Raw genomic sequence first — 72,089 nt, forward strand, 5'->3', positions numbered from 1 at the left:
GGTAAAACCATCACCACAGTTTCATTGTATCAGTCTTTTTGCACCCAGTTGTGATATGTTCAGATGAGCTCCTGGTAATAAAATGAAAGGAGTAAGATGAAGACCGGTGGCCAAAAAATTACAGTAGGCAGGAAATGTTTCATTTGACCCTGGTGATGAAAAATTACATGACTACACTCAGAGATAAGACATCACTTATCCTGAAAGCCAGCTTTCAACAGGTATATTTCATTCATTGTCTTGTTTGGTAGAGAATTGTATATGAAACACCAAGGTTAACTTCTGTAGGCAGAATTCAAAACACAAAATTCATAACATGACCCCAGAATTTCCCACTATTGGGATCAAGGATTAACCTTATCTCTCCAAAGTAAGAGAATTTTAATAATCCATTTCCCAACAGTAAGATACAACCAGAGGGACTTTCACCCACCATTTCTAATACAGAACCATGACCTGTTCAGGCTTTGCGAGTATGACTAGTTTATTCTATGCAGGCCTCTATTGACACGAGCATGGCTATTCCAAATTTACACTGAGTCAAGAAATACACCATGCAGTCATCCGGAGGTCATGTCCCTGTCAGCAACCCCACTATGGGAAGTTTTCCACAACTGTAAGGAAATTTAACAGTTGAAGTTTTAATGTAAAGAAGAGCACATATGGCTACTCAAGGCTGTGGTTTCATAGTCATTAATATTTATTCAGTCAACATAACTGTGGGTTTTCCAGCAATACAAATTTAATCCAGGTCAGGCATGAGTATAAATCTTCTTTTCTGACAAATTACCTAGGCACTGTAGTATGGAGTTTCTGCTGGATACACAAGGGTGGATGAGAGCCCATCTGGCAGAAAGCCTGCAGGAATAAAGCAAACTAGATTTTTGTCGCTCTTGTTGATTTTCTTTGGGTGCTGGGACTTTGTTCTTTGCTTCAGAAGGGATAAGAAGGTTGAAGCAAAGAGAAAGAGGGGAAATAAATCTGTATCAGTTTGTGCTATACCAGCTTGTGCTGTACCAGCCTTTTGTATTCTGTGTTTCGTGTGGTTTTGGCATCTTAAAGCTGGATTTGCTGAAAGATCAACACATGACTTCAGAGCATGAATAACACCTGGTGGGAAAGGGATTGTGCCTTTTGAATATTAAAAAATGTCCCCTGGGCCACTTCACAGATTGTCACACAGGGAGAAATGCAGCATAAGCATCTGTAAAACTGCCTGGCTCTGTATTGCCAGAATAAGCATTGGCTGTGTAACAGCTTAATTTTTAAAAAGTCTTGTGCTATTGCTTCACCCCACAGCCTGATTTTGCACCCTGTGAGTGAGTGGCAAAGTTACATCAACTGTAGGAGGTAGCAATTCCAATTTCCCAATTCTTTGTAGGAAAGAGAAGTAATTTCTCCCAGCAATATGATTTTCACACTCACTGAAAGATCTTAACACTTTATACCTACATTGCACTCCAAGCATTGTAAACATGAATAGAAAAAATATTAACGGAGGCACCAGAATTCGCAATGCCATAACCTTCTCCCACAAATGCCATATTCAAAGATAAAGTTGCTCACCAGAGTATCACAGTCAAAACTCACATTTTTTAGTCTATGAGTGTTGGATAATGAACATTAATTTTGACAGATACCAATGGCCAGTTGCAACAAGCACAAAAGTGAGACAATTTCAAGACTTGTCAATGCTTTAAGAGCAGGTATAAGAGCTGTGCCCTTTACTGGCAGCAAGACTAGGTAGCTTGAAACAAAGCATAGATTTTCGGTATGTAAGAAGTAATGGTTAAAAAAAAAGAAGTCTTAAATCCAGTATGATTCAGGAAAGTAGGAGCACTTGAAAAAATGTTTTAAGTCCATGTACAGTTTAAACCACCATCTAGGTCCCTTTGTTAAGAAGAGGTGGGGGGAAGAGGCAGAAAAAGCCGTAGCAGATAACAGAGACTCGAATGTCATTGTAAAAAGATATAAAGATGAAAGAAAATTCTGTGGAGCTTAATATATAATATATGCTTTAGAAAATTCTGTTGGGGATAAACAGCAACATTTAGGGTCACAGAGAAAAAAGTGTTATCGTTTATTGCTGTTTTAGCTTTGTACCTCAATTAAGGCACTGATTGTTAAAATATTCTGTTTCCTGCTATGATAGCTTTGCATAACTTTAATACAGTACAGCTGCAATTTTGAAGCACAGCCACTGCATGAAAGTGTCTCTTCCCCTTGTCACACTGTTTTGACTTTATCTGCCAGCCTTGTAGCCACTATGAGTTTGTGTAACAACTCTAGGCATTCAGGTGAAAAAAACACTGAATTTCTTCCCCTAGATAAGACTTCTTTCACCCATACATTTGAAGGTAAACAGAAGTACCTTCAAACTGAAAAATGATTTTGTAGATAGGATGGGAAATTACCTTCAGTAAGTATCTGATCCTTGCTTGCATTAGTCCAAAGAAAGTTCAGAAGAAACATGTATAATTACAGAGTTCTACCATTAAATGGAGATTAGCAAGGAATTTTTAAAGTGGGCAGTGGATCCAAGACTGTCTACACATTATAATTTCATAAACTTTCTATGAAATATTTAGCTCCAGTAATTTGCAGAGACAGACTATCAAACTAGAATAACTCTGTTATGAACATATGGATTTATCACAGTATATAAGAACTACAAAACTGTTGGAAACCATTCTTTCCCCCTTCTTACAGTGTATTTCATTTCATCCACTATTGCACTTTCAAGGTTCTACTGAAGCTCTAAGCAGGAATATTTAAATGTTATCACAATCAAAAAAAATGGAAAAGAAATATTCCTTCACAGAAGAAACTGCTTAGTTTTTATCTGGAACAGTTCTGTCAGGCTTTGGTAAGCAGCTGTCGGAGCCGGTCCAGAGTAGCACTACAAGAATGATCAGAGGGCTGGAATACCTCCCATACAAGGACAGGCTGAGAGACTTGGAGTTGTTCAGCCTGGAGAATAGAAGGCTCAGAGAAGATCTTATAGTGAACTTCCTGAAGGGGCTACAAAAATGGGGGGGGGGATTGGACGACTTTTTACGAAAGTATGTAGTGATAGGACTAGGGGCAATGGCTATAGACTGGAAAGGGGCAGATTTAGACTAGACATAAGGAGGAATATCTTCACAGTGAGGATAGTAACGCACTGGAACAGGTCGTCCAGGGAAGGGGCTGCCCCATCCCTGAAGATGTTCAAGGCCAAGGTTGATGGGGCCTTGGGAAGCCTGATCTAGTGGGAGGTGTCCCTGCCCATGGACGACCTTTAAGTCCTTTCCAACCCAAACCATTCTATGAGTCTATGTAAGTCATTGTTCTGAACTGGCTTTTCCTGTCTGAACAGGAGGTTGAAAAACACCCACAATAAAGACTATCATAAGATAGTAGTTCATCATCCGCAAATGCACAAAGCTCAATTGGAGAGAGTACGAACAAACGTCTTTAATAAATGGCTGCCTAAATTTAATTCTGTAAGCATGTGTAGAAGTATCTAATTAATTGATGTATTTTCAAAGTTGCTGAACAACAACCAGGTGCTCTTAACTTCTGTGTAAACCATTCAGGCAAGCAACGAAAACCTAATAATTTGATCTTTGCCTGCTTCTCTGAAGGTTTCACTGTTTTTCTTTTATGTATGTTTTGAGATTGTTTTTGTAGAAACTTAAAAAAAAAAGGCAGTAAAAAACATTAGCTTGTGTGACTCTCTGTGATACCAAAAACTTACTTGTTTTATGGCATGTAAGAGTGAGAGATAGAGAAGCAGAAAGGTTAACACAAAATAATCTAGCAGCAGGGGGAAATGCAGCTGTATCTTCCTTGAGGCTCTTCCCTAACTTACACCTGCTCATTAAGATTTCTTTTCAGAATGTTTCACCTGATAATTGTTTTCAGATACAGAGGCCAAGTTCCAGGATTTTGATTTATTTTTTTTTAATGTACACAGAACAGATGAATCTCACCTGCTTAGACATCATTAATTTAGATGAACTTACCTCATTGTAAGGGGGTTTGTGATTAACATATTCCCTTAAAACAATGTGAAGGAGTCTTGCTTCTGGCTCAAAACTCATGCTGAGTTTTGAAGGAAAAATCTTGTTTGACTGCTACTTTTTTTGGTATGGGAACATAATACCTGTCAGCAAGTGCTTTCACTTATGTATATCTGTTTAGATAAATTTGTTGGGCCTTAAGTTTAGCTCTTGTGGCTTCTCAAGAATTGACAATCCCGATTAGCAAGATTTACAAAGCAGAAAATATAGAGGTATTTCTGGGAACATCTACAGCTAAATCTGCTAGCAACAAGAACAACTCAGGAAGCACTGTATTATGATCTAATATAGAATCTCATAATCCCTGGCTGGTTCTGTTTTCCAATTATCATTCATACCTACATTATGGGACATTATTTAATAAGGATATATGTAGAGTCTAATGTTTACAAAATTTACACTTCACTATGGAGAAATCAGTCATCTTCAGTTGCACAATGTCTGACTACTTGTGAATACTATGGGTAACATGGACCACACACACACTAATTAAGCAAAGCAGCATCACAGACTCTGAAGCATTAGGCCCAGTGGCAGCAGACAGAAAACTTTGTCAATAACCCTTTATGAATGGTTCAGATGCATTTGTGCTTAGCAGAATAAATAATTTCATTGTACATTCCCAGCTATCTAGTCAAGGTAACTAAAAGGAATCTAAGGAAAAAAAAATCAGTTAAAAAAAAGGAAGGAAGAAAAAGAACAATGAAAAGTTTAAGATGGTTAGGAGTAGAGAGGAAATTCAGCAGACAACTCTTTAAAATTTGGGGTTTTTTTAAAATTAACAGATTTGCATTTTTCTTTGTTTCTTTATTGCCTTTAAAAGAATGCACTTTCTACAAAAGAAGTAATGTATCAGTGTGCATTTCTGAGAGTGTGGAACAAGAAATGTAGATGCAAGCAAGGGAAAATGAAGAGAAATAAAACAGTATAATGGAAAGAAGAGACCAGCAGTAAAGGAATGATGTTAGACTCTAGAAAAAGGGAAATAAACTTAATATTGACCTGCTTTTCATGAAGGGAATCTCCACATTTAAATTTACTTCTGGCATTTGAAAAATATGAAGAACAGTTGACTCTTTTAATACTGATTCAGCGGTCTCCCTCCCCCACAGCTTCATAAATCTCTAAGGAGCTACTGTTTTCCTCGTTATTACTTTCTTCTTAGCCACCAAGGGAAGAATCCAACACTAGTGTGGATTTGTCATCTACCCACTTACAGGAAGGCTTAATACAAATTAAAAATGGTGCCTATTAGTGTCTGTGAATGACACACCAGTAGTTCATACTGAAGACTAGAGGACAAGAACTGTCCTCTCAAGGCTTAGGCTCCAGCCTGTATCAAAATTCTTGGCAAAAAAACCTTCTGCTTGTAGGTCATTCTCCCATATTATTCTCAATTCCTTCTATATAGATTTTTTTCAATTGTTTTTTAAGAAAGACATTCACAGTAGATATTTACCACAGGAATACCCACAGGAGATTTACATTTTCTGAGGAGGGAATGTTTCATTTATGTGTATTGTGGGGGTAGCTGTTGTTTAAATACGTGTCTTATGATTCCTCATCCCCATATACATCTCTATTTAAAATGGTTGTGCAAATAGAAGTTAGCTAGCAATCAAAAATTACAGAAGTTCAGTGTATTTTTCAATTGTTTGGTGAGTTCCCATAGTTCAGATACAGTAAAAGAGCCAGCCATTCAGCACAGCTGTGCAAGCTGAAGCTGGTTATTAGCATTCAAATGGCTATGACGGATCCATTTTTCTTTTGAAATACTTTTATCCTGTGCTGCTTCAATGAGTAGGTATTTTATTGATTTATTTATTTATAACCACATAAATAATTTAACTAATGATTGTAAGTCTCCATTTTCCGTTCTAAACCTCAAATTCAATAAATGCCATAGCTAATACACAATTCTTAGATGATTCATCTATCCTAGAGAATATAATTACTATTCTTATTATTATTCCTATTATTTAATCAGTTTCTAAGCATTTCCAAAAAAAACTATGAGAGTGAATAAAAATTCAAATTAGTGTAATGGCATAGTTCACAACAAAATTATATTTATATAGAGGGAAATCTATTTGTACACCACTGACTACAACTGATTGAACTACTGTTTGTTTAGAAAAAGGCTAAGGATTACATGACAGGAAAAACAAGGTTATTCAACATCCATTAGAGTTTTTTCTGTATAGTATGTATCAGACTACAGAAAATGTAACAAAAGGTCGAAACAGAAAAGAACAAAAAAGGTAATACACCATTCTAAATGTCTTTAAATCCCTAGGCAAGGTATTTACAAGATTCTTGTGTTTACAACAAGCTTTTTGAGTTACTATCACAAAACCATTTTCATTTCAAATCTTGTTCCACATGCTCATAGCTCCACAATGAAACACCAACTTTACTTCTAGAGTTTTCCCATCTTGGCCTTTCCATAGGAAAAAAAACTCTTAAAAACACATACATGATTTAACTCTGAGCAGTTTTCTAGTCCTTTGAAGCTGTAAATGGGAAACACATGCATGCCATCTTTTATTAATGGAGAAACGTGGCTGCTTATTAAAATATTGATCAAGGACAGGGTAGAATGTGAAATTCATTGCTCAGACTGGTGCTGGTATATGGAAGCCAAAGGGACAGGACCGTCAGAATAGCATGCAGCCTGACTACCCAGAGTTCATCCCTACAGCAGCAGTGCCTAGGTAAGAGGTGGTGAGAAGGAGGGCACAAGGCTTACCACCCCTCCTAGTCTCACACCCTGTGCACAGACTTTTCCTGCAAAAAGAAGTAAATAGTCCTTAACCACTCTTTACAGAGGCCAGTTTCAAAATCAGAACCCAGAAAATATTTGTGCTGTCTCGTAAAGAAGTACATACCCTGATAACTGCTGATTGTGAAAATCTCTCCAAAATCAGAGTCATTCTGAGGAAAATTGAAATCCAAGCTAGTAAGCTGGGGTTAGGTACAAGAAAGGCAACTCTGTGTTAACCTTGCCCCACAGAGACAATCAGCATACACTGGGTTGTCTCTCATTATGACAGGATACGAGAAAATGTCACTCATCAAATGCAAACCTGTGTATTTGTAAGATAAATGTAAGATATCAAATAAGACTCTTAAGCATTGCATTGTTTATATCTAAAGTGTGGACAAAGAAAATCTTTAAGGTCACCTATGGAATGGAAGTGTCAGGCCCCCAGAAGACAATTTCTTGAGATAAGTAAGTCTTGTGTTAACACACAGTCAGTATGACTTTGAAAGGTATAACAACTGACAATAGATAGGAACTGTTAATTGCAGGAATTAAAGAACTATTAATTTGTACTTTACACCCAAACTGTAGAGCAGAAAATATTCTTTCATCTCATCAAAAAAAAAAAATCACAGAATTTAACACATACTAAAATGTGTGGTCATATGCACCACACTTGCACTATTTCCCCAGTCTGGTTGTGCAAAATGCCAGGAAACACTGAGCAGCTAAAATGAAGTAAAAATGCAAATGAAAATAAATAATTAAGAACAAGAAAAAGATATAACAAAACATTCACAGTATACAGAAGATTACACAAAGATTTCTACTTTGAATAGAAGAAGAGATTCAAGACACAATCAGAGCAGGGTAAACTAAAACGAAGAGTGGAATCAAAGAAAACTGTAGTGGAGTGTTCAAAGCTGGTGTGACTCAGACCACTGCAGTCACGGCTGGACGCCAGCAGAGGCAGAGCAGGAATCAGATAAACCAAGAGACCTTACTGGGAAGAAAATGGAGTGATGGGATGAAGCCCCATGCCGAGGCCATGTAAGTATCAGACGAAACAGACGACAAGTACCAGCAAGCAGCAAATTCAAGGAGTCAATGGAAAAAGAGATAAATGGAGTTACATTGGAAATAGAAATTGAAGCTAACACTGCTATGATAGGAAAGCACAAGACTGTGGGAACAGTGAAACTGCAGGTGGAAATTACAAAAGAAGGAATGGATCAATCAAAAGCATTGAAGGAAAGAAATGTTTATAAAGCAGTACTACCAAAAAGCCTCAAACCTTACCCTGTCAAAAAAGCAGATAAGATAGAGCATTTTGGAAAAGACCTCTTTACTCAGCACCAGATTCTGAGGAAGTAAGAGACAGCCACTCTAATTAATTTAATGATAACATAGATCCAGGAAAGAAATAAGGAGTACAGACTGCAAATGAATTGCTGAAAACAGAAAATACAGAAAGCAATACATCAACAGCAAACATAACAAAAAGCAATTTCTGTACCACTTTACTGATCCTGAAAGAGCTGTTCAGTGGAGTAAGAGAAGAGAAATCCCTCCCAGCTGGTACCAACTTCAAATCATTATCACAATAATCTAACAAGGGCTTTGCAATTACTGCAGCATCTGCAAAGATGGATCTACCTTGTAAGGAAAAAGTCTTTTTTAAACCAAAACTGTGTGCAACAGAGGAAATGGTAGATGCAAAGCTGATAGAGGAAAAGACTAGAGTATATAGAGATCACAAGTGGTCCAGTTATTCACCCCAAAGAGTGCAGCAGAACTGCAGAAGACAGATGTCTCTTCACTTCCTCAAGGACAATGACCTCTGAACGTTATTTGACACTCTTCCTCAAATGTCCTTCTTGGAATACGAAGTATCATAAAGATGAAAAATTTCTGAAGTTAAACTTTTCAATTATCACATGAATCAAATATGTTCCTTATACAAAACAAATAGAAAATAAGTGCAGGAAATTTAAATGTTTCTACAACATAACAAAGGCATGTGAGGAGAAGTCTCTCTCTGATTTTTCTCTGAGAGTCTTTCACCAGGCTTAGAACGTCTTTAGTTCCATCCTGGACAGAGCACATGCTAAAGCAGCTGCAAAAATATTCTTGGGCAGCTCAGAATCTGTAATGCAAACAATACAAATGAGATGTTGCTCCTAGGTTTCCTAAACTCATTTGATTTTCATAGTCCAGTTTACATCCAGTTTGTGATGGCAGTCATTCTCATCCTGTGAACAAAGCTGGAAGTTTGTTAATGTGTACTTACCTTCTTCATCACCAGGGGAAAAGGGAAAAAAAACCCACATAAAGACACCAAGCAAAGGTTGGGAGTTGTGTAAATTAAAGATAATGGCAAAAGTCTGAAGATTCAGCAGTTAAAGAAATCTGATGTCTGACAACTCCTATCAGGGGTTGTTAGGATTAGGGCAGGCCTTAAAGATGAGCACAGATGGCCACATGTAGAGAACTACTGTGTGTGTGATTCCACTAATAAGCAGATACAACAACACAGTGAATTTTTACATTTTTGCAAGACAGAGAATGACAAAAGAAGACGAGTGAATTATTTGGTTGAAAGCTGTTGATGACATCTGGGCCAGGACTAAATCACTGAATATTTCCCTCCAGTCTCCAAACATTTCATATTATCTTCTAATCGTATTAGTTATTAAGGGAAAGTTGTAAATGAAAACTTATGTAAAATAACCTGATCACATCTTTCCAAGATCACAGGCACCTGTTCTGGGTTTGAGAGTAGCCCTGCGGAGAAGGACTTAGGGGTTCTCATTGATGAGAATCTCGACATGAGCTGGCAACGTGCACTCACAGGCCAACTGTATTCTCTGTAGCAACAAAGGAAGTGCGGCCAGCAGATCAAGGGAAGTGATTCTACCCCTCTACTTCATTCTTGTGAGACCCCACCTGGAGCACTGTGTCCAGTTCTGGAATCTCCAGCATAAGAAGAAAACAAGGTCTTCACTTCTTTTTTTAAGTATTATAACAAAATGTTTAATTTCCTCCTGATTTGGGAAAGATCTCTCATCTAAACACAATGAGGTACTCACAATGGGTATTACAGTGGTTTGGACCTGATAAAAATGTCAGCAAATCCTTTTCAAACAAAGAAGCATTAATGTGGGCAAGCTATAAGTCAGGAACTGAAGGAAAGAGATATAAAATCAGTTTTCCCCAGTCAGCTGAAGAAGGCACAATACACAAAGGAACTACAACTAGCTCCTTCAAGCATAAGACTAGTTGTTGAGTTTCTATCTATCTCCCCAGTTCTTCTCCTTTCTCTGAGACCTCTGCCAGGAAATTTCTGGCCACTGCCAATTGTTTTGCTGTTCTCTGCAACCCTGATATCTGCATAAAAAACTTAATTAAAGCCAATTCAATTCACAGACACCACATAAATGGCCAGTATCTATGCTGCAATGGTAAGTCCCTGCATTGAGTTAGTAGTCTGTTTAATTGGCTATTACTTTTATCAAAGTGCCATGCCACGCAATACCACTGCACACCTTTCCCTAGCTGCTTTAACCCTTCATGCAGGCATACCTGGGAACTTCTTTTGCCCAGTATCCAAAAACACTGAAACACTTTGAGAGAGAAGTAAGAACATTCATAAATAATAGCATACCTTGCACATACTCAAATCTTTAAATAAGATGCAGCAAACTGTAGATGGATTAAAGCTTGGGATGATATTTCCCTCACTCTCCATTCTATTTCTGTAGTAGCTGTTCAGGTTAAATTATCATTTCCCGTGTTTTTAATTTGAATCTGACAGGGTTTTGTGCTTTTGCCTCTGTCTGTGCATGAATTATGTCTATGATAAGTATTTATCCTCACAAAATGAGGGTGAATTAATATTTTTTAGAAGGTAGTAAGAACAAATGGTACAGAATATTTTAGGAAGATGATTTAATATACAGTTCCATATATGCCACATGTTGTAGGTACTGATTAGTCCTTTGCTTTCAATTTCCAGAGTCCTTGGAAAAGAAAAACAGAGTTCCACAGGAGAAGTAATATTCACCTGGTCTATCGCAAAACCTTAATTACTATGTGCAATCCTGTCAGTGTGGAGCCTAGTGAAAGAAGTTACTGAGAATAGGCCTTGGTGGAAGCTAAGAAGCAACTTTGTCATTATCTATCAGGGTAAAAAAAGTAAATGTATCATAATCTATGACAATATCATCATCATTTCTCTATTATTATTATTATTAGTTTGTTTGTTTGTTTTTGTTTTCTTGAGATTACTACCCAATCTTTTCAAAGACAATGAATTTTCCTGAGACTTAATGTGTTATATAAAGTGAGATTCAACAGAGGACCCCCAGCTTAGAGAAAGACAAAATAAAAGGCAAAATAGCTTTATTTTATAATAGCACATGTGCACACATACATGTCAGTTTCATGACCTGTTTTTATTTTCTTGAATATCCGCTTGGCAGGCATCATAACTGAGAGAAAATAAGAGTGACAGCAGCCCAAGGCTTTTCTTGTAAGACAAAAAGTCCAAATTGTTCAAAACAGCTGCTGTTTATCACCTTCTTTTTCCTTTATTGTTTTATAAGAAACGATGCTTGGATTAACATTTTTAGTGTATAGCTGAAACAGGTATTTGTGCACACTGTTCAAACCAAGAGAGAGCTTTGACTGGAAACAGGTATCCTCAGTGTGATTTGTGTGTGTATCAGGGAGAAATGAGCTATGAATGCCATCTGCTGGAGAAATGTTTTTCCAGGCCAAGAAACAATCCACAGCAGCTTTGGGCTCCGTAACTAATACGTTTTCCAACAACACCTTGAAAATCATAACAATTTTTCCTTGAGCAGCCAGTCATTTCTGTTAGCAGAATCAAGTCAGTTGTTATTCTGAGGGTAGAGGGTTGCTCCACTTCATTTTCCTGCCCTTGTCTTTGAATGTAATGCCCAATAAATGTCCAACATCTCTGCTGTTGTATGATGGGAATGGTATGGAGTAATAAAAGAAAAAGAGAAAATAAAAAAAAATTATAAAAAAAACTTTAATAAAAAGAGAAAATGTAATCTATTATTTTGATTGTGTTTTGGAGACAAAGACCTGAAAAACTCCACTTTCCATGTCATGTCTCTCTTTCTGGTGACATAGGTCTGTCATCACACCTAGGTGATAATCCAGAGGAGGACCAGCCTGGATTTACTGAATTACAGATGTTTTGCTAAGGTGACCCGTAAAGCTTTATCCTGTAAAGGCCACTTTAAGACTTGATGCTTTCTTTAGGAGCTAGACCAATCCAGCTGTTTCATGCTGGAATTTTCCAGGAGTTATGAACTAGTTTGATCTAATCAGCCAGAGTTCTTTTCGATCAACAGAGAAATCAGGCAGTTACAGAGAAAAATAAATTCAAACAACTGTCGTAGGATGGGACAAACATCATGTAAGGCAACAGCCGTAAGATATTCAAGTCACTTACTGATTCCAGTTACCTAGTTAGTACTCTGAAACAAATCCCACTCTACCAGTCTTTGTCCTATTGAAAAAAGTAGGATTTTGCCTCCAGGGAGAAGGTCAATGAGGCTGGTGAAGAGACTGGAGAAAAAGTCTTATGAGGAGCAGCTGAGGGAGTGGGGTTGCTTAGCCTGGAGGAGGGAAGGCTGAGGGGAGACATTATCTGTGTCTGCAACTACCTGAAACGAGATTGTAGAGAGGTAGGTGTTGCTCTCTTGGCCCAGGTGATAGGATGAGAGGGAATGGCCTCAAGCTGAGCCAAGGGAGGCTCAGATTAGACATTACGAAAAATTTCTTCACAGAAATGATTATCAGGCACTGGAATAGGCTGCCCGGAAGGTGGCTGAGTCGCCAGCCCTGGATGTATTTAAAAGATGGGTAGATGTAGTGCTGGGGGATATGATTTAGTAGTGGACAGGTATGGTTTGACTTGATCTGGAAGGTATTTTGCAACCAAGAGAGTCTATGATTTTTGTGGAGCTGACTGTTGAATCACATGGTATTGTCTGATTAGCATAAAAGCTACTGTTAAGACATTCTTGCTGGACAAATGACTCTGTTGATTTGATCTTTCTAAAATTACTTCGCTGTCTCAAACAATTTGGAAAAGGGCCTCAGCATCTAGTGCCTCACGACATAGCTATGGTTATCACAGCTACCATGGGAATTTAAGGTCAGTGCTCATCTTAGCTGCCTTGATCATAGAACAGTAGATTTGAGGAGTGATTATTCAGTAGCAATAAATCCATATTCATTCAGTGAGAGGAAAGAGTGATAAAATCCAGGCATTCTGCTGTGTTAAGAAAGATTCAGGCTTAAAACTCTTCTCTGAACTTGACAGACCTGGGACTTAACAATTCTGATCTACACAGTGCAGGGGAGCTCACTCTTCCTCCTAGATTTTCTGCACTTCATGTCTCTCCACTGAAGTACCTTGAAATCCCCCCACCCCATGTCCAGAATGGATCACACAAGTCTTACAGACTAACTAGTATTATTAATCTAAAAATCTTTGAAACATTCCTCTTTACCTATGGACAAAAAAACGACTAGCCCAAGGTAGCAAGGCTTCAGTGATTCCGGCATTGGCTCAGTGGCTCCTATGTAGAGATTTCAAAACATGAATGTAAAGTGCTCTCTAGATCTGAGCACACAATGAGACAAGAGAGGAAAGACTGATGAGTAAATTTCAGCCGTTTTCAAGAGCAGCAGAGGGCTGAATCTCTTCCTGATGTGCTGTAGTGATTGTTTGCTCAGCAGGAGGTCTCAAGAGCTGTATAAAATGCTTGAAAAGACCCAGATTGAGGTGAAAGCCAGCCTATCCTGAATTAAAGGTGGAAAAAGAGTGGGTTATAACAGCTCTACAAATAACAAAAAAAAAAAAAGGAGTGGGGAGATGGGAACAAAGCTCTACAGTATCAAGAAAATAAATGAAGAATCAGAGTAAAGGTGAGACTCCCTGTCCCAGGATGTGAAGAAGTATATTAAACTTATCTATGCTAAGTCAGCACAAACAACTTGTTATGCCCACAAATTAGCCTCAGTTTTAGCCTGACGATTGATGTAGCAGTGCTGTTACATGTGGAGGAGTTTGACCTTTTTTCTTCAAAAGCTGTTATGCAGCAAGGCTGTCCTAAAACAAATCTATCCAAAGATAAAGTGAGCTTACTGAAGGTACTGGGTTTTCTTTTTTTTCAGACACTCGGATTCACTGAAAGAAACTGGTTTTGCTCTTTTGCATACTTAAGGGAGCTACAAACAGAGAGGCTGCCTAAGGCTGATAGCAGATCAGAGCTAGGTCATGCAGAGGTTGAATATTTTATTGATTGTAAGTAGACAGGTCAAGCTTTGAATTTTATGGCATGTGTATTTTAGCTAAGAGAAAGTATAAAGCAAGAGTTACAAATTGAGCTCTTGAAGGTAGAGTTTACTGCTTCTGGTCAACCATTTGATTTGGTGAGGAAGTTATTTGCTTCTGTTATGTTGAAGAGAAGAAGGTATAGATACTGTTTAGTAATTACATAGAAATACAAAGAAAATCTGTATACAATCTATACAGGATCCTCATTCTAGCAGAAGCAAATAACTCTATGAGGTGTCGTATAATAACTACCCCCCTTTGATACCATAAACTGTGTTAAGAATTCTTAAAAAGTATAGAAGAGATCAATTGCACACTGTGCAAATAATGTCATTCATTAAGAGCTGTTCTTGTTACGCAGAGTCCAGACTCTTATTATCTTTACAGCTGAGTGAAAAACAGACAGGCTGTTGAAGGATAATGAAAAGTAAGCACTTTTCTTATAAGTTTTTTAAAATATGAGCAATTCATTTTCTTCTACTTTACAAAAGCTCTTCTTTTTGATCCATAAACAGTCAAAGACTTCTAAAAGTTTACAGAGCTTTGTGACAACGCTTCTGATGAGATTCCTGGTGTCTTCATACTGTACATATCTAGTTGTGAATATTCTTCAACTAGCCAGTGATTATTAGCTGATCTACAGTTAGTAAATGAAGTCATTAAGTCTCTAGTTAACTACTGTGACAATTTGAATCACTACAGATGTATATGCACACATAATGACATCATCTTTCTGTTTCACCCACTTATTGTACTATTGGGTTTTACCAGTTGTGACTGATGTAAGTCTTGAAAAGAATTTTTAAATAAATTCTCATTTTTTGAAGTCCTTAAAAGAAAAAAAAAAAAAAGACCTCATTCAATTATTTAACACAGGTAACACAAGTTTTGTATTTGTGGAATAATTAAAACTCAGAAGAAGTATTACTTAGATGGGAAGGAGTGTAAGTAAACATGTAAAGGCCAACGTCTCCTGGCTAACACAAGTGAGTAAAAGGCAAGTGAAGTCAGCAGAGCCACTTCTCATTCCACCAAGTTTTTCTCTCCCTAGGCACTATTGTAAAAGTCCATAAGGCATTTATCATTACAGCAGCTGATACAAGAGTCCTTAGTATAATTCAGCATCTGATCTTGAATGAAATGCAGGAAAAAGCTGCCTCAGGAACAAGAACTGTCTGGGTTTCATTTGTATGTCATGACATGACAGATAACGTTCATTCCCAAATGCATCGTTAGCTGAAGTTTGCTCATAGCAAAAAGACATCTTCATTTTAACAGCAGCGATGCGTCTTTGAAACAATGAGACAAAGGCTTGGTCTTACTTTGCCAAGCCTTAGCTTATGTTGATCTCTGCATGTGGAAGCCAAGTGGGAGGTACCATAGCAAAGCAGATGTGTCTCACAACACCTTTATCAACACCGTTTTGCAGTCAAGGCAACAAGTTCCCACAGTTAGATCAGAAGCTGCAGTGTAACTGGTTCCAACTGATTGTGACATTTATTGATCAACAAGCAAACCACGAAGAAACGGGTAGAGCAGCAAAAGAACAAAGGATCTTAGAAATCATAACAATTACATAGTACTACAGACTACTATGCTTGACTATACAGCTGTTAATTACAGCTCATAAATCTAATGAATCATATACCTGAGCACTACTGAATTATAGTTCTACAAGTATTGAAGTGCAAATCTGTTTCCCTCTACCCTAAGTCTGGACAGCATGTCCATACAGCAGTTCTCCCTGCCCTGATGTGTTGGGGTATGCAAGTCTGCAGGCTGGCTGTTGGTGATCGCAATCCTGCCAGTTAAGGATCCACTCTTAACTTTCTTTTTCTTGTCTGAATTTAAAATTTAGTCCTTTATCTTTCTGAGTTCAAACTCACACTTTTGCCATCCATGCACCATTGCTCTCCCTATGAGCTCCTCCCAACAGCCTATTCCTGTTTACATTTTCCTTATTTCTCCCAATTTTTCTACATTACCCAAATCTGTTATTTCTAGTACTATTTCCTAGACAATGTTGTCCTTATTGATAAGATGACTTCAGTATTAGTGGCTTTATGCCAAAATTTCCTCACTATTGCCCATCCCAAACTGAAGAGATTTTGTTTACAATTAATTTACTTTACTTTAGCTTTGAATCCCCTGCCTAGCTCCATTCAAGCAGGAGCGGGTTCTCCTAGATGCACCAACTATTTACATACCGGAGAAACTGAGTAACTTGATTTTTGCACTTCTGCTACGCACTTACACTCCAATGACACCCCCCCTACCCCCCACCCCACCAGCCCCCCAGCATGATCTTGTTCAGCCACAGCAGCAATAACAACTCAGCTTTCAAAAGAAGCAACAATCTTCACAGCACGTTTCTGTTACTGTAACCAAGAAAAAACCTATTAAGTTTATATGTGACTTCAAATTTTCATGAGTACAACCATGGACCTGGTTCAGACCTTCATTGCCATTTTCTCCAAGCAAAGCTCAGGGACTCTCCAGGCAGCGAAGATGAATTTCAAAGACTCACTTTGCACCCTGTTCATATCACAGGATTTTTCTCTTTTCCCTCAAAACAGGTCACCAAATCCGTCTTCTAACTGCTATCATAATTTTTCCCTCGATCTGTAGGTCAACAATGAATTATCATTCTTTTTAGGCTTCCTTTGTTCTGAAAATAGCTGCTTAAACTTTGTTTCATTTCTTTTTGTGTTTTTTTTTATTTCTGAATTTATCTTTTTTAAGCACATAGGCTTTGTTTATAAAGTAAGAGTTTAAAGTTCTTATTTTCCTAAGGCATCAGTAAGTAACACTATATTATTTCATGGTCTGGTTTGCTCAGATTGAATTTTGCAGTTGGAAACTGCCTTGTGCCTATATGATTCCTGAATTACACTTTAAAAGGCCATTAAAGTTATTTGATAACTTTATAGAAGAAAAAGATTTTTTTGGGGAAAAAAAAAAAGCCTCTGGCACTGTTTTCCTTTAAATTCAAGATAACTTCTTGGTGGGCAGAGTAAAACAGCATAACTAAATTGTCCCCTTTCCTGTACAACCTCTTTGTTTAGTGCTAGAGCATATAATTCAGCCAGCAAATACTCTTTATGTATTACAGATGCTAACACTCCATATTCCTTTTTCTTTACTCCTGGCAGTTACATCACCCATACAATCTCTGGCAAAACCATGTGCTGTGCGTTCAAATTTGTTCTAGAAGCAAGATATCCCACAGACTTTGTCCTGCAGAATTAAGTTGCCTCCCCTCATTCCCCAAAATCCCAAATAATGCAGAAATATTTTCTCTTGCCATGCCAGAGAAGAGCTTTTGTGCTTATACTTCAAGGCACACAGTATGAGCATCCCAGTACGCATCTTTGTTCAAGCCAGGATGTTTCCAATGGCACAGGCTGTATCTAAACAAGGGGAAACAATTGTTTCCCAGAGCCCAAATCCAGAATTATGCCCAATCTGTGTCCCAGGTTGCCTCTGCAAGATAAACTACCTAAGAAAATAAACCCTCCCAAAACAAATGTGAACAGACAGTACAATAGCACTAATATAAACAGAACTAAGTAGTCATGGGACTGCAGGAAGTATTGAAGTCAAACATTCAATCCCTTGCTCAATTCTACCTTTCCTACCTCTCTCCTTACAGTCCTCATCTCTCCTGTTACACCCCTTTATTTCCTGCTGATCTGAAGTAAAGACATTCTTTCAGTTTGATTCCTCTTTGGAAATAGTCTAGGATTATTTTTTTTGTAGCTGAATGAACAGGCAGTTACTCCAGTAAAATAATCACTGTAAGCTAAAGTGAGATGAGGAGTGGTGTAGTGCACTACTGACAAAGAAATAGGCAGTATAAAGACCTCACTAACAATTAAAAGTGACACAGTAGTAACATTTTTCTGGTTAACATTTCTGCCTTGCCATCACTAACAATGTTTGTCGCCTACTGGGTCTCATTTCCAGAAAGAAAAGATAATGAGAGAAACGATGACTAGGAATTCCTTCTGTAATAAGAAATAAATTTTATTTTTGTTTAACAATGGCTCACTTACTCTGCTTTGCGAGGATTAACAGAAAGATTTTGATATTTTATCTCAGTAGGTGGAAGTACAAACATGTCATTTCACACAACAGGAACTCAGGAGGACTAACCAGGCTAATGGCAATCACACAGCTGTATACAAAGGGTGTTTTTTCCCAGTGTATACATATGCTGAATATAGGAGCACTTGGAAGGGAAGGAATGAGTTACAACGGAGTTCATCTTAGGTCTTTATTCAATTGCATACATTAAGTAAGTCCAACATGAGACAGAGCAGCCAAGATGTAGACTTGACATGCGAATGTTCACGGAGGAAATCTTTTCAGGAATGCTACTGGAAGCATGCATTGCACATTTCCATTTCCAAAAGGACTTCACGAAATACTGTATGGTCCCAAAATAAGAATGGTGGTGAGATTCAGTTCAAAGTGAAGGAAAACTCACTATTAACTTCAGTAAATTAATTTATGAAGACCTTTAAGTTATCCTAGCTGTTTCAGTGATCTGTCCCATATAAACACATAAGCACTCCATGAGGATTTCTTTCATCATTCAGCCACTGCACAGACCTTGTAACCCAGCCTAACCTACATCGACATTTTTTCCCCAAACTTGTTCAGTATCACTGCACTGTAGAATGGCAGAGTAAACAGAAAATCTTTTCCTTGGAGGAACAACTCCATGGAGGAGGTACAAGAAAGAGTCTGCATATGGCTTTACCTTCTTTTATGCACTGCAGAGGCATAATCCACTTGTAGACATCCCAAGACCTAACTTTTCTCGAAGCTAGAGATTAGAAAAAATAAATATGTAGCTTCTGGCCTAATGCAGTTAAGATATGAAAGTCAAAGCAGGTACCAAATCAACGACAAAAAACATATACGTCAAGGATTTATTACAGAGTTTAGCAGATAATGCAAGAGCTTCCAGATAAGGAGCAGGAGAAGCCTGACTCATGTTTTTAATGTAAGTAAGAGCTCTCTTGCAAACAGATGTACAAGAGAAATTCTCAGACTTCGCACAAAAAAAAAATATTCTCTGAAGAGCAATGAATTTAGAATTTTAAATCTTAAGATGTATTTCACCAGAGCCGTAAGAAAACATACAAGATTGATAAGAAAAAGAGGTGTATAGCATCTATATGTGTATTCCTTTCACAGGAATAGTTATTTTTCCTTTGGTTTTGGAGAAGCTACTTGAGTCCATGGCAGTTATGAATTTACAGCATACTTTTCATCTGTCTTATATTCCTATTTATGGTCTGAGCTTGATTCATTTACTAGTTTCACTGTGGAAACAAGGAGCAAAACTGAAGGGATATTGTAGCCTCAGGGCACTACAGTGGACTTCAACAGATAATGGATGTAACTTCTCAAGTTGTGTCCTAGCACCTGCTCTGCTTTCCAATAGAGCTGGAATAATTGGCCAGTCAGGAGTTCAAGAGAACTTACATCACAACGAACACAAAGCAAGCGCTGTTTTTCTCTCCCCAAGTTGTCTATGAAATGTTATGCTTATTAGAATATTTTTTATAGACATAGTAACACATCAAAACTGACATGAGAAGAAAGAGATCTCAGATAGCACAAAGACAAAATACCACAATCACCAGAGGTAATGGCACCTGTAATAACACCATTTTGAAGAAGAGCAATTGTATAGAATGACAATGTATTTCCCTCTAATGTTGGTTTTCCTCTTCAGACAATATATACCTCCTGCATGTTAAGTATGAATAGAGGATCTACTGAGAAAAATAAAGGTAGGTCTTATGAATTGTTAATACTTGTTTTTGTTCACCTGCCAAGAAGAAATCTAATCTCCAAAGGTTGAGGAAAGACTTTGGGAGTTAGTAATGGCTAGTCCAGCACATACTTCTTGATTTAAAAGATAATTAAAATATATATATTTTCCTTTGCTATTGTATGAAGTCTGTTGAACAATAAGAACACAGTTCCTCGCATACTTATTAGTTTTCTTTAACAAAGGTGTAATTTTCAGTGAGCCTTTAAGCTGATTTAAGACAAATATGTTTGGTTACTACTAGCCCAAGCAAAACAAACATGACATCAACAATTACACTTTATCTATGAAGATTGTGATTTTATGATTGCACCAAAAATAATGATTGCACTTTCAGTGTCCTCCAGTGTCAGAGAAAACATTTACACTGCATATTTTTAATATTTTTGAAATGCTAGTTTTGGAATTGCTTCTCAGTCAGGAAAAATTCCAGTATTGTCTATCAGTATTAGGACACACATTGCACAAAAGAATTTTAAAATAATAACAGAGTAACAAAAGCTGTTGATAGTATGTAAGTTTGAAGACAAGCATTTCTGTTCCTACCACATTCAGTGATCAAAACATGATTGAATTCACAGGTACAGCATAAAAACAAGACCTCAGTTCCTGAAAGACCCAATGTTGCACCAGAAATGTGGGCAAGTTCAGATACCAAAAAAAAAAAAAAACCACACCATCCTGATGGGTCCTCTCTAGTTGATCCATATAGTCTGTTAAGTTTAAGATTCCGCCTTCGTTTTCTTCTGTGAAAAAAAAAAAAATTGGAAGGTCATGGATTGGATGATATTTGGGTACTTCAATTTTCAGATCCTCTTCAGTACAGCTGTTCTGGAAATGTTTGGCAAAGCTTTCATAGTACATGCAGATATAAAAATCCAGTTTGTTCAAGCACATTTTTCCTAAAGGCATGACATTTTGATTAAATATCTGTAAGGGTGAAATCTGTAAGTGCAAGTGAGCCATTTGCTTGCTATGTGAGATGCATTGACACAATCCAAGAGAAGATACCAGCACTTGAATGTCCTTTGCTGAAGGAGAGCACTCTAGCCTCTTAGTCTTCGAAATTCCTCAGTTAAACATTAACAGAGATTCAGAAAGGAAAACAAAAACAAAAACAAAACCAGAAAATTTGAAAGGTTTTGATATCCTAGAGTAAAGATGGAAAAAAGTGTCTTTGGGATGGGAATGTGCAGATCTGTTCATGAGAAGGTCTAACCTCCCAACCAACTCTCTTGAGGAGAAAGCATTGAAGTATAAAATTGCCAAAAATAAAACTAAAAGTTAGGCTTGCTCCTTTTACCCTGAATATGTTCTTATCCTACCGATCTATTTTCCAGGATTCGCGTGTGCCTTGATTTCCTGGCTCCTACTCTCTTTTTGTCACTTACCACAGGAGTATGGACACTATAACTCAGTTTTGTGTCTTACGTGTTTTCTCCAGAAGAAAAAAGACTTGCAGATCTCTCATTTCCCAATGGGGCCAGATTTATCATCATAGGAGATAGTGGAAAGAGAAAATTTTAACACTTGCTTTCAGCCTTCACAGGTTTCAACACAATCCATAAATAATGGATTAATTAATTAATATTGGTGAAAGATTCAGATAGTGTGGTGATAAATGCTTGCAGAAAAGCACATTCATTAGGATGTATTCAGAGCCATTAACACAATGCTGGAGAGCAAAGACTGCCTTTGAAAGACAAACAGGAAACAACATACATTTCCACTGAAGTAGGATAAGGTGAGTATTGAAAATATGTATATACTTATCATTCATATCTTTTTAATATATTCAGTACAAAAATTGTAATCTTATCACCACCATAATTATGAGGTTTAAAAAAAATGAAGTGAGGTGTGCTTCCAATGGAATATTTTCAGCAATTTCTAGATAGCTGATAATGTGCCATTTTAGATATTAATAAGAATGCTAGTCAGATTCATTGCACTTAAGGTCTCAGGAAAACATATTTCATTTTGGGCATGTAGAAAATATGTAAAATACAACTAAAAGATTTATAGTGACATTTTCTCCACACGCTCAACTGCTGAATTTACAGTGAAATTACTGAAACGTCTTCGGAATTTGAGGCGAAAGCAGTTACTTTTGAAATATATGGTCAAGATACAATTAGAAGGCAAAGATTAACCACTTACAGAAGCTATAAATCAGCATGCAGACTTATATTTCTGAAGAAAGAAGAGTCTAGGCATAATTAATGACTAAGTGACTAATATGCCAAAAATGATTACAGGTGTAGATTTAGAACTTAGTGAGTTTTGTATTCTTTTGTGTTACCATGTTGTGCTTCTTTGAACTCCAATTTTTTAAGTATAGGAAATTTCAGTTACAGCCAGTATAAGAGAAATTTTTATATACAAAATAGAAGTATAGATTGTGGCTCAAAGTTATGCTTAAAGCATTAGTATCCGTCTTAAATCACCAACAGACAAGAAAATTTCTGAATAAAACCATCCAAATTTTATAGAACTACAGTATAGCCTCAGTTTTAGCTAAGGTGGAAGAATTCGAAATCAGTGAATGCTTTAACCAGACAAAATTATCTTTGTCTTATCAACACAGGAAAAAGAATCACATTAATTAGTTGAGAATTGGATAGCGAACAATCTACATTCTTTTCATGGAGAAACTTGTAGTAATGCATGAAAAGTTAAAGAAATAAAAAACCTAAAAATCTACCCGCTATTTATGACTTAGAAAACAGGAGTTCATTTTGATATTAGGTTCGATAAAAGGATTTATCTTTGTCACAGTTTAGCCCCACCTGGCCAAATTTGTCAGCTAAGGCCATGCAGAGGAGCCTTCAAAATCCCTTCCTCACACACACCCCACAGGGAAAGGAGAGAGGGAAAGGAGAGGAAAAAGACTTATGGGATGGAAATTAAAACTATGGCTTCAATGAAATGAAAACAGTAATAATAGTAGTTAAAATAATTAGAAAATAATAAAATATATGCAAATATATGAGATCGCACCCTCATCCTACCTTTCAGTGGCTATATATAACCACAAATACTGTAGAGCAGACACAGGGTATTTGGTCCACAGGTGGGACAGAGCTCCATTCAGGAACTGGATTCAAGGATGCACAGATCTGTGATCATGAGCAACCAGACAGACAAGAGCCTCACTGGACACTGGCCATCACAGACGAGAGCAAGACCGTCATGATCTCTTAGTTTTATACTGACTATGACATACATGGGATTGAATACACTGGTGGTCAATTTACAGTTACCTGCTGTATTGACCCCTTCTTGCAGTAGGTCAGCTTGAGGATGGTCTTGGTTAAGTATAAACGTTGGCCTTTTTGAATACCAATGCCCTGCATTATCACTTTAGAGAAGAATGCTGTCTCAAAAACATGCAGTTAGTTTTCAGAGAATGAAGTTACTTGCAGTAAGTGAGCTAATCACAAAACTGACTCTAATTTACCTCAAACTGCAACAATCTTGCATAAGCTTTCCTCACAAACTATAATTTAATTCTAGATAATACTATACTTTTTAGGTTTCTCGAGAGATTACAAACAGACACTTATAAAATTCTTCTCAAAAAGACCTCAGATTGTGAGTGAAAATCATGATTCTAACCTCAAATTTTACTTTTTTTCCAGGCAAGCCCACACAGAATAAAGCTTTAATAAAAAGTATTAAAGAAAAACTTCTTTCCAATTCTGTCCTCTTACCGATCCTCTTTAAAATAGAAAAAATTCTTTCCAGTTCTGTGTCCTCTTACCAACCCTCTTCAAAATAAACTGTGAATTAGTATACTCCTAAACCCTTTCCTAAAAATTGAATCTTTAATTCCTTTTTTGTTCCCTAAAAATTGAATCCCTAAACACTGAAACATGGAAACTCGGGAACAAGAAAAAATCCCAACTGAGAACTGGATTAACATTTTGGGAAATACAGAGACAGCTTCCAACAAGTGTCTGTTTGGACCTTATCCAAGGAAAATCAGTTTTAAGATACCCTTTTCCCTGGTTCACAGAAATGCAAGCGTATTGGAGTCTGTATCTTGCTGGCAGATTGGTGAGAGGCCCTTTATCCTCCTCCCATCTTCCAGGTTCTTTCTCAAAATGTGCTTTTATAAGCAGAATCTAATTCTAGGCACTCATTTAGTCCTGGTAAGAAGTCACTGCTCAACATGAAGGAGCAGTCTGACAAAGACTGGCCCTTGACAGAAAGATGCAGCAGACCCAAAATCCCTGTTCACTTCAGAGTTCATCAACATAGAGGATGAAGAAAAGCACCTGCTGTTCATGAGCAAGACATATTTTCTAAGGGACGGTGATAAACAGAGCCTGTTTGAACACACAATCATCAAATTAGGAAGCTGGAAATGAACATTGGCAAGTGTTTGTCAGGGGCTTTCCACTTCGTGTTCATGGGAAGAAGATTGGGCTGCTCATCTTTCAGGGTACACTTTTTTTCTTTTCTGTTTTCCTGGCACAAATTGCAGTAGTCTAGGGAACCAGAGACAGCTCCTTTTTTTATTAACTTAGAGTTATTCAGACTACAGAAAATGCGTGGGTTGATGGGGCAGAGGAGGGAAGGGGGTGTTGCCTGAGAGAACTGCAGTCCTGTGGAGAGGTCCTACTGCAGAATCTGATAGGAATGAACCCTGCACATCTCTCATAGTGCCTGGCATTTCAGTGTTTGGTTCACATTTGCCATATATGACTACAAAATAGTAGGTGATAGAAAGTAATATTTCCTCACAAAACCAACTAATTTTCTTCATGAAACCGGGAGCACAGTGAGGGATAGGGGTTAAAATCCAAGCATCATGCCTTCTGTTTTCTTCTTGCTTATGTGGGCATTTCTCTGTGTCACACCTCTGGCAAGCCCTCATCGGCTGCATTCACAGGTTACACCTTGTCTACATTTGGACACATACTAGGGAAATGTGGGGATTTAAATGTCATCATTCCCACATCTGTCTTCCAAACATCCTTTTACTCAGACCGCTTCATCCCACCTCTCACATAAACCACAGCTGTTGTGTTAATCCTTTTCATCTGCTTGAGTTGGTTTGATGTTATTAACAAGTATAAGTTTCAGCTTTTTTACTCAGGGAATTATTTTGGTTTTATTAGTAGTACTTTTTTTTGTTTCAAAAATGGGCAAGCATGAAAGCACCCTTTCTGGCAGTTTCCACGCTTGCAGTGAGAAATAGCTACAACGCCTTGGGGCTCAGCAGGAGATTTCTTGGCCTCTTCATCCCCTTTTGCTATTGCAAAAGACAAGGAAGAAGGAAAAGAAAAACATGTAATGCAGGAGACGTCCCCTATCTCCTCTCTTTGTGGTTGCAAATAACTCTTTCATGCTAATGCACACTCCTGCTTCCACTGATTTATTCAATCTCCCAGAGCACTTGTGTTTCTGCTAAATTATAAAGATATGCCTCCCCTCTCAGCATTTTTATACACAGCGTGACAATAGGAAGCTTTTTTTGCTTCCTATTTTCTACAAATTATTCCACATCTTTCCCTCAGTGCTCAAGTCCATGGGTCCACTCAAGCATCAAGAGAAGGGGACAGACTTTTGCGTTATGGCATTCCGCTCCTTGCCTCAAAGAGTTTTATCTCAGGTTTTAGACTCTGCGGAGCAGGCACTGCCCAGATTTGTAGCATTACAGTCTGACATGCCAGGGTCTCAAATCCCAGGAATGCCTCCAGGACATCAATGCAAAGCAATTGCCCTCATGTGAAAGAACAATTTCTGACTTCTCACACCTCTGCCTGGGTTCTTCTTAGCCGGGAAAACACAAGTTTCAGTTCATCTAGAGACTCCTAACTGGTTTCATGATTTCTACAAAATTCGCAGGGCCTGAAGATGGTGCAAGAGTTGTAGAGCTAGAATTTATTAAATGTGAATGCATTAAATATCTACAGTTGCCCAAAGCTGACTAAAAATAAGTACACTGGTTTAATGGGAAAAAATCTTTACATTACATTAACTAGTTCATTAAAAAAACAAAACCTGACCAGTTCTATTGTAACCATGGAAATAAGAATAATAATTACATATAAATGAATAAAAATATTCAAAATGAAGAGTAATTTGTGAAGGATGAAACCAAGTACAAAGATAGAACTAAAAAATGAATATGATTAGTAGGGTTCTCTACCAAAAACATAAAAAGATCAAAGACAATAAAGAGTTAACTGATGCTGTGAAATTTCAGAAGGGCTTTGGAGAAGATTCTTCATGAGGCAGAAAAGTAATTGCTCATGTGTGATCTATTGCCTTTAATAGTCTCCAGGGTCAAAAAGCAGCCAAATACCTGCAGTCAAGCAGAGAACTCTGGTTCAGATTTACCTCAGAGTTAAAATAAAGCTTTAAAATTTGTCTAAACAGTTTAGGAGCATATGCCCTATTTTCACAAAACCATCTCCAGCCTTTAGCAATTTGTATTTCAGTAGCCACACTCACACAAAGGCACTTGAAGCAGCGCCATTGCTGACCTTCAGAGAAACCCCAAGTACACCCCTTTTACCAGAGTGTTTCTTGACCAAGGCTATCATCCCTTCCCTGCCAGACTCTCTTGAAAAAGGAAATTTGAGTTCACAAGGAGGAAGGGAGCCATAATATCCTCCAGCTGGGTCCCAGGTCTCGGCAGGTGGAAACAGAAATTAACGGCATATCACAAGGTACATCTGCCCCACTGCATAAATTCAAAATCAACAGTGGACTATCACCTCCCCAGTGGCAAGAGTCTAGAATGAAAATCTATTTAAATATTCAAATACATTTGTGAATGATATTCTAATTTAATTTTGAAAACAGCGCCTTGATATCCAATAATGTGCAAATGTCAATACAAAATTTGTAGTTAGAGTAAAAAAAAAACAAAAAACAAGGAATAACTCGGTAACCTCTACTTCATGTTAACTGAGCCCCTTTTCTATTCAAACCCTTTATTCTCAGGTATATTTTGGTGAATTAGTAATTCTTCTTCCTCAGCCCTTCTTTCTAATTTAATTAGAATTTACAGATGAGTTTAAAATATTGTCAGCCAGAAGCATATATCTATAAGCACTCCTTTAGGAACATGCATGTTGTGTGATCACATCAGCTTCATTTCTTTAGGAATCAAATCTACACATCTGTTTTTGCTAAACAGTGAAGATTTCAGGAACACAGGGCTGTCTATACACTGTGTGGAGTGTCCATGCCATATCTGATCACACGAATTTTAATCACTTTTAAATTTAAATGAGTTTCTGGCACACTGAGGACTGGGGGAGTGTCTATTTAAAAGGAGACAGATGGCCGTTTTTTATCTAACAGTTGCATTCTTGTTCTTTAACCTGCAAAGCTCACTTTAAAGTGAGAGGGTGGGCGGATCCCATTCCTTATTTTAGCTCCTGTTCCTCTTACATTCTTGACAGAGGAATAGAAATCAGTATGTTTGGAGGAACAGCTGCAAGAAGCTGCTGTGGGAAATGGCTGCTTATCTGTTGCTGCAAGTAGATTCCATTATTTGATTAAAAATTAAACTGGTTATTCTTCATCCCCATGACTGTGCTCTACAGACATCTTTTTGGCCAGACTTTGTAAAAGAGGAGGGGAACAGAACACACTCTTATCATGCAAACAAAGCTAGGGAACTTTTACAAATGCTGTTCTTCTTTTCTTTTGGCATAGACTACCTTTGCACTTCTTATGCCACAGTTTGATCGCTGAATCTCTTTACACTTACATCCCTCAATTATAAACACTTATGCACAAAGCAGTGGGGAATGGGAGGAAGCTGGATGAGGATTGCTTTCTTCTGGATATTTCTTAGACATAGCATGTGAGCAAGTAGAGGGATGATACCTTGATTTGCTGGTGATCAATCACACTCCAGGCAGCCAGCACATAAATCAGAACAGTCCCTTCTTGGCATATTGTTCTCTGCAGCAAAATAGAACTAATTTTTAATTTCTTCTCTTCCTTTCATCCATCAGAGGACAAAATCAGGAGCTCAGGAAAGAGTGTAGCCCAAGCAATTCTTACAGCAGAGCACACATCAATACTTATAGACCTACCCAGGGTTTACAAACACTGCACAGTAGGGCACCTCAAAGCAGGAATGGCTAAGGATCAAAACAGGTTATAAGACATAATTGGTCAGGAACACTGATGTTTATGGCAGTATGGAGTTACTCAAAACACTGATCATTGTGTGCACTGAAGGGTGCATAGGGCAGCTTCGGAAGTAAAGAGCAAGAAAAACAAAGTCTTAGGAAACAGCATGGATAACAGCTTCCTCTTACCATGTAACAAGCACTAGCTGGAGAGTTATTCTGGGCAGAAGACTATCTGTGCAGATGGGTTTATTGTTAGGTGGGCTTTGCACACCTTCCTGTATCAGAGTTCTCACATTCTGGTGAGACTCAAGCAGCCATTACCAAAGCCAGCCCAGACCGTAGTGCCTAGCCTAAACATCCAGGTGACAAAGACTGTGAAGGAGCTTTCAAAATGGAAGGTCCTGCCCCATCAAAGTCTCTACCCTCAGGCAAAGCCTCTGTAATCAGGATGCCAGTCTAGTGTCTAGTTTCATATCTGACCAGGCTTTTAATTGTATCTTTTCCCAACTGAGTTCAGGAATGCAGGAATAAGGGCAAAATGTCCATCAACTTCTGATATTCTTTCCTTGCAGAGATATGGCGTATTGTGAGGACAAAACATACAAACAAATTAAAACTTAAACAAAATACCATGAAATCAAGTTTATCTGTAGAAAGTTTACATGAGTGCATATCAAGGATTAAATATGGAAAAAGAATTATAGAAGGTTAGCTGCCAGAAAAAGATATGGTCTCCATATCCAGCTACATATTTTGTTACCTGAAACCTGTATTCAAGAGTGTGTAACATCAATGTTCAAATCCAAAACCTACGGCTTCTAGAAAACCTCCCTTGGTAGTTACATTTATGCAATGGTTAATGACAGCGTATATTCAGCCTTAATATCATAGTGATATATTATTAAACTCACACAAGTAAGAAAAAGCATGCACATCTCATCTCCTCACCTCCTCAATCTTTGCATTGTCTATACTCATGTCTCCTCTACTCTTTTTGAGATTTTTGAGCTCAGCTTATATTTGAATTTGAGCATAAACTAAGCCCAAACCCACTTTACATTAAACAGTCCTAGGATTTGGTGACTTCTTTGGACTCACATTCTAAAAGAAAAAGCCAAGAAGGAAGTAAGAATCTTAACCTCGTTTTTAGCCTTCCCGTGGTTGGAAGTGTCTTCAGGTAGTGAGATCTGAAGACTGAGTCTGAAAATACTGAGTTAGATTAAGTGTATCTAAAATGTGAGTAATCGTTGTATCGATTGTGGTTTTAGGTCTCAGAATTCTTTTAAGGTTCATAACACCATTTGACTAATAGAAGATAGCCTATAATGTTAAAAGTAGCGACTGTAACTGAAGCGACAACATATTTTATGGGAACAGATGTTCTGCAAATGATCAGGGAATAAGGAAGGCAGTCATTGTTTTGATGCTGTTTAAATGGCAAGAGTGATATCAATCATAATTGCCATCTGCTATAGTACATAAAGCATCCATATGCTCTTTAAATGGTCCCAAAGTTGATTTAAAATGCCATACAGAGGTTTCTCTTTCGAGGACAAGACAGCTCTACATCCCATTATTAGCTCCTGACTGACAAAAGTCCCAAGAGCAGTTAATGCTAATGTTTCAAAATCCTGGCTCAAGTAGTCACCAATTAAATTTAGAGTAGACCAACCTTTGTGATTCTCCTTTCTTGGATCTTCTGCCTTGATAGCATTTACTATTTGAAGCCTAAGCATGCCAAGCAGCTGTTCAAAAACATAAACCTGACCTACAGTCCTTATTCCCATACTCTGCAGGACTTGCAATGTTTCTCATGGTGCTACAAATACCATGATAGAACCCACACTCTTCCAAGCATCAGCTCAGAATTCAGTTCTATAGTTAACCTTCCATCCCTCACCTTCCAACTGAAATGCATTTCATCTTTCAGCTAAATGCATTTACAGTGACATTTCACACACTAAAAAGAGAAACCTCTCATATTCACCCAACATGCAGAGGAGAAAATGTCATTAACCTTGCATGTCCATTGCTGTATTTCTACTTTGAGGCTAGAGTGTACATGAAGTTCATGAGCTACCTAGAAAATTTTATGTTAACTGGGGTAAGAAATGTTTATCATGAATCCAAAGAAATAATTTCAAATTCACTTATAATACAAGATTAAAACAGTAGCTTCCCTCACTTTCTAGCTGTTTTTTTTTTTTTTTTTTGCTTACATGGAAAATACTGGAAATACACTACTGATCTATTCATTCGTATGATTTTCCACAGCACTGTAAATGACAGAGGCCTGAAACGATAGCGCCATACATAGTGTAAAATAACAGTGGTTCTAATGGCATTTTGTTGCTAAGCCCTACCAGTTAGTGACAGGCTCATTCTTGGAAGGTGTTTAGCTTATATTCACTACCCCCAGCCTTTTATTATTTTATCACTCATATTTTCACCAGTGTGTAATTGTCTAGGTTTAGAATCCATGTGTGATTTGGCTGGCAGCAAAACCTATGGAAATCAGTTCCAGACTTTAAGGCATTTCGCCTAACTAGATTTAAACACCTTATCACAGGTTAATATTAGGTATGTTCTTGCTGTTGTGCTCATGAGACTGCATGGAAAGGATTTTTTTTTTATGTATTATCTATTTTTTGCAATTTCTTCTTAGAAGGCTGTAAGTACATTATGAGGTTTGTCCATTTCTGATCTGTTTCAACTTGGACTCAGTTGTTTAAGTGGCCATAGTATAATGGCCAGCAGACAAGAACTTGGGTGTTGTCTTCGTGCAATTATTTAGCTTCACAGTGTCCAAAGCTGGAGAGACTCCTTTGACGTTCCCCTGGCAGAGACATATTTCTGTATTTTCAGGGACTATCACTGAAGTAGATTGCCTTCTGTGCTGCCCTGGAGAAAGAGATTTCATTCTGGACTTCTTGTTTTTCCTAAATAAGAGGCTATTAGAGTCTCCCTTCTATATTTTTTAAATTTGTTATTTCCCTCTTGGACACAAGAATGACAATAGTGTGATGGTAGGAGACATTTTGCTAGGAAACAGCCGTGTTTAAGTCAGATAAAAGACCATGTCAACAAATAAATTATTTCTCTCATCTACTAAAAATAGGAGCAGAGCTACCACTTGGCCTTCCAAGTTCTGCTCCAGTATGCATGTTAGCAATACAACTTTTGTAATATGAACATGCAGAAAAATGCGTGCACTAATACATACTGTGAAGGAGAAAACCTTACAAATATAACAGTACTATAAACACAATTGCTCTCCATCAGAAAAAGACAAGGGATGAAATTAATCTCAGGTGATAAATTGTTAGTCACATTGCACAATGCTGGAGGGCATTCATCTGCAATAGTGATCCAGTGATGAAATTGGAAAAGAACTAAAAGAACTATTGCAGCCTATGTGGCATCATATGCAGGTTTTTAATTTAAAAAAATAAAATGAAAATCTACACTGACAAGGAGAAAGATGAGCTCCTAATACCAGTCTTGCAGCGTGTGCCTCCTTTGTATGGTCATTATACTTTGAGCACAATCCATTTTGTTTTATTTTATTTTGTTTTATTATTCTGTGAGTAATAAGCTATACATTCAAGTGTGAGAGGTTTTACAGAAGCCTATTTCATTTTATGTTAACATAGATACCCATTATTAGGAAATTGCCTATTGCTAAGTTTTATCTGCAATGTGGCTCACCAAAAGCTCAATTAACATTCTTTACTTTGCTGAAATACTACATGACATTGCTCTTGGTACTGAATGCACAGAATTCTATCTAGAGCAAAACTGCAAAATGGAAAGTTGGCTATAAAGACTAAAAGGTAGTAAGAATAAATTGATGACTTACATTAACATTCATTATCATTCTAAAAAGCAGCATAAAGGCCATAGGGGATTGTAGGGTTCATATAATTTCACCCTAATTATTCTATTATACTGTAATTAAGACACTAAAAAAAGAATCCAGTGAGAGAAAGCAATAACATCCTTTCAATACCAGTAAGAGAGCAACGGTCTTTCATGTATAAGTATTATTAACCAGAACCCTGTGAGAGCAAGAAAAACACACAGAAGACATGGTGATATTAAAAAAGTTATTCATATATGTGTGTAGGTGTTTATAGAGGAAGAATTTTTAAAATACATTTGTTTCTGCAAATTTCATCCTTTAATTCTTTCAAGGTCTTTACTTGCATTAAAGTCAATGGGACTGAGTGAGAGATAAGGGCCCTAGCTGCATGTACAGTCTGTCACCAGCAAGGGATATACAGCAGACCAAGATGGTTCACCTTTATCTTCACGTCTGCATCCGGGAGATTGTCCTGACCTCTGCTTCACACAGTTAAGATCCATGAATATATTTGAAAATTCATCAGCCAGCTACCTGTGGTGTACACCCATTTTCTTTTGTGTGCTCCAGTTTTTTTTATAGGAAATGATATCTCCGCAAGGCATTAGCCATCTTTTGCACACATGATACATGGTAGCTTAATATCAGCATATCTCTTGTGTTTAGTTGGTAACCAATCACTCAAAACAGTGTTTACCAGCTCTCAAAGCTAGTATTAATGTGAAGTTAAAGCCTTAGCTGGAAACGGTAAGGACAGGTGCAGGCAGAGGGGAGGATATTAGACTTTTTTTCATTCACAAAGGGCAGTGAAATACCTGGCCTGGCTAGAACCATTTCACGCTGACTGCCACCATCATCTGAACTGCAGGATGTGTGCTTGGTCTTCCTGCCTCAAATCAACAACTCAGGAGTTACAGGGGAGATGAATATGGTCAGGAAGCATCATTTTCATGTCCTTGGATGTGAAGGTACACATAAGTGACTTGAGAGAAAAGACAGGAAGGGAAGATGCTGGGATAACATCATCACTCAGATCTAGATGCTTCAGCTAACTGAATTCTTCTGTTAAAAATAGCTTGTGCATTTCTGAATCACCTTCTATCAAGCCCCTTCTGCTACTCAATAAAATCTTTGGCAATTGCCCCCTGCCCTTGGCTTAAACAATTTCCAGCCCATTCATCTCAGATGGTACGTAACAGGTAATATGAATTTCTATACGCTTCTAAACTGCTTTACAATCTTCAGTTGAATGCCACTAAGTACAAAATATTATTTAATATAGTAAAGAAATTAATATGTGAAATAGAGGTGGAAAAAAAACCTTTCATATGTAGAATGTGATAAGGGAAAAAGTGAATGTCATTTTCGTGACAGGCCATCATTCATTTTTTGTGTATAATAACTGGTTTAGACAGAGTTGCACATTTATGAATGTCAGAGAATGACAGGACAAGAGGAAAAGATCTTAAAGAACTGGTCAGAAAGTGCCAATAATCCAAAGTGTCAGCAGCAGACTGACAGGAAAAAAAGAAACCCAGAAAATTTATAAAGTTTCTCAGCACTTAGAAATGCTCCTGAAAACATCAAGTCTGGCATGAACCAAGGCACAGGTTATGAGAATTTTTTGATTCTCTGACTAGGATAGTTTTGGTTCTTTAAATGTTGTCTGTCAGCACTGAACATGTCCATATCTATTGCCGCATATATAGATAAACAAATACATATTTATGCTACAGTTGTAGCACTGGGAAGTTGCTGATATATTGATAGGAAAGAAATCTAGCTTTAGCTGACTGTGGACTTAAATCATCTGCTTCTATAGGATTCACGACATGTCTACCACAAGCAGGAGAAGATCACAAGCTGTAACTACTATTAGACATGGGTTTGTGCCTTGAGCAGGCATATTAATTTCTCCAGAAGAAAAACTTTCCTTCTGTACAGTTTTCACCCCATTTTCTTGTCTGTCCTGTTTACAACATAAGAACAGCCTGTAGTAAGTAAAGTGAGAATCCTTATTTCAAGATGGATCTCAATGTACTGCAACAATGCAAATGAAGATAAATAATAACACAGGCTTAGCATATTTTACAGGATTTTCCTGTTTGCAATGTAAGTATATCCACAAAATGACCTAGCATGCTTTGTGATGGTGGCATGAAGCAAGATGTAATCATGTATGCTGGGAAAGGGCATTCACAAAGTTGCAGAATTACTTGGGAACTGTCAGCAGAGTCATCCAGCTCAGCCCTGTGAGGATGACTGGCAGAGATTTCACCACAGTGCACAGCCTTCTAGCTACTTCATTCAGCACTTTTCTAGATCACATTCCTAGTAATTATCTGATCCCATGTGCCACCCCTGAAAATCTGCATATTTATAATAGTGAGACTTACAAGCCTCAGGTCCCAGATCTCTTGTAAATCTAGTTTTTAGTCAGCTTCAAGAAAGATAAAACAATTAATAAGAAGCTAAACTTCAGGTCACTAAGAGCAAATAAGCATAATAAGAGACACTTAAACCGATTAATACTTTAATGTAAAGAGTATACACACCTGGCCAGATGTATATTTTTTGAAGCATAAGTCTAGACAATTTCAGAAAAATTTTCTTTGTAGTCCTGCTACAAGTCAGTGTAAGCTTCTGTGAAATTGCAGAAGACTGAACTGGCAAAAAGTCTGCAAAATCATAATTTGCCATTTACAATGGAAATTTATACCTCAAGAATTTGAATTTCCCATTATAAACAGATCTTATAAAACAGAAAAGAATTGTCTGCAGGTTTTTATTGCCCTTGAAGGATAATCTATTCCAGAGGTAATATTTCCCATTCATCCAAAAAAGCTATAAAACAGTGTAATGCAAAGGATGATGTATTCAATTTCTTATTCAAGTTGAATATCCATCTTCTTCTTACCTCACTGATCCTCTGTTCCCCCAAATTTCCTAGCCACACGCATAAGATTTGTCAGCAGCTCCTTCAAGATTATCCAAGGTGCACATATCCCACTGAAATAGCATTAAAATAAAGACCACTGAGTTTTGAAAGTCCTCCCATTGCTCTTGAAAGAAATTTTTTGGAGGCTGAGCAAGCTGAAGTTCAGTAAAAGGGTGCTCAAACTAGCATGGAAGGATCTTTGATACTGCAACAGATGACATCTGGGTTCAAAGCCAACAAAAGCACATGCTAGGTTCCCAAACCCACACCACTGGTTTGAGGTCAGATATGTAGTTAATCTTCCTCTTTCCAGCAAAACTAATAATTTGGCATTATTGCACGTGCATTGACTACTTTATCCCATCAGTGATCTTGAATCCTGTATGCTTACTTTGAACTTGCTTGAGATGTTTTATTGAGCAGTTTGAACTTCCTCAATGCGACTCGCCTTCTGAATCATGTAGACCTGTCTTCTGGGACCCTGATTTTGCTTGAACACTATGCAAGTAGAAAAATGTGTCTATGAGGTTTGGTAGCTATCAGCAAGACAGAAAAAAATTGCGAAAAGATAGTTAGGCAGGAAAAGAAAACGTATAATGAGAGGTCTATATCTTTTCTCTGACAGGGTTTATGCCCTGTAATTACAGGAAGATGCTTTCATTCTTTCTTCTCTCTCCCCTTTTTAATACCAGGGATCTCATATTTCATATGTGATAGAAATGAAAAAGATTTAATTAAATAGCAACTTATCTTAGGAGAAAGTATGCCCTGACACATTGGTGTCTTATCTTTAGTCAAGCCAAATGGACTTCGGGGGAGAAATTGTTTACAAACTGTAATCCATCAAGCAATGTTTATAGAGTTTAGCACCACAGAACTGCATATAACAGCTCATCACAAAATAGCAAACACCAGAAACTCACTTTGAAGAGTGAACGAGACACGAAAATAAGATGCAGCTAGTTTGTCGCAATGCATTTTAAGAAGCTGAAGTCAATCTATGTGAGATTGTTCAAAAGTTTGGAAGAAGAACCATATCTTTTTTACCCATTCCAAAGTAATTTTCTTCCTTTTTATCACAGCCACTGCACCTAATGTCTGAGATTCTGGGGACATAGGGAGAAGTGACTGTACATTTCTCTTAATTTCAATTTAAAGCTGAAATGTTGGCTATTACTTTTCTTAAGGAAACTAGAATGGATTCAGTCTTTATACTATAGTTAAAAGTCCCAGATACTTTTTCAGTTGGTTAAGGCAGACTTTAGCTGAAAGAAATATTTCATGAGGGGTTACCACAAAGCAAGTACCCTAACCTTTTTTTGGCCTCATATAAAGATGGTGATGAATGATGTGTCTGCAAACTCATAGGCACTCTGAGAGAAAAAGGAAACTGATTACCAGGCATCTTTGCAGAAAAACATCTGTGTTAAAGACCAATAACCTGAAAAGTATCTTTGACCCTGGCAAGACCAATGTCAGAATTTGCAACTGCCTACAGAGCCGTGACAATGCTGTTAAATTTTGTACTTAGCTGTTCATCTTTCTTTGCTTCCAACTAGGGTCTTCAGTGGTGTCAAAAGTTAATTGTGGAAGCTGATTTCCTCCTTAGTATTTTACATATATAGTATATATGTTGTATTCTGTGTCATTCCAGCTTAAAGTGAAAAAGCCTATTACTCTTACATTTATTACAATGTTAATATTCAAGTGAATGTTAAATTTCTGTTCTAATACAGTTCATTAGATGTGAGAGGAAGGTTTCAATAGAACCATTGAGTTAAAATCTTTCTGCCTGAAAATTAAGGAAGGAAACTTCTTAAAATATTTGACAAACTCCTACTGAATTAATAAACATTGCATTGAGAATTTCTAAGTGATACTTTTTTTATGGTAACCTTGTGTTTCTTTGAGGTAAGAGCTTTATTTTTTGCATTGAAATAGTATTTTATTTAAAATATGGATAGTTGTGGAATTTAAAATATGGATAGTAAAATATTTTGTTTCAAGTTGCACAGATGTCAATGAAAAATTAATTCAAAGAAACTTATTGAAAATTATTTTGCCAAAAGTATATTTTTTGTTAAGAATGGAATATGTAAATATCTGCACAGCTCAAATTCGAATAAAAAGTCTAAGGATTTGATACCAAAGGCTTACAAATGCACTTTTCAATATGCATGTAAAATGCATTCCAATTTATATTGAATTCAGTTATATTTCAAAATTTAAACTAATATTGATTATGGTAAGAGTTGTACGCATGCATAAAAGAGAATTCTTGAGACTAGTTACTCAAGTTCTAACTGGCTCAGACAATGGAAATATTAATCTAATTTTTAAAAAGGAGACCAGCACATCAGTTTAAATTACTTGACTGAAATGATAATGCTTCAGTTCTTCAGTGACAAATACAGTACTGTTTTGCCTTGGTCCACAGAAAGTTTTCTAGTAAACTGCAAGAGCTTTGTGAAACTCAGCACTTCATTTCAACATCTTCAAAAGAAATATGTACCTTAATAAAAGAATAAAGCCATCTTAACTACATGGAAAGGAAATATGTCTTATGTACTTTGCAGTTTCATAGAAAGGGGAGAAACAGAACAAAGGAGGACAAAGTGCTTTCTTGCTGTCCAAAGATTTTCACAGCCCTTTTTCTCACACACAGCTTTCAAAACAAAATTAAGCACAGAAACATTCAAGAAAGGTGGGTAATCCTTGAGTTTCACGAAGAAAACTACCAGTAAAATGCATAGGCAGTTTAGTGCAAAGTAGCACAATAAAAGTTGGAAATTGGCTGAAAATCACATACAGTATTGTTTCAAAGATTATTACAGCCCACAAAACTGCTGCAGGATCAAGTGAATCAGACGCACAGCATAACACAGGAGTCTGGAAGAGTTCAAAGCTCTAATGAGCTCTTTACAAGCCCTGTAACATTAACAGCCTTCAAAGCCACTCATACTCAAGGTAGAAGCTTGACATGTCCCTAATCTCAGAGATTTTAGTGAAGAGTAAAAACACCCAAAATACTTAGCTCTCTTCTTTGTTGCTTCCAAGTTGACCAAAGGAGAAATCATTATTGAAGCAGCTGGGCAAAGCAAACTAGGACAGGCACAAAGCCCTTGTTACATTATAGTTCAATTACTCTGCAGGTATGAGTCATCCAGCAGAGAAGCTGCTTTGAAAAGTCTATTTTTGAGAAAAGAATTTTGTATACATAATAAGTTTTCATGAAGTGAGGAAATAACAAATAAATCTGTCCAGCTTAAAGATGACAATTGTTTCCTCACAGGATATGACAAATACATTACAGAAAGAACAAGAATAGTAAGGAAGATAGTGTAAATAAGGCTATTTTTTGGAGACCCCAGAATCTCATTTGTTGGTTTTTGCATCTGACACAATGAAAGCTAGGATATTTTTGTGGAGAAGAGTCAATGCCAGGCACTCTGAAATCCTACTGTTTCAATACTCATGAGCACTTACGGACAGAAAGCGTAGACTGTTTTGCTTAAGTCACCAATTTAAGAACAACTCTACAGTTTAAATTAGCAGTTATATTCCAAGGACCAGATTGTTCAGTTATACAGACATAATTTTAAATAGCTCCTGCAGACTCTAAGGTTTTAAACTGGACGTAAATTATATTTGCACTCCCTTCAAGGCTCCTTTAGCCTGCTGGAATAATGAAAGTTGATTTAGCAAAAGTGAAAGTCCAGCCCCCCAAAACTCATTATAGTACTCGGAATGAAGCCATCTCAGCAAAGCCAATTTGTTGCAGAATATACCAGTTCACAGTCTGTCTTCTTTCCTTTGCATCTCTACTACATTTAAGTCCAGCCTCTGAAAACTTGGCCCTCTACACACCAGGACTGTACCACAGCAAGTCAAGTAGAAGTGATCATGGAAGAGGAAGCATTGAAACACATGATTGAGATAATGTAGAAAATCCTTTTCACTTACAGAATGTTCCCTCCCATTGTAAGAACGTCAAGCTAAGGAAAAGTACTATTGTTTATTTCTTTCAACTTTATGACCAGCAATTGAAACTAATTTAATGAGTTCCAAATTTTCACTCACTATTTATGTGGTTAGTTTCTTCTGGACAGTCATGTCTCCTTTCCTGTTGTCTCCCTCCTGTGCACCTGACATGGTAACATTTTTATTTAGCTCCCGCTTTTCATATGTATACTTTCACTGTTTTGCATGGATACTTGCAGAATGTAATTCCTTATGGATATGTTCCTCTGTTTGATTTAGTAACCATAATCTAAGATCTTCCAGATGTCAGAAGAATTTCATGCATGCTATTCACTGACCAATGTCTGTATTAATTTTCTGAAAAGTTCTAAGCCTTGAACTGAAAATATTTAACATGCAAAACTCACTCTTCTCTCTTCTTCTACTTTGTGTATCAAGTTAAATAATAAGCCTTAACACAGTATGAATTTTCCATATTCTTCATTTATATTTTTTCTATATTTTGTTGTATGACAATCAGACCGAACAAGATGTCCTGTATTTATTAATAATGTCAAATACTTGCAAGCATTTTTATTCTGGCTGTGATTACATAACCCAGACCATTTAGTTTGTCAAATTCTTCAAACTTATATTCATATAATAATAATCCTATTTCTATCCGTAAGATTTATGTTCTAAGCTATCCGTTTTGAGTGACATTGTTTATGCCCAAATAAACAAGGAATTTATGGTCTTCTATAAAAATTGAATAAGTTTAAGAGTTTATGCTGTATCTTTTACAAATAAAGATGCATTATCCTATGTCTTATCAAGGTTCGTTCTCAGAAGCTCCCTTCCTAATTTTTAAAAGGTGGAATGTGCGTAAGACTAGGTCTGAAGTAATAGTCCTTGGAGTGCGTGTGGGAAGGTGGTCATGTTTAGTTAATGCCTAAGCCTAACCGGAGCTGTTGAGCAGGAATTTGTAAGTAGGAAAACAGATTTAAATGGTCTTTTGCTACTTTCAGCAAAATAGGGTTCATTGTATCATTTTAGATGAATGTCTACTAAAACTATTCTCAAAGAATTTGGAACTTTCCACTGGCTAAATTAAGGGCTTTAGAAACATCCAGCATTAAAAGAAGTATGTCACTAATATCAGTGGTAGTTTAAGTTGTTATAGGACTCTATTCCTTAGTTTTTTCTCAAAAAAAAAAAAAAGGAAAGGAAAAAAAAAGAAAAAACTCTCAACCTGTACAAACATGTTGGTTAATTGTATGTATCATTTCAAACAGTCCAAAAACCTCCAAATAATTGCACCTTTTATTCCTATTTTGAACTTCTTCCAGCCACTAGACTTCATTTTGCTTTTTTCTGAGAGATTAAGGAGTCTTCAAGCACTATTAATCTCTCTGCAGAGGTGCTTCTCTATTGATAGTACTTATCCAGCCCCCTTTATCCAAGACACAGAAGAATGTGTTCAAGGTCACAAAAATAGCTTGATAAGTAATTTGCTTCTTACTAGATCTTGTTTTACACTGACTTTCCTGAGGATACAGTGCCAGGTTGGGCTTCATTGTGCCTCTTCCATGTTAGACACATGCCTAGCAGAACATTTGCCAAAAAAAATAGTTTATTAAGGCCATTTTATACGGTAATATTTACATAGGAAACTGAGGCTCTCAAATATACAGACCATTCACTGTCCAGATGTTGACAGGAGACTTCATTGCAAGCATCCTTGAGGCAGTAACTTCAGCAACATTAAACAAGATGTGCTAAACTGTTGTTCTGCTTGATTATTCTGATTCAGTTCAGCTACGGTGCTGTGTGACTCCTCTAGCATATACATGGTCTTTTTCTATCAGTTGTCTCCAATTGCATACAGAAGAGTATCTTATGGGACCCCTTCTGCATGAGCAGAGACATTTTCCACCGAGCATTTAAAATCTGCTTGTGGCTTGTTCATAACATTTTTCTATGGCAGGAACAGTTTGGGGACACCCTTGCTGTAGACTGCCCCAGATATCTGCACTGAGAGCACTAATTAATGCATCTCCAGCCTATGTAAGTGCCTAACAGTAAGCCTGAACATAGTGGGGCTTTCTGGCAGGGAGGTGATCCAGGACTTCTTGGTGTCCTCCCCACAAGCTCCTTTACCAGTTGGTCAATTGCTTTGTTGTGAAAGCAATTATGAATAACCCGTTTGCTTCTCAGTGGCCCAGCAATTCAAACCAGCTTGGTGTGTAAACTACACAGAGAGAAGGAACTGAGGACTAAGCACATAGTGCAGGGACACAGGCTGAGCCCCGGGCTCCCAGCTACACCATAGCTGCAACTATCAGTCAAGCTTGTACAACAGTTACAGCTTAAATCCTACAGATCTTGCCCTACCTGCCGAAATCCTTGTGATTTATTCCAAAAGCCACCTTTTGCCCCTTCCAATAACATCCACTATAGATTAGAAAAGATGTTCTGTTTTTACCTTAAGGAAGTTTCAACAGATGACGAAACTCTTGTAAGACCAGCAGTGCAATTTTAACAATATGAGTTACATAAATGTAAAAATGATATATCATCCTCGTTTCCCTCTCTCTGTTATCCACCTGTAAAGTTCTCCTCTTTTCATGCCATCATCCTCAAAAGCTGTTTTCCAAAGAATGCCAACACACAGAAAGTAGGTGAGGTTACCATGATAAACAATGTGAAGGAAAAAAAGGGCTAAATAATACAGAACAAAGCAAATGTTTACTCTGTCGCTGCAAGAATAGACAACACACACAAAAAAAAAGTACTTCCCAAGAGTGCTGAAGTGTGGAAAGGTTATGGGAGAGCAACTAATGAACCTGGGAAATAGGTCTGCTTCCTTGAGAAGTAAAAATGAGGATAATCCAGCCAAGTAGTGAATAAAATGGAGAAAGTACTTTATAGTCAATGCTGTGACAAACAGTCCAAAGTCATATATGTCTGCTAGCTTTTAGTATATACAATACGGACATGTACATTCATCCTATTTGTCTACCTTTACACCTAACACAGAGAACTGAAGAGTACCATAGTGTGACGCATCTCAACTATTTCAGATATTTTTTAGTATATGATGAATTATAACTGCTTGTCCCATCAGCAGCACGAATAGTACAGCTATGTGCTGAGCTATACAGGACAATGTGCAGTTACCCCATATTTGGCAAGATATATTCAATCCATTTAAGCCAAGAAAACTGACACTTGTCTTCTGAGGGAGATATAAAGGAAAAGCAAAAACGAGCTCGTGTCATAAAATTTGGATTCTACAGGAGAATTTTATTAGCTGAAATCTATGGAAGGACAAATTCAAGCCTGATGGCTTAACTGTTCACCAACCATGGTACAGATACAAATTGCCACTGATTAAACATGAACGCTTCTACATGTCCAATGATAATTAACCTTCTCTTTTGCTAGGTTTCTTTGGTACAAGTGAAATTTGCTGGTTTACTTAGCTAAGGGTTTTAGCCAATATCACTGACAAGCTTTTATTTTAAATAGACAGCTGTTTCTTCCCGTAGAACACTTTCACACTAGAGATGAGTAACCTTTGTAGGGAAAATTCATTTTCCTAATTCTAGCAGACTAATTATTTTCACTTTTGAACTTATATTGTTGCTCTTCACATTTTTGTAGCACAAGGGCTTCTGTCTCAATTATTCTTCAAAAGGTCAGTTGTAATTCTTATGTCCTTTGAATTGTATTTCATAATTTATTCATGCTGAGAATTGCTTCTTTTCCTATGAACTTCAAACTGATGAGCTAAACAAATTCGTGCCACTTTACCTTGCACAAGATACTGTCTTTCTAACATCCATATCCAACAATAAAATACATTAGTCTGGGAAGAGAGATGAAACTGTAGTAGTTAGTTTGAAATAATACACACGGTCAAACTGCTACAGATAAGATTTACCATAAAGCTTTTTAATCCCTTGAAGGCTTAACATATAATGTAATATCATATTAAAGATGCCCTCTGAAATTGTTTTCATATAAAAACTTGTGCTATCTGACTTGATTTGAGCCTGTGGAGTATTCTGCTTTGTTGAAAATATTAAACTGCTTTATTTGGTTGAAATTTTCTCTCATGTTGTATTCTCTGTTGCTGGTATCTAAATCCAGCGTATTTTAGAGCAATACACTCTACGTACTGCAGTGCAATTGTGCTAGGAGACATACCATGAAAAGACTGTGTCATCAAACAAGGTAGCAGTTATCTGTTTGCCCTCTTTTTCTAGAGCGCAGCACAATTTCTGCCTAGCAAAGAGTTTTCTAGGCCTGGCCACCAACTGCAGTATTCAGACCTTCCCATCCTTCACAAGACTTCACTCGTCAGTTGAGAAAGGGAATTAGCTATTTACTTCTGACTGGCCCACAGTGAGATAGCTAGCACATTCAATACTTTCTAGAAGGATGAGAGAGGGGGTTGCTTTGAGGGAAAATGGAAGCCTATGCTGATCAACCTGTTGTCAGCAGCCCTACTTTCAAGTAACATCCATCAAGGAGCGATGGTATTATTTTTCTTCTGCATCTTTATTCTCTCAGCTCACTTATGAACTCTTCAAGTGCTCAATTCTGTTATTTATTAGGCAAGAAAGTCATTAGAAGGTGAAAAATTTTTTATGCAAATTTCTTCAGACCATCCTATTTTTCTGACTCATATCTCATTGAACTTTAACTCCTTCTCTTAACAGGCATAAACAAAAAAAAACAAAACCAGACAAAAAAATGTTGATGGTACAGTATCTGAAATAAAAGGAAGACAAAAAATTATAACTTCCTAAATTGGGAGCAGCTGTATATCAGGTTGGAGGCTGTTATGAACATTAAGCCTTTGAGACTGTTAGTAAAATCAAATCCCTTCTCTCAACTAAACGATTCTGATGGCAAAGCAGAAAAAAAAAAATCCAGACTCAGTATCAGCAGTAATTTTTCAGTGTCCCTGGAGCAAACTATACTACCTTGGTTAATTTCAGATGGGTCTGGCTCAAAGCAGCTAAAAGAATATCTTTCACCCCACCTACTCTGACATTTTTTTCATTATATTTTCTCTTTTTTTAAGTGTTCATAAAACAACAAACCTATCTGTGGACTCAAATATTGATCGAGTCTCAGTGATGCTGAGACATCAATTTACTAATCAGTGTCTTCTATGTTTTATATTAGCTTTCATTTCTCCCTCTATGCAGCAAAAACACCTTAAGGATTTCAGAAGCAGTACAGCAGATGATGCTGTTATGTATTGTAGTAGAATGAATCACCCCCTCTGAGGTGTTTAACAGCAATCATTTTCCCAAGAATTTTATTGTGAGCAGGTTTTTCGTTTTCAGCAAGATTTTAAAAGAGAAAGTACTCTGAGTGCAGAGGAAGGAGGGCCCAATAAGAACTGCGTGTCAGACCTCTGGGAGCAGGAAAGGCTGAGAGATAAAGCTTGGAAAATTCAGCCACTTCTCTAGATTAGCAAAACATTTTTGGATGACTGCCTCCCTCTGTTTCCCTAGCCTTTGGCTGGCACTACTCCAAGGGCACTGCAGTACTCCTGTGCAGATCTACTGTAGAGGGTGACAGGTTTGGACTTCTACAACGGGGCTGTAACAGAAAGAGAGAGAAAGATCAGAGGTAGGCAGCAAGAAAGAAGAGAAAGAAAGGTAGAAAGAAAGAATAGTAACACTTGTCTGAGACTTTGCAGGTCTGAGCTGCAGCCAAGCTTTCTGAAGAGCCTGCTGTGATTTTGAGGAAGGCCCCCAGGCTTCTCTCCTCCTTATCCAAACCAAGCCATATGAGTAACTCATATTGGAATGTACTGAATCCTCCCATAATCTTCTCCCAAAATCAAACTTACTTTAAACTGGCTCTAAAACCCTCTTCTTCCTTTCCTTTTCCCTTTTCTCTATCGTAATTTGAAGCCCAATCCGGCTGAAACTATCACAGGTATAGATAGAAAAAGATAAATATTTCAAGTTCGTTTTGTCTCATTGCCTTGCTGAGAAAGAATTAATACATTTATTTTAAAAAATGTAAAAATTAAACACAAACTGCTTTATTTCCCCCTTTTCTCCTACCATCACTGAAACCACGCATGTTTCTTTGAGAAACTCAAAGGAAGTACACTCCTGTATTTAAGTTAACACGTCAGCTTGTCATCTTTCTTTAGCTAACTTGTTTCTGTTTCTCCCAAAGAATAAGAAGGATTAAAAGGAGAGAAAGAAAAGAGTGGTTAAGGCACTGTATATTTCAAAGGTAGATGTGCTTCTCTTAAACAGAAAAGAAGAAATGCTGGGTCTCATGAATTGTCAATTGCCAAGGCCTTTGTGGGAATTTAGTATATGTAGGGTAGATTTGGTTTTCTCCCCAATAATTCTACATTACACCATGTGCTGAACAAGCGTGTCAAAACCTAATGTACGTCAATTAAGAATTACCTGTATTTTACTCACTCAAAGTGGCATAGATTTCATACAAGGATACAGTACCCCAAATAATTGCCTTCCCCTGCTGTACCTTGGAACATCAATGTTGAAACTCAACCAAAAATACAGTCAGATAAAAGCTATGGTCAGTCATTTGAGATGAGAACAGAAAGGACGGAGTCGCAAAATAAAGAGTCTGTTAATTACATAGTACTGTTCTTTGCACATGGAGAACAACAAAAATTTATCTTCATTCTGGACTCTCAAAGAGCAGATGAGAGAGGGTACCTGCAATTAATCCTATTAATAGTTTCAGCAGTTTCTGTTCAGCTTGATAAGTAATTTGCTTTTTAGTTTTATACACTAATTCTGTAAATGAATGGCAAAAGATCATATCCTGGAGAAGCACAATCCAGCTCCAAATACTGACTCACTTCACAAGCAAGGGTCTAGGATATCTGGAAAAGGGGAAAGAGGTGCAAGTAACACTTTCCTTTGTCTAGCGTATACCAATATGACAAATTCTTAGTGACAGGCAGTATGAGCATGTATTCACCATTGCAAAGAATTAGATACAATATGTCAGTAAAACATTGCCACAACTCAAGTAATATCAGGACAATGTACTGAGTCTGCAAATAGCCTTCAAATAGCACTTGCTCATCTATCTCTTGCATTTAATGAGCTTCATTAAGTTCCACGTTACCTATGACTTACATGCCGTTTGCCAGGTTGGATATCCCGTACTTCCGCATTTTAATTAAAAAATATTTAACAGATTTAAAACAATTGCACGAGAAGTTTGACCCTTAAACCAAAGGAGAGACAGCAGTTCAGAAAGCTGAAAACATTGAAAAATAATTTTCTGATTTGTTTTGGCCTTTGTTAAGCCTCTTCCAGCAGATTTGTTCCCTATCTCTCATTACAGGTATTAGGAAAAAAAACACCAGGGATTTGAACTAGGCCAGGTTAAACATTGGTAATGACTTGGACACCACAGGCTAGGATTGTTCTCTCTATCTAACAGCTAGCTTCAGTATTATTGAACACCATTCAGAAGATCTTTAAAGGTCAGAAGAGAGTAATAGAAATACGACAAAAGATACCAAGCATCCACAGAATATTTAACACAGAAACAGTTAGCCATAGCAGATGCTTTCACAGCCTTCTACATTTTCCTTCTCTAATATACACACACAAAAAGGAAGACTCTGTTTTCACTGTTGAAGCCAAGAGCAATGAGATTCAAGAGAAGCCCCCTATGTTTAGCATGCTGGTTTGCATCTACGAAATGCTCAGAAACAATAAAAGTTTCCACTGACTATGTAGAGAGGCATCGAAGGGAGCTTTCTTCTCCCTTTCATTATTTTTCCATCTCATTAAAGCCATTGAAATAATATGCAAAAAGTTTCTTCAAAACCTCTGTTGGTAGTCAAGCTTATTCTTAGCTATGCAGCTCTAGAGATACAGATGCAGCAACTAGTATTGGAAAAATACAAGCAAGGTGTGTTTAAATTTAAATTCAAAGACAGAAGCAAACAAAAAATCATTACAATAAGCAAGAAGTGATGAAAGAAGGAAGAAAGATATATCTTTTTTCTGAGTTATGTTCTTCTGGATTTTTTCACCCTATGTTTCTCATTTATGCATTAATAGGGCATACAAAAAAATTGCATCAAGAAGTGTGAATTACTATAACGTACCAGATGATCATCTACATTAAAATGTGCTTTTTGTAGATCAGCCATTAAAACACAAATCTTTTAAAAGGCTTAAGTACTCTTTTTACCAGAAAAAATAAGAAAAAGCATGTGATAATGAGAAAATGACATATTGTCTGGGACTTCCCATAGGCAAATGTTAAAAAGAAACAGCTATGGTGCCAAGCAGCCAATAAGCAATATTAATTTTTACTTAGCTAGAGGTAAGATCATACGATGATATCCAGTTATCCCATATAAAGATACTTTAGTTACAGAGATTATACGATCTATATTGTATGTTCTGCTACACTGAATATACTATTTTATCCATTATGTTACATAATGTGCTACTATTCTATATAGGAAGATAGTGAAAAAATGTATCCACAACCTTGGTTTTGTTCCTTTGCACTGAAATCACACTGTACACAATAATTCCTTTCTCGAGAACTGACAAAAAACTCCATAGTCATGGACATTGGAAAAGTTAACTAAGTCTCTTGTCATAGCAGATGGCTTTCTAGCAAGAAGCTCTCCTTCCTCTGAGACGAAACAGTCTCAGTTTTACATTCATTTCTTGTTTTCATTCTGTGTCTATACGGAAAACATTTACATATGTTTCCTGCATATACCTCATTTTAGCACAAGTATTTCCCATATCACATCAAAACTGCCTCATCTGTTAGGTACTCACTGTATTGAATGATTAAGCTGATGGTTAAATTATTTAGTTTCTTTTTGGTGGATTTTTTAAAATCTTGTAATTTTCTTCAGATGTGTTCATTTGTCCTTCAGTTCAGGCCAAAGCTCACAGGGAGGCTGATGCGTGAAAAATATATGAGTTCTTATCAGGATATACTTATAGAATCACACACAAGAATGACTGAGTTAATATGATATAAATTTATTACCTACAAATCCAACAACTAACAGTGGAGTTTTCCCCTGAAAATCCTGCCAAATTCACCTCAGATTAAACTTGTGCAAGGGTCATGTAACTGAAGTACTTTTTAGTGTAGGAGAAAATGGTGGCGTTCTTCACAAAAACAAGATTAAATGTTTGCAAAATACTGATGTAGTAATCAAGACACATTTTTCTGAGATCTGTAGAACAAGATACTAGGTTTTAACTCAGCTCATGACATATTTTACTATACAAATTGTAGCACATTGTAGTAAATTGTAGTAAAGCTAGAACATACTGTTTAAATATCGTTTCAACTGAATTTTAAACAGGGAAATTGAAGTGCAAATTAGAAGCTCCATGAGACAGGACAGGGGCCGAACTTCTGTTCCTTCCATTACACATGTGATTCCACCCAAACTTCCATCTGTCCTGGCAGTCTGTATCTACTCAAACATAAAAGACTCCTGAAGTACACACACAGACACATAGCTTACAAATCCCATTGCCTAGCAAACATATCCCGCTCAGTGTCAGCTCACTGCCCAGCATACAACAGGCATTACAGTTTCATTCAAAGGCATTGAAAAAGTGCAAAGGAAAGGCTGCCGTGGGAGGGAGATTTTACATATCTATCACTGCCACCCTGTAGGATATTTTTTCTTTGATGTCAGCACTGAAGTAACATACATTCATTGGTGACAAAAGACACGTCTACTTCTTTTTTAGCCCTGGCAAGCCTTTGAAATAGATCAGTTGAAAATAACACGAGCATGTCCCCTTAAACGCTTCCTGCATCCCCTAGACAGAATCACTCATTTCTGCAATTAAGGCCAAGAATAAAAGCTGGAATCCTGCTCATCATTGCAGGACTGACTGAAATTTAAAAAGTCACTTAATGAAGTACGAGCCAGACAAGTGACTGTGAGGAATATTTTTGAACCACCTGCATTTCTTTCCTTACTTTGGGTAACATTTTTTGCAAATTCAGAGCTTTGGCTGTCATGAGTTTGGATGTCATGGAGTTCAGTTCTGACAGCTACTTTTGTTATTACAACCATCCCACATTAAACTGCTTCGACTGAGGAGGTGGAAGTAATGTAGAAAGCTGTCTTTTTCCACTCAGCCAGCTTCCTACATGGCAAAATATTTTCTATACAAGAACAGCCAGTGTTCAATATGCAGTTACATGGCAATTACTACTTTCAGAACCCCTGCAGTATGTGCAGCCTTCTTCTGGCTAAGGAACGCTGTTGTTTCATTGTGCCTTTTTCCTTCTACCCTTTTTTTTTTTTTTTCAAGTATAGGCAATATTTACTTTTGTGAGGCACTTCACAAAACATTTGAACAAATTATTTTCAGGAAGTAGGATCATTTGCTTTGACCGGATGGTATTGACTGTCATGAATAGATGAAGCCTATCCAGCCATACAGAACATCTCAGGAGTCTGTTTCTCAGTCCCCACAAACAGATACAAGACAGCACGAAGATACAGAATCACAGAATCACAAGGTTGGAAAGGACCCATTGGATCATCGAGTCCAACCATTCCTAACACTCCCTAAACCATGTCCCTAAGCACTTCATCCACCCGTTCCTTAAACACCTCCAGGGAAGGCGACTCGACCACCTCCCTGGGCAGCCTGTTCCAGTGCCCAATGACTCTTACTGTGAAGAATTTTTTTCTGATATCCAACCTGAACCTCCCCTGACGGAGCTTCAGGCCATTCCCTCTAGTCCTGTCCCCTGTCACTTGGGAGAAGAGGCCAGCTCCCTCCTCTCCACAACCTCCTTTCAGGTAGTTGTAGAGAGTAATAAGGTCTCCCCTCAGCCTCCTCTTCTCCAGGCTAAACAACCCCAGCTCTCTCAGCCGCTCCCTGTAAGACTTGTTCTCCAGTCCCCTCACCAGCTTTGTTGCTCTTCTCTGGACACGCTCCAGAGCCTCAACATCCTTCTTGTGGTGAGGGGTCCAGAACTGAACACAGTATTCAAGGTGCGGTCTCACCAGATACTGACCAAAGCAGAAAGTTTTTACTGGAGAGCCTTGTGTAAGCAGCTGTTTGTCCTTATTTCCAAACATTAAAATAAAAATTGAGTATTTATCATATTCAGTAGCAACAGAATTTTGCCTCAACACCCTTTAGCAAAGAGCTCTACTATGGGACTTGATTTCATCCAAAAAGCTAATTCAAGTGATAATAATATTTCTTTTCTTTTTACTCTACCTCCTAGGTCACTTAACACACATCTGTCATCAGCGTCTGTTTTGCAGCAGTCAGTGCTATAAACCTTTCTCTCCCACCATGTTCAAGAACACACTTTAGCCAGGTGACCTTTTGTGTTTTTATACTGTGAAACATTTCACTCATGTTTATGTTTCAGGAGGAGGAATTCCTTGCTTAGCAAGCCGAATCTTCTTATTTTCCCCTCCCAGGACATTAACCGTGTGTGTCATCTATTTTAAAAACAGTATTTTGATTTAATGTTCCAATCAAGCCACAGATGTAATGCCATACTCCTGACAAACCTTGTTTAAAAACCCATGTTTCATTCCACGTGCTTTTATTGAATGTAGTCTCATTGTTCTGAAGCACAGTGCCAGCACAAACACAAGAAAAGCCTTTTTCCTATTTGATATAGCAAGACAGCACAATTGTTTATGTGAATGTTTACAGATTAAGTGTTTACAAGCTATTAAAACAGCATTTCTAATTTCATTTCTCGTAGGCATATTAGATATATAATCCCAATATAATGGTTAAAATTTGCTTACTATATATTTAGAAATAACCAGGACAAAATTGTATTTCAGCACCTGCCATTTCATCCTTTTCTCCAACTTATCTGTCCCTGCATGCAGAGTAGGTTGTTAGAGATATGCAGCGGTAGATTGGGAATCTTTCACCTTCATCAATTCTACATTCTCAAGGTCTTTTAGATAGACAGACAGACAGACAGACTGACTGACTGACTGACTGATTTTAAATTGTTGTAAGTTACTTAGGACCTTAACTTGAATTATTTTTCAGAGAGAGAGGCCCCTAAGGGGTATTTTCAAACTGTTCCAAAATCACATAAACACTTCTAGAAAAGTTGCCCAGGGTATCCATTAAAAGTACATTTTTAATAAGACTATATGAAATAGGAGAAAGTATAACCAAATTTTGTTTAGGTTCGTGTACTTACATTTCCACGTTTCAAAGGATTGTGTTTCACTGTTAAAAGAATGTTAAGATCTTTTGTTGAGAGCATAGCAAAGGTGAGAAACAAATAATGACACTATTAACTCTTTCCACTAAGACAAGATGGCTAGTTGTTTTTCCAAAAGTATCACCATTGAAATGGTCAGCACTGACTTTGTAATTACCTTAAGTTTATATGTAACATTGTGATGCATCTGATGCATATAAACATAACCTTCCTTCTGAGGTTTTATAAAAAAAACTCTCAGAAACAAGATATTGAAAAATGAACCAAATGGTGATGGATGATATCTTCTTACCCCTCAAGCAGCTAAATTCAATAAATGTTTCTTATATTAGTACTCTTATATGCCCATGCTAATTCTCTGCATCATAAAATAAAAAAAAACAAAATCACAAAACAGAACATGACTGTCACCTTTGAGTCCCTCAGTTGGTCTGGTTGGTCTGAGTTGAGATTGTTTTGGAGACCAGGACCATACCCTGAAAAGTTTGCCCCCTCCTGTTTCACTATCACAATATTACCCACAGGCAGCCTGTCCGGTTGTATTGTCTGAACTCAAGTGCTGTAAAACCACATCTGGAGACACTAATACCATGAAAAGCTAGCTCTAAACTGCCTACTGCTGTGCAGACCTCATGCCTCCACCCACAGCAGACCTTTAATGGTGGAAAGCAGCACACATCAAGACGAGAATAAAAATCCAAGGGAAATAACAGTGAAACTGAGTGTTGAAGAATGAAAAACATAAGGGGGGGGGTGCAGGGGAAAGAATACAGCTGAAAAAAACCCCAATAGTTTGCTAACAGTAAAACGCTTAATTGTGAGGATCTTACAGCATGTATGTCTCTGGACAGAGTTTCATTAGACAGTAGCATGGTTTGGGATCTCCATGGGTGCAAGTCTTTGCTTGTTCTTCAGCAACAGCAGTCCTCCGGTGCCCTTCAATACATTGAACTCACCCCATTCACTCTGAAGCATTGAACTCAAACAAGACATCTTGAAATTTTGCCTTTATTTTCTGTATACTGGAGTCTTTTCCCATTTCAGCTACATGAAAATGCCACAGATCTGTGGAGATGTGGCTAATTTTCTCATTTGCTTTGCCTCAAAACTAGGTACTGCCTCATTTTCTCTGTTCTTCTTGTTAAATTAAATCATTTAATTGTCTTATCTCTTTTTAACTACATCTTCTTCAAATATTTGATAAATAAGTTTTACAGTTAAATAGTTGGGTTTTTTTCTGTAGATAAAATGTATATAATATTCATAATACATTACCTATTGTTCATGCGTAGCTCAGCACTGTAATTAAATTATTTTCCCAAACTAACTTTGGTTATGTAGTAGCTGGAATTCAAGATCAAATTTAATGTTAGATTAGTGAAACATTTCCTCTAAGTATAGATGCTAGAGAGCTAAAAAAATTCCTTCACTGTACTTATAAATACTGTGAGGATTGCCACGCTCTGCTGGCTGTGGCAGGTGGCAGACCAGTTACTTGTTTCCTTGTTCACAGTCCTAGAAACTGCTCTCAAGCACTGGAGCAAGCAGCATGAAAACGATGTCTTTACTTTACCAGACAAAACAGGAATAAAATGGTATGCCACCGCTCTTTTATAGAATTCTAAATCCTAGGTTTGTGGTGAGTGCCCAAATAGTTTTCATAGTCAGTGCAATTGAAGGAGTTATCCTCCTTTTTCCTCACCCTAATATCCCTCATAACAGGGTCAAGTCATACAATCCAGAAGATATTGGGAGCTTACAAGAGTAAACCAAACTGAAAAATATCTATGCCTAACTGGAAAGGAACCAAGACAGAGGAGCCTGAACGGTACCCAAAAGTGAAAAAGGCCACCACAGCAAGGTGGCACATGTAGTGGCTGCTGGAGTGAACCAAACCTGCACTGAACATAGATGGGGATGAGAAAAGAGACAGCAGTTTTCACGAATTGTTGGATTTCTTCTGCTGGGGTGGTCACCATTACTGATTTTGAAAGCCCCACCGATAGAGCTCCACAGTAATATAAGATGCCACTTAATTGTCTGCAGGCATATTTCTATCCACCTAATGAAAATCCTGACAGAATACTACTGTAATGCCCTAGCTAACCAACTCCACAAACCACTTCTATATGAGTTAAAATTGCAAGAAAATATTCTCCTCTAAAGATGTAGAATTGCCAGCCAAAATAACCTGCCAGTTTCCAAATGCTATGCCGATAACAGCTTTTAACATTTAGAACATAAGTAACATAATTCCCCTTCCAAAAAAAAAAAAAAAAAATTAACCGTACAGCTGACAAAATTCTGTCAGGTGATAATGCCTGGTTGAGACAGTTTATTCTCTTGTGCTTAAAGCATGAATCACAGATCTGATTCTCACTGGAATGTATACAAAATGAGGCCCCAGAATGAAAGGGGAGAGGCACATTGCTCTGCTATCAGAAGCATTTCCAGAAATCCATCCTGTCGAATTTCCATTTGGTCTGAAATATTTCTGTTATTAAGCACAGAAAGCTGGCTCTCTCTAAACTTCTCTCCTATGCCATGTAATTTCTATGCTCCAACATCACCACATTATATCTCATTAAGGGACTCTCACAATATACGATGTTATTAGGACAACTTCTGTGCTTTTCTTTCAGGGTGATAAATTTCAAGGTGTCACGTGTTCATGTTTCTGTTTACTCTTATGATGAGATGGATATTTTATCAACACTCATGCAGTACTGAAAGGCTCCCAAGGTATGAAAATTCGTTTGGCTGCAGTGCTAAAGATGTAAATTACACAGGAAGTAGTGTGGTTTTAGAATAGCTATTGAACACCCAGGATCTGCCTTGGTAATGCTTTTTGAACCCATTCCAGTTCATTCTCAACAACAATAAATAATTTTAAAAGGACTTATTTAGTTGTGTGACTGTACTGAGTCTTTATTTAGTGCCAGATGATTGTTGCAGGTGGCCAAGTGCGTTGTCTCCATAGTGTTATTCATCCCTCCAGGAAGGCAATGCACAGCCCCTTATTGAATCGCGAAGGTAAATTCACATAAATATATATTTGCACATGGAACTATGACTGTAATCTGCAGAAATGCTCCCTTTCATCTGTGTAAAAGCAGAAATCTTACAGAAGGATGGAAAGCACCCATCTGTCGAATGGAGGTGCAAAGAGTATTTTGTATTCCTTGATGGATGGAAGATTTCTTCTGTCTGGTATCACTTAAGCAGTTGGACAAAATTCCATCTGAATGCACACACTTGATACCACTACAGCTCCATTCTAGGGCAGTGCAATAGGTCAGCTGTCTTGTTAAAATAGCTACTGGGTGTAAGAAAATAGAGACAAATGCAAGTTTCTAAAGCTTAGGTGCAAAGGCACCCGTGCAGTCTGCTGTGTCAGATCTTTTGCCTAATATAGTTGAACTCCACAAAGACTGAGTCATTTACTGGTGGTGTGTCTTAAACACTGTTGGAGCACAGAGCTGTGTGCACCTGACAGGCTATTGTGCGGCTCCTGGCCAACAATGAGACTGGGGGAGTGGGAGAAGTCAGCACTGTCCCACTTATTTGCCTGTGATGGGGCAGCTGCTGCAGGGTGGGAGGTAAGTGGGAAGGAGGTGCAGCCGTAGGTGCTGTCTCTCCCCTTCCACCTGACTGCCATGGAGCACCCAGCCATTAATTTGAGAACCTTACCGAAGGAGCTTCTGTGCATGCACAATAAGACCACCGCTCACGTACTAGTGGTGCAAGGACCTGTCCAATAAGTAGAACTTGCCAAGAAGGGACAGCACACACCTATCACCCCAACAGAACCAGCCTAGAAGAACTACATGTGTTCATGAAGGATTGCTGCTGAAGAATGACTGACCCACACATCCCTGAGAAACTCTCATGCTGCATTGGAGTGATGATCCTGTTTGCTTTTCTTTTCCCCTGCTACCTAATTCTTTTTTTTTTCTCTTTCTTTTTTGCTTATCTTATTGTGACTTCTTCCCTTTTATGGCACTGTGGTGTGTGTCAGATAGAATCCAAGTTGTGGTTTGTGACCTTGGCTGTGTCCAGGGTATCACAGAATCACAGAATCACAAGGTTGGAAAGGACCCATTGGATCATCGAGTCCAACCATTCCTAACACTCCCTAAACCATGTCCCTCAGCACTTCATCCACCCGTTCCTTAAACACCTCCAGAGAAGGCGACTCGACCACCTCCCTGGGCAGCCTGTTCCAGTGCCCAATGACTCTTTCTGTGAAGAATTTTTTTCTGATATCCAACCTGAACCTCCCCTGGCGGAACTTCAGGCCATTCCCTCTTGTCCTGTCCCCTGTCACTTGGGAGAAGAGCCCAGCTCCCTCCTCTCCACAACCTCCTTTCAGGTAGTTGAAGAGAGTAATAAGGTCTCCCCTCAGCCTCCTCTTCTCCAGGCTAAACAACCCCAGCTCTCTCAGCTGCTCCTCATAAGACTTGTTCTCCAGCCCCTTCACCAGCTTTGTTACTCTTCTCTGGACGCACCCCAGAGCCTCAACATCCTTCTTGTGGTGAGGGGTCCAGAACTGAACACAGTATTCGAGGTGCGGTCTCACCAGCGCAGAAATCAGATTGTAATCTGACCAGATCGAGAATGGTTACCACTCAGAGTGCACCCAGGTGTGTGAGAATTTTGTTATTTTGTCTGTGTTCAAAATAAACACTGCATTTGATCTTACCCTGGAAGATTTGCCAGTCTCTGATTTGTCACACAGAATCAAACAACCCTCCCTCTTCAACTGTGCAGGTCAGATGAGGGCTCAAACACAGAGCAGTCCCTGACAAACTCCTACATTTTTAAGTGCAGCAGCTTTTAGAGTGATCTCTATAAGACTTAAAGGTGTAGAAATGCTTCCAAGGTCTGTAGGCATGTTGGTTTCGTAGGCACCCTCACTGTGAGCTCTATATCTTATGTTCAGTGTAGAAATGAAAGTGCAGGTGCTGGTAGTACAAGGAAGAATAAAATTATGTAGAAGTTCATCCATTATGTACACCGTCAGCTATGGGAAGAAAATATGTCTTTACAGAATATTCAGTGCTGATAAGCTAAATAATATTCGTCAGAAAGCTTGGTCTCAGCATGTTTTCTTTTTAACAGCTGGCTACCTAATTTTCTGTTTAACATCGATACAAAATGATGACACCACATATATAGTGAATTAAAAGTAATATGCAAAGTTTTGCTGAAAGGTTCAACTGGGCTGACAACTTGCTCTTCAGGGCATGTTTTGAACAGCAGCAAAAGGATAGTTCAGCCTGCTCAGAAACCATACAAAAGGATACTTAACAATAAAACTCATTTGTTTTTATCCTCTGATCAGATTTCTGGTCCTACCACTGAGAAAGATTCAAACACATGGTTTTCTGTGGCTATTGCCAACTGATTAAATGCCTCCAGCTAAAAGCAGAGGACAATTGTTTCGATCATCAAAGCCAAAAATGCATTCCTTTGAGATTTATTGCCTCACGTGTACCATACTAGTCAGAAAGAACTATCCTGTTTGAAAAGGAGCCACTCTTCAAATAAGGTAAAAAAATAATCAAAGACACGAAACAAGCACCTATTTCTTCTCCCTGATATCTAGTACTTTATTTTGCACCACTTCTAATGAAAGAAAATGCTGAAATAATGGCAAGCTGGTACACTTTATTAACTACGGCATCAGAACAACACACAAAGAATGGCAAAACTCAGTTCCAATTTCTCACATGCTTTTAGTTTCATTCCTGCATGTTTCTTGTAGAGCAGGAATTTATTTTGCATTTGAAATAGAAAATTCATTGCTTGAGCTGCTTCATATCCTTTGAAATATCTAAGCTTATAATTCATGACAATCTGACAGCATCAGTAAGATGCATTTCCATTCCTCCATGTTTGTAGCTGCATATTGGGAGTCTGAATTTGAATACAGGTTTCTCGTGGATTCCACTATCTACACCAAGTTCTTTCTTTCTAAACCTTTTTTGTTGTTGTTGTTATTATTATTCTACAGACATAGCACCTCAGTTTTCAAGGAATCTTGATGCTACAAAACAATTTTCACCCCAGAGACCTAAGGACATTTCAGAAGCTCCAGAGTTTTATATTCACATCTGTAAAGTAGTTACTAGCATCTCCTTCTGGTTCATGTTGTTCTAAACTTCTTATTTGAGCCTTTTAATTACCACATCCTTCTCAGTGCCTAATATATCCAGATGGGAAGAGGCACATACGTTTAAAAAGGTGACAGTTACCAGTAAAATATGTTGTAATAGGATATTGTCTAGTGAAATTCACTTAATGCACTACTGCCCATGTTGCACTTGTATGGAACCTCATCCAGCCAAAATATTGTACCAGATTTTAAGGTCGTGCATTCCTTATCTTTTGTGGAAGGCATTGCACCTCAGAAAATGTATAACCTCTCCAGAAGGATAAATATATCTACAAGCCCTGTTAAGCTCATTCTTGTGGCCTAACAAAGATAATCTTCAATCCCATGACTTCTGGCACAAATAAACAAACAAAAAAAGAAATGATTGTGTGGGTTTTTTGTTTTGTTTTTGACAAAAGGGGAATACATTTGAATTTTTGAAGGTAGAATGAAGTAGTGTGGTAGCATTGTGATACTGAGAAATGAGGAAACAGCTGAGCTGAAAATATTGCAATGCCACTTTAATGATCCTTACCTCTTCTACAGCCTTTTGTCAACAGCACTCATAAGATCAACACAGATTTCTAAGCTGTCTTCTAGCTTGAGAAATAGATGTCCATTAGCAACCCTAGCCCATTAGCAACAAACTCTCCATTTTCTCAGATGGCGTTCCTACTTAATTTCTGAATTATGGAAAGAGATGAGAGTAAGTATACTCAGAGCAACATGTGAAAACAAAGACACATATAAATTGCCTGAAACCACCCAACAAATCAGTTGCAAAATCAGAACCAGAAAAATTCTAATAAGCATATATCCCCCAGGAGTACGCTTTTTTGCTAATGACCCTTGAAGATCCTTGGAATGGATCAGACTGATAGAAAACACAGTTAATTGAAGACCACAGGAACTTACAAATGACTGCTCAGGGTTCAATAAAAGTGTTTTCATTCTCAGGGATAATCTCTTCTCTGTGGCCTTCAGTAAACTTCAAACACAGAGAAAACTTCCCCTACACTCTCCAACCATCTAAAAAAGTAAAAAATCAGTTAAGGGATTTCCTGAGTTAGATGTAAATTTTGTGAATATGGTAGACCTGAACAGAGTCCTCTTACATGAACTTGTCCTGTCTCCCTCTCAATCTATAAAAGCTCAGGAGATCCTATAGCAAGACACCAAAACTCTGTCACTCCTGGCTTGAAGAGCTATCTCCTTTTCTTTCTTTTGAACCTGGCTACTACTTACTTCATCTGATACCTACCTACACATGAAAGTGATGGGTCAAGAGCCAGTGGAGGCAAACATGCCAGTATGGAGTAGTTGTGTGACCACATTTTTTATTTTCTGAGTGTTTTTTCCACCATTCTTATACCCTATTATTATTATCATTGATCGAAACACAGTGGAAAAGGCTTTTGCAAAAGCAATATAAGGTAACATTAGGAGGCCAGGAGACATACAAATTGATTATTGAGTGTGTAAAATGCTTCAGAATATAATATTAAAACTAAGTTCATCTCAGAACTTCTTTCCAGAAGAGGCTTTACTTTTTGCACGTAAGGTAAGTAACACCTATTTTAAAAACCTTAATTAAATTTAAAAAGTAACTGACCTAGATTCTTTTCAACTCATCCCCCACTCTTTGTTGCTATGACGGAGTCTGAAACGCGGTTAGAACAAAAAAAAACAACATAAGAGATGTCCCCTCAGAGACAATGTTTCAGACTTATTGTCCAGATTCCACCAATACAATTAGATTATTTGAAGTGATAGCTCATAAATTGTTAATATATTGCTCTGTAAGTGAAGAAAAATACTTATCTTCCTTTTCCAGCCCGCTGGCTCAATTTCTGCACTTTACAATCATTTGTTAGAAAATTTTCATTTTTCCATTACTTTTTATTGGTAGTTCAGAAATAAAATCCTATTAACAGAGGATTTATGATGACAAGATAACTACAGTGCAGGAGTAAAGAGGATGTGAGTTTAATGACACACAAATAAAGTTTAATGAAATATTATGAAATGGAAATAACATGCAGTCTGAATAAATCTCATTGGTAACTATGCATTATAACTGTAAGAAAAGAAAATTTGTAAGAGAAGGAGGCTGTAAATATAAAGAAAAACAATACACCGAGCAGAGAGCAGAGTTATCCAATACAGTAACACCATTCAAACTTACATTTTTAAAGATTTCCTATAAACATTCCTGAGTTCTGCATTTCAACCTCAGCCTTTGTATTTACTCTTCTGTCTGTAGAAAGATATGTGCCAACAAAGAAAGGAATTAATAAAAGATCAATACACCTAAATTATACAGATTATATATTCAAATTTATCCAGAATGGATAGCGGTAAAGAGACTAGATAGAGATATTGTAATGAACCATGTAACAAAGAAATGTATATCAAATGCCCCAATCAAGAAGATGATTTCTTTTAAGCCTTGCCTTAGATTTTCTAGTGAAAAAACTACAAACTTTTAAAACACGTTTTTAAAACAATACCCTGAACATAAAACTGCATTGGGAGGATGGAATTGTCAGGCATATCTAACACAAATCACTTGGAACAGGATTAAGAGGAGAGGACATGAAACCCAGATTTTGAGAGAGTTAAAGGTAATTCAAAGAACAGCATGCAATGACATTCATGAGGAATTTCTTATTTTTCATTTGAGATGAATTAATAACCCTAATTTTAATACCTTTTTTGCTTGATAGTCCCCAAAACAGTATTTCTAGCAAAACTGTGCTTCTTTGGATCCTTTGTATCCTATTTGTTTTTGTACAGATGTCTCTGCAAGGTCAATTTTTCCAAGTCACCTAAACACAGGATGCAAGTACAAGTCCATCACTAATTTTGACCAGAAATACTATGTCTTGAGTTTTTAGGGAGTTGCAGTTGCTGCCTATACACTCATGTCTCTTTCCTACTATCATAGTCTCATTTGTTAAGCTGTGTTTCTGTAAGTGGTTTCTTACTCTGCTGAGGAATTATTTCTAAGATGCCTCTCCTTTGCATATTAAAACTCAGGCATTACATAAGGATTAAATTGGATACAGCACTTGATTCACAGATAATGGCATGCAAGCTCTGATACTATGAATATATTAGATGACTGAAAATATTTGCAAATACTTCATCTAGATAATTTATAGAGAATAGGCTATTCATTGAATAATCATTTCAACTATTCATTGCTAATGACATGTTATAGAATCATATGTTATTCTTCTTACATATACTTCTAGGTTTGGAAGCAATAAATTAAGTTTATTGTAGTTTTGACAAAACAGAATAATTTACATTGATAAAATATATTATATATAATAGTCTTTCAATTCATTGAGAAGGCTTGAGACAAAAGACATTTCTAAGGGGACGAAATATAATTATAGATCAGTATACCCATTTTTGTAAAAACTATTTGTTTCACTACATTTACCATTCCTTGGGGAAATTAAATGTCTATTAATAAAAAACATAACATAGTATATCTATTAATAAATGTAAGAGCTCTGATCTATTAGTTTTGTTTGTTGAAAAGGAAATACCGTCTTTGCATGCTCAAGCAGTGTGACAATACTGTGAATTATCAATGTAGATCAATTTTGGCTGATAGGCTGGACCCAAGCACTTTTTGAACATGCTATTTATAGTGATCTTGCCGTCTGTTTCAATGGAAAAAGAAATTAAAATAAGTGCACCTTTACCCACTGACTTTACCACTTCATGGGACCCTGGAGATGCCGACTCCTGAAGAGACCATGGATCCATGGTGGTGACTATTCTTGTGACACTATCCTGAAACCTTGCTTAACTTTCTGTCTTTATTTCTCTCTTTCCTATCACTGCAGTCTCTTCTCATTCTTCATTTTTACAATAAGGAAAGATTTTTGATGTACAGAATCTGACCTTGATTGCATCTTAATCTTGACATGGGGGATCACTTAGTAAACTGTTCCAACCCTGGTCTGGGATATTTTTGGCATCAAAAGCACAATCCCCCTGAGAGGAGAGTGCCATATCTTTTTCCTAGATAAGCAAAACCTCTTAGGAATGTAAGAAGGATTGGGACAGTGCTTGTTTAGAATAGACATTTTAGCTTCCTGAGACAAATAACTCCAATCATAATAATAGTTTCTTTGATGTTTATGTGAATTGTGGTGGTTGTCAATTTGTTGTCTACAGGAAACCTTTCAGGAAAGTAAGGGGTGAGAGTTGTTTTTACTTACATGTTGACCTTCCCGGGACATCAACTCTCTGTCTCTCTTCCTCTTTGTTGTGTGATAGCAGACATGGTCCTTCAGGAAAAGAAGTACTGTTTGACTTTTCAGTGAAGTATAAAGCGTGATGCTTGGTGTCTGAAGTGGACTGGTCTCAGGGAAATTGGTACAATTTGCAAAGTGTAGTTGATCAGATAAGTGCTTTACAGAAAGATTCAAGAATCAGGTCTGGAAAAGGAAAAGTGATTCTGTGGTTTTGTGTGCTAGTTTGGCTGCAGCTATGGAAACCAGAGATTGTTGTAGTGCTGCAGAGTCTCAGCTCATTGGCTTCCTTCAGAGCCTTTCTCAGTCCCTTCAGGGATGACTGAAGGACTTAATATAACAGCTTGATGAGGAAAGAAGTCAGAGGAGACAGCTGCAAGATGCTTTTAAGAAACAGCTTATTGGAGACACCACTGCCTACCAGGCAGGGTGCTCTAAATCAGAAAATGGTGACATGCTCCTCTCCAAGTCAGGAAATGGTGATGCACGCTACCCTCTCAACAACTTAATGGCTACCTGAGAGAGGTTATACAAAATGGAGATGATCCTTTCTCATCCCCTGGTGAAAATTAACTGCATCTACAATGATAATCAGGATTTGTCATCACAAGTATCAACAAAGAAAGTTCCGTATACAGTTACAGAACTAACACAAATGAAAAAGGAATTTGCCAGAACCCCTAAGGAGGCAGAGGCAGAATATGTTTGGAGGTTGTTGATAGCAAGGGCAATCAGATTTTGTTGGGTAAAAAGAGGTGGAGGGCTATTGGGACAACATGTTTCTCTCGCAACAGGTAATCATCATATCCCCTGGTCTTTGACCCAGTGTGCTGTTTACTAGGTGGGAAGCTTGGACCTGTTGGTGAGGGGGGATCCACCTGCCATAGTCAACACAATGGACCGATTGGTCAAAAGCATGCAGAAGGCAGCTTGCCTGCAGAGGATGCACAAGCAGAAACTGGACCCTGGTCAGGAGTTTCCGATGATGATGTTGGTAGACCCAGAGTGAATAATCCCTTTAATAAGTAGGGGTATTGGATTCCTTCAGACCCATAGGTATCCAGCTACAGGGTAAAATCCAGGCTATGCCACAGAGAAGAGAATATCTGCCACATTGGAAGGACTCACACCTGCTCAATACAGTCAATCCCCAGAAAAGAGGATGGACTTGGGGAGGAGTGGCCCAGAAATTGATTAATTACGGGCAGAAATACAGCCCCATTAATCCCTCAGTCACTAAACAGACTCTAAAGGTCTGAGGTGGGCTAAGGTGAAGGTAACTCTGCACCCTAGTGTTCTTGCCAGACCACCCAGATGGAGTGATATCTCCAACAAGAGAAATGAGTTATGGACAAAGGGTTGGCAGAAGAAAACCCCACATGATATGATGGATGGGTTGCCAACACAGAAGTTATAGAAGCTAGTATCCATATGGCGCACTAAACAGACAAAGAGAGAGACAGATCTTAAGTACATCACACTTACTGCACCTTCTCTGATTGACTTATCAGAGACAAGGACGTCTCAGAAACCGACAGGAAACTAGGTCCTTCACTCACTGACGGTAAGTGATGAAGGGATTCATATCCACTCACTCACTAAGAACTGTCAGAGAGACATTGATTACATGTGCAGTCAGGGCAAAACAAATCCCGATCACAATCATAGTGGATACTCAAGCCCAAATTTCCGCCATCAAAGCAAAAGATACTACTAGATGTGGAATCAAATAATCTAAACAAAAGTTGTTTGTGACAGATACATTTGGCAATGTACAGTCACAGATGTTGGAAAAAGCCAGCTTGGCCATAAAAGAGGCAGAGCGAACTAACTGACAACAGCCTATAGTGCTTAGGGGCCCATTTAAAGTGATAAAACCTACCTTAGCTGGAATCCAACACCCTGACAGGGTGGCTCAGCAAGCCTCTGTAAGGCTGTGTGCTCAAACAGAGCATTATTGTGACATCTCAGTAATGGAAGGAGCTTCCACAGTATTAACCATTCAGGAGGAGACAGAACCAAAGAAGGGAATAACTGACCTTTCTCCTGTAATACAAGTGGCCCCTCCATTCTTGGGGAATTGAGGAGTGTTTGGTTCACTGATACCTCCTCCAAACAGGAAGGGAAAACCTGAAACTACCAAGCTGTAGCACTCCAAGTAGATATTGAGAGGCGGATAGTTACTGAAGGAGAAGGTAGTGCTCAAGTAGGAGAACTGGTGGAAGTATGGATGTCTGTCAGCATGAAGCTCATTCTACTGCTACTCACTATCTCTATACTGACTCTCATGCTGTATTCAAAGGTTGCACTGAGAGGCTCCCATTCTGGGAACAGAATGGATGGGAGGCTAATCAAATCCCGGTATGCCAAAAGAAGACATGACAAGACATTCCGGCCATTGCCAGGCAAGTTAAATTTGCAGTGGGCTCAGCAGCCTCTCAACAGTGATATGACACCTCTGTAAGTCAGTGGAACATCCAGGCTGATGAACTAGACTGCCTAGCTCCTTTACAGGAGGCCCAGATAGCAGAAGACTGGGAACGACTGCTAAAATTGTTACACTTAAAGAGAAACCACTGAGGAGTTAAGGACATCTATTGCGAGGTCCAAGCTCAAGGCTGGCCAGTCACCAGAGAAAAATGTAAAACCTGTGTGTCTGCTTGCAACCAGTGTTGCACCCAACTACAGAGGCATCCCGTAGAGGATAGCCCCTACACCTGAGGGAGGTGAAAGTATTGTGGAAAGTGTGGCAAGTAGGCTATGTTGGCCCTTTCTGAAAACCAGAGGGAAAACATTACATATTGGTACCTGTAGAAGCAGTATCTGTGTTAATTCAAGCTGAAGCATTTGCTTGAGTGACCAGGGAAAATCCCACAAAAGACCTGAGGTTTGGCAATTTCCCCAAATAGCAGACAATTCAGTTGGATAATCGTTCCCATTTCACCACAAATATCGTTCAAGATTGGGCAGATCAAGAAGTAATTTTGTGGGCGTATCACACCTGATACTACCCACAAGCAAACAGAATAGTGGAAAGGATCTACTAAATGTATCCATCCACATATGTCAGGATGGACAGAGCAACTACAAGATCCAATAACTCATGTCAATAGTCATTAGGGAGTGAAGCAGTGTCCAAAAATCAAGACATTCTACCTGTGGGCTCCATGCATCATACAAGCTCCATTCCCCTGCACCCTGAAAACCCACCACACTTCCCTGGCCAGCCGCTCTTGGTAGAACTCCCTGCTGTGGGAGCTGAGCCTCTAGTTCTGACAACTCCTTTAAACAAATACACTTGGAAAGCAAAATGTGTGCATAGGAAAGAGCATAAAATTAATACTTGGTGGATAGCCCCATCTTTCTAACAGCCACTGCTTCTGGTTCCATAGTGGCAAAATGAATTTTGTTCTCTTTTTTCTTTCAGGTAAGAATTCCAATGCCTGACTGCCAAGATACATGAAGCTTTTAATCATTGCTGTGGTCCTGTTGGTGTTTTTTATCTTAATATTTAAAGGGTGTATAATCCGTCACCATACACGACACTTTGGTTGGCCCTGGTCCTCTCCCTTAGTGCGTGGAAAGGCTTCAGCATCTCCCTCTTTGACCTATCCTGGCAAAACAAATTCCTTGTGTTAGGCCAACAAATTGCCAACACCATCAAACTTACCAGTTGCGGGGTGTGTGGTGGACCCTTGGGGTTAGAGAACTGGCCCTAGGTTGCTATACTCGTCCTCCCCAAATGACTAGTAAGCACATATAGTGAACTAAGTCCCTGCACCAAGTGGGAGGAGGCATGAGGTGAACAACCCTGGCTAATATGTTATCATTCTATGGGTGAATATTTCTTAAGCTAATTTCAAACAGATGGAATCCAGGCACGAATACCTGCAAGTGGACATTCTGACGTACTCTGGTGTTTAGCGATCCAAATTGCACAGGCAGAATCGGGGTATATTGGTGGTGATGGAGAGATCAAAATGGATGTTGTGCATATTTTGACACTTACTGTACAAGTAAATATTAAACTAAACACTATTATGATCCAGGGATGAATGGTAATAACGTCTCCCAGATTTTCCAGCCAAAGGACCATGGCAGTGTTATAAGCTTCTTAATCTATAAAGATGTCATAAAGGTTCCACTGCCTTTCCAGTAAGATTTTCAACAACTATTTTTCCCATTAAGCTGGAAAAGATCTAGAAGCCTTGTACCCATTTGGACATAGTGCTTTTAAAAGCCATTATTGGATTTGTGGGCATTATGCTTATAAACCATTACCTGCCAGTTGGTCAGGGACATGTTATGTTGGGATGGCTCACTCTCTGTTCTTTTTGCTCCCAGTTGATAACAGCAACCATCTGGGTATAAAATTGAATGATGGCTTGAGTCAAGACAAATGATCTATTAATACCACTTTAACAAGCAGAAGCTCCCAAACTTGGAGGAAAAATGAATGGACCCCCTCAACATATCACAGAACATCATGGTCCAGCCACCTGGAAACCTAATGAACCAGTCAACAGAGCACAGGAACACATTTATAACCTGAACCAAATTATTCTATTGCAGACTGGCCTGGAAACAGGAACTAAACAGCTTGAGCCCTAAACTTACTGGCTGACCAGGCTACCCAAATGTGAAAGGCAATTTACCAACACCACCTAGATCTTGATTAGCTATTGGTGGAAGAGACAGGAGCCTGCGGCAAACTTAATGACTCCAATCGTCGTTTAAAGATTGATGGCAAATTATTGTTGGCATACAAAAAATTGGCTTGTGTTCCCATCTAGACCTGGAAAGGCTGGAACATTGACCAGTCTTCTGTGTTCCAGGTGGTCCATGGGTTAAGTGAATTTTATTTGTTGTGTGGTTTTGCAATGCTGATGTTCTTACCACGTGTCATCCTCAGTTTTATACAGTTAATCCAACATGTTATAACTAATACGCAATATGTGTCTGTTGACTCAACTTGTGGTGCCAGGGAAATATGCCCTGTGCATTCCTCGACATCACTGGTAGTATATATTTTATAAGTTGTTTATTGTACAAATTGCTCTTTTCCAGTCATCCTTATCTCAACACTATCCTTTTCCAAGCCACCATGGGTCTCAAAGAAATCTTTGATCTACAGGGTGGTGGGAGGAACCAAACTGGGGCATTTTTGTCCCAAAGATTGCTAAACTGCTGCCAGGTTGCAACACAGGAACTACTGAAAGCACAAGTCAGTGTCCTACTGAAGCTCAGGGAGGGGCGAGGGGTGTCTCATGACGTCTGCTGACTTCAGTTTTACTTTCTCCTCCTGCAGATACATCTAAGCTATTTGGCAAGTTTTCTAAAGCACTGTCAACAATGCCACAACTGTGACCTCGTTTTCTCTCTTGGTTTCATGTCTATCAGACTTTACTTTCTGAGCAGCCACTCACACAGCTGCTAGGACTCCAAAGATCACCAATAGCTGTAAAAACAACAATAGTAGAAGGCAATAGAAATCAGCCGTGTCCTGGGTGGTTATCATATGTATGCCAGACATTACAGTTTCCTCTTCAGCTTTCAAGCCATTACCCCTTCAAAACAATTTTACTCTCTTCAGTGTTTTGCACAGATACCCTGCTCAGTGCACTGATAATATCAGCGCCTACTCCCAACTCCCTAGTAGTGTTTAGGCCCTCCTCTGAACTGCACAGTCAAAGAGGAAGGATGGTTTCATATCTAAGTGCTAAATCAGAGACTGAAAAACTTCCCAGGGTAAAATCATAATCAGTTTTTATTTTGAACACAGACAAAATAACAAACCAGATACTCAGGTGCACTCTGAGTGGCAGCTTCCCAAAGCTGCAAAAGCTCTTCTCGGTCCAGTCAGACTACAATCTGATACCCTGTACACAGCCAAGGCTACACAAAATACAACTTGGATTCGATCTGACACACACCATAATGCCAGGAAAGGAAAACAAGGCACAGTAAGAAGAAGAAAGAGAAAAAAAAAAAAAAAAAAAAAAAAGAAGATAGCAGCAGGTAATGGAAAAAACCAGGGTCACCACCCCATTAGAGCATGGTAGTTCCTAACCAATCTTTGGAGTTTTGAAACAAACTAGTTAATGAACAGCACAAAGAGACATTACAGAAGACTCACCATAACACCTTTGGAACAATTCTCAAGTCTGTAGGACGAGCAGTGTGTTTTCTTCCTTCAGTGTTTTTGTGGTCAGTCAGACATTTCCCTTGGATTCACACTGTCAAACTTCTATCAACAACGTTTATAAATAAGCCTGAGACATTTCTAGTGTCATAAACCATCTGCTGTTCATTCATCATAATCTCTGCATTGCAGAAGCTCTAATAACAAAACCTGAATTTCAGCAGTTAAAGTAGTCCCATTTGAGATGATGTCATCATCCACTTTTACAGAAAAAAATAGGACAGTTACATTCTTCCTGCATGCCATGGAACTGTCATTTGCAGCTTTCTTATACATCTTCTAATTTCCATGATGAAATTTTCCTTTATTTGTCCAGGTTACTAATGCTCTGCTCTAAATTTTAATTGTGAGCCTTCCTACTCTCCCTGCAAGAAGTTCAAAAAGAATATTTCAGGCAAATTAATCCACAGTTTTACAGAGCTTCAAAAACAAACACCAGCTCGTATTTTGCAGAACTTTTTTAATCTACAGGTCATTTATGGGACTAGTCTTTCTAGGACATCTTTAGGAGCTCCTTCCATTGGAAGAGCACAGAATCCAGTGCATCATCAAGTACAAAGGAGGTACATGGGAGAAGGACGGTACATGCATCATGTTTATTTTCACAGAAATCTCAGTTATTTCTGCACTTCTCAGAATGGATTTTTCTATTGCCTTTTTCACTTGCAAACTTGCTGTGTGTCCATCACTCACCATTGCAAAACACATACTCTCTCCTGAATGACAAAGGACTACTCAAACAAAAGCATAAATGTGCTTCTACTATACACATACTGTAAGTACATTAACTATTCACTGCACCACTTATGCTGCAGAGTAAACAGTATATATATATATATATATATATATATATATATATATATATATAGTATACCAAATATCTAACTACACTAGAGTATAATCACTATCAATTAAAGAGTTGATAAAGTGTAATGATGATAGAATCTTTGAATCATTTAGGGTAGAAAAGACTTCCAATGCTTGACAATAGCTTTCCCTGATATCTAGTTTACTCCTCCTCTGGTGCAACTTGAGGCCATTTCCTCCCACGCTACTGCTTGTTACATAGGAGAAAAAAACAACACCTCCCTTACTAGAACTTCCTTTCAGGTAGTTGTAGAGAGCAATATGGTCTCCCCTCAGCCTCCTTTTCTCCAAACTAAACAATCCCAATTTCCTCAGATGCTCTTAGTAACACTTGTTCCCTAGACTCTTTACCATCTTCACTGTCCTTCTCTGGACACACTCCAGGCCCTCAGTGTCTTTTGTATTGAGGGGCCCAAAAGTGAGCACAGGATTCCAGATGCAGCCTCATCAGTACCAAGTACAAAGAGGCAATCATTTCTCTACTCCTGCTGACCACTAAACTGGGACATTTCTGTCTCAAAGATTGCAAGTCCCTGTCAATCGCAACATAGGAACTATCAAACCACAAGAAAACCGTCTGCAGAAGCACAGTGGGGCCATGCAACTGCCACATGAAGAGTGAGCTGGGGACGTGTATAGTGTGTATAGTGTGTACACATACACAGGCATGTGAAGAGGTGTAGTATGAGCAGTTGTTATGACAACCTGAGACAAGAAAAGAAGATATAAAAGGATTCGTCAAAACCACCCCACGTGTGACTGCTCAGCACCGACTCTTCATGGACCTTAAGACTCCAGTCCCTGAGATGCCATTGACCCATGGGCATGACTGTTCTTGTGACTGAAGCCCAAAACCTTTCTTGATTTCTGTCTTTGTTCTAGCCTTGCCTGTCACTATCACCTTATCTCACTGCCTTTGACAATAAAGAAGATTTTTTCATATACAACAACTGACCGTGATTGCATCTTAATCTCGATCTGGGGGGTCACAAAGAAACACCCCCGGCATTAGCCCGAGACACCACATGATTTCTGGCACAAGCCAGGATGCTGCTGGCCTTCTTGGCCAGGTGGGCACGCTGTTGGCTCATGTTCAGCCAGCTGCTGACCTACACCTCCAGGTTTTTTCCACCAGTCAGATTTCCAGCCATTAATCTGCAAGCCTGTGGCTTTGCGTAGGGTTGTTATGACCCAAGTGCAGGACCTGACACTTAGCCTTACTTAACCTCATACAACTGTCATTCCACAGTTCTGCACTTCTTTCCTACTTCATCTAAATACATGTTTTGCAAGAAAACAGCTTTCAGAACAAAATAAAGAAAACATCCATACTTAAAGGGTAGGAGGTTTCAAATACATAAAATGCATAATCCCAGAATTTGAGGAAATATGGCTTCTTTGAAAATGTTGTATTTTACTGTGTGGTACCCTTGTACTTCTAAAAAGGTACACAGGACAGCAGTGCTATAACTCAGACACATGATTTACTGATATGTGCCTCATTAAAATCTGGTTGGTAGGAAGGAACATCCCATGAATGTTCCATGATAATCACATCAAGCTTCTGACTTCTCACTTTTGCAAATAATGTTATTTAGTTCCTGCTTCAAGTTCCTGCTAAGCATTTCATCAAGAAACATTTCATCCATATAGCATGCAATAGGGATTTGATTTTGACAGAACTATTCTCAAGCTCGTTCCCTTTGTGAAGCAGAATTTTTCCTTAAGCTTGACTACTAAAGTATATTAAAACACTTTTTTTTTAAACTGTATGTGAACCTCCATAGTTTACAGCAGTAAAAGTGAGGACTGACCAGATTAAATCCTTAGGATAATTCCTTTCCAAAAGATGTCCTACTTACAGGTATTCTTGAAGGCAAGCCTTTAAGGTTCATGCTAAGGTCTTTCCAGCAATTACATACAGCTTTTTTCCTTTTTAGTTTTTGGTATAGCTGCTACAAGGCAAACGTGTCCACTTATTATTTGTATTGCAGCAGTGTCTGGATAACCCAGACATTCTCATTAACAAGTTATGAACCTTTGAGGAACAAGAGGTCACAGACTGATTCGGAGGAAAATTTAAAAATATCTATCTCTACAGTGACAGAGAATAGAAAATCGTAGAGGTGATGACTTGTTTTTTGCTATTTTGACTCTGACTTTACACTACATTCAGTCATATTAAACTCCAGAAAAGGGCAACGTGTACACTCGGTCTTACAGCTCTGATAGCTCCTCTGCAAATTACTCATATTCTGAATTGCTGGTGCTAAAACACAGCTTAGAATGCATTTGATGTTGCCATGGCCATGCCTTCAAAAAGACCTCTGCCTTGGTACCCATGACCCTGTTTCCCATGGCACATGCAGCCCCAGACTCATTCTCCTTTCATGTCCCTCCAGCACCTTGCAGTGGTTTTGGGCTCTGTGAGATCAATGATAACACAGGGTTTCTTCCTGCTGTGTCACATTACTCCTTGTTCTCCTACCTCATTGCATCTCTCCCCTGCCTTCACTTCCATCATCACTGAAGCAGTGCACCCCCGTGTTACCCCTGCCACATGCAACAGGTCCCATTCATCTCAGTGCCTTCTCAGGCTTCTCCCTTTCAACTTCTATCATGGGTCTACCTGTCAGGAAACTGTAGTTATTAACCGAAAACTTGCATGAGAGTTTTGGCTCACACACCACATAGTACATATAATCTTAGCTAACAGAAAATAAATTTCCAGCTGAAATATTGTTAGGGGTTTTTTTTATTAAAAAGTTGCAGCTTTCCAGAAATGCAAAGAATGGCAAAAATTTCCTCAAATGGTCTTTAGCTATTAGCTATAAAATGAGTGAACTTCAGCAGGACAACGTACAGTCAAGGTTTTTTCCCTCCTTACTCATTCACTCTTTATTTGTATCATCTTAACACACACTCTGTCACACACATTCATCTGAGAATTGAATGAAGTTGTTGGTGGTGCCACTGTCCTCTTTTCCGATACATACAGTGCAACAGACTAATTTACATGTTGACCTGCTCTGTATACAAGTGTACACTCTGATTTATTAGCGGCTTCCTCTTCCACTTTTATAAATAATTTGATCTCAGATTCATGAAAATGTGACTGGAAACAAGTCACTGTTGAACGAGAAAGAAGAAAAACACAACCTAATACACAATCAAATGAAACAAGAAAGTCATTTTTCTAGAAAACGACATATCAAAACAAATTGAAAGTTTAAAAGGGAAAATAAAAGTACATCGCAGTACTGTATTGAAAAACTCGCTTTAGAGAGAAATCAGAAAAATGCAAGAGTGGAAACAATCTAGACAAAAATAAAGAAAAAGGAAAATTGTTCCTTTCAAGAGACATAGAAATTAAAGAGTTAAATTAGCCTTTACCTTACATCAT

General features: G+C 38.1%; 1 long non-coding RNA gene across 1 annotated transcript; it reads right to left on the reverse strand.

Annotated features, from left to right (window-relative positions):
- Window positions 1-18,269: 18,269 nt before the first annotated feature.
- LOC128850555 (uncharacterized) lies at window positions 18,270-38,049 on the reverse strand. Its single transcript, XR_008447994.1, has 3 exons — window positions 35,357-38,049; window positions 34,945-35,036; window positions 18,270-20,803 (listed from the first exon to the last, which is right to left on the reverse strand). It is a non-coding gene; the product is annotated as an uncharacterized LOC128850555 (long non-coding RNA).
- Window positions 38,050-72,089: the final 34,040 nt, after the last annotated feature.

This window comes from Cuculus canorus, chromosome Z (assembly GCF_017976375.1).
Source record: "Cuculus canorus isolate bCucCan1 chromosome Z, bCucCan1.pri, whole genome shotgun sequence".
NCBI lineage: Eukaryota > Metazoa > Chordata > Aves > Cuculiformes > Cuculidae > Cuculus > Cuculus canorus.